General features: G+C 41.1%; 4 protein-coding genes, 2 long non-coding RNA genes and 1 other non-coding gene across 12 annotated transcripts; 2 read left to right on the top strand and 5 right to left on the bottom strand.

The window, feature by feature from the left end:
• Positions 1-19,514: 19,514 nt before the first annotated feature.
• Positions 19,515-22,293, top strand: LOC127772685 (bidirectional sugar transporter SWEET3a). Its single transcript, XM_052298639.1, has 6 exons — positions 19,515-19,991; positions 20,061-20,097; positions 20,191-20,413; positions 21,243-21,404; positions 21,706-21,825; positions 21,898-22,293. The coding sequence occupies exons 1-6, from the start codon at positions 19,955-19,957 to the stop codon at positions 22,057-22,059; spliced, it is 741 nt and encodes a 246-aa protein (XP_052154599.1). The 5' UTR covers positions 19,515-19,954; the 3' UTR covers positions 22,060-22,293.
• LOC127772686 (uncharacterized) lies at positions 22,276-25,646 on the bottom strand. 3 transcript variants are annotated; one of them, XR_008017450.1, is made up of 7 exons: positions 25,375-25,646; positions 25,136-25,197; positions 24,879-25,014; positions 24,707-24,797; positions 24,405-24,470; positions 23,570-24,320; positions 22,276-22,317 (listed from the first exon to the last, which is right to left on the bottom strand). XR_008017450.1 is itself a non-coding variant. In XM_052298640.1 (6 exons), exons 1-6 carry the CDS (start codon positions 25,527-25,529, stop codon positions 24,105-24,107), a joined length of 726 nt encoding a protein of 241 aa, XP_052154600.1. In that variant the 5' UTR covers positions 25,530-25,646; the 3' UTR covers positions 22,413-24,104. The 3 variants fall into 3 exon arrangements, 2 of the variants coding, with proteins under 2 accessions (XP_052154600.1, XP_052154601.1); XM_052298640.1 differs by lacking the exon at positions 22,276-22,317 and having other exon boundaries at positions 22,413-24,320; XM_052298641.1 differs by lacking the exon at positions 22,276-22,317 and having other exon boundaries at positions 22,413-24,320; positions 24,707-24,779; positions 25,375-25,641.
• An 11,150-nt stretch (positions 25,647-36,796) lies between these two features.
• Positions 36,797-39,981, bottom strand: LOC127773594 (uncharacterized). Of its 4 annotated transcripts, XR_008017596.1 has the most exons (6): positions 39,315-39,972; positions 39,123-39,210; positions 38,805-38,912; positions 38,103-38,692; positions 37,870-38,001; positions 36,797-37,096 (listed from the first exon to the last, which is right to left on the bottom strand). It is a non-coding gene; the product is annotated as an uncharacterized LOC127773594 (long non-coding RNA). The 4 variants fall into 4 exon arrangements; XR_008017595.1 differs by having other exon boundaries at positions 37,870-38,692; positions 39,315-39,981; XR_008017597.1 differs by lacking the exon at positions 38,103-38,692 and having other exon boundaries at positions 37,870-38,041.
• Positions 39,982-46,257: 6,276 nt separating this feature from the next.
• On the bottom strand, positions 46,258-46,396 carry LOC127775269 (small nucleolar RNA Z247). The gene has a single exon (XR_008017940.1). It is a non-coding gene; the product is annotated as a small nucleolar RNA Z247 (small nucleolar RNA).
• A 5,339-nt stretch (positions 46,397-51,735) lies between these two features.
• LOC127774520 (uncharacterized) lies at positions 51,736-52,720 on the top strand. The gene has a single exon (XM_052300780.1). The coding sequence runs from the start codon at positions 51,819-51,821 to the stop codon at positions 52,398-52,400; it is 582 nt and encodes a 193-aa protein (XP_052156740.1). The 5' UTR covers positions 51,736-51,818; the 3' UTR covers positions 52,401-52,720.
• A 962-nt stretch (positions 52,721-53,682) lies between these two features.
• On the bottom strand, positions 53,683-57,649 carry LOC127772569 (uncharacterized). The gene is made up of 3 exons (XR_008017431.1): positions 57,164-57,649; positions 56,782-56,978; positions 53,683-55,933 (listed from the first exon to the last, which is right to left on the bottom strand). It is a non-coding gene; the product is annotated as an uncharacterized LOC127772569 (long non-coding RNA).
• An 8,213-nt stretch (positions 57,650-65,862) lies between these two features.
• LOC127774967 (abscisic acid receptor PYL5) lies at positions 65,863-68,301 on the bottom strand. The gene is made up of 3 exons (XM_052301260.1): positions 67,932-68,301; positions 67,320-67,538; positions 65,863-66,577 (listed from the first exon to the last, which is right to left on the bottom strand). Exons 1-3 carry the CDS (start codon positions 68,124-68,126, stop codon positions 66,362-66,364), a joined length of 630 nt encoding a protein of 209 aa, XP_052157220.1. The 5' UTR covers positions 68,127-68,301; the 3' UTR covers positions 65,863-66,361.
• Positions 68,302-71,938: the final 3,637 nt, after the last annotated feature.

The following is a 71,938-nucleotide window of genomic DNA, read 5'->3' as shown; positions in this document are numbered from 1 at the left end:
TTGAGTGCTACTGCAATGACCTGCACATGTTTATACACTGGAGTCTTGCAATCTTGTCAGGCAAGTGTCTATAATAAAAGAAAGAAATTCATTAGCTACCAGAGCCTGCTTTGTGGATTGAAATTGGGTAGTGTGCAAGAAACCAAATCAGCCAGCGAATAAAAAGGATGGAGCCCGAAAGAAGCAGATGCATTGATATACCTATATCCTGACTGACCAGCAGTAAGTAAACATAAGAGGATAGAAAGATCTCCATTGTTGAATGGCAGCTATGAGCTGCAGACTGCAGTTGTTGGTGGAAGAGGAGAGAGCATCATTTGGATGGATAAGAGAATGAGGCCTTCTTTAGTTTGCGAACAAAAAGTTTTTGGCGTGTCACATCAGATATACAGACATACATTTGAAGTATTAAACATAGACTAATAATAAAACAAATTACATATTCCGTCTGTAAACTGCGAGATGAATTTATTAAGCCTAATTAATCCGTCATTAGTAAATGTTTATTGTAGCACCACATTATCAAATCATGGAGCAATTAGGCTTAAAAGATTCGTCTCGCAATTTACACGCAATCAGCGTGATTAGTTTTTTTTCTATATTTAATACTCCATGCATGTGTCCAAACATTTGATATGACGGGATAAAAAATTTTTGTGTGGAAACTAAATAAGGTCTGAGAAGGGTTGCAGGAAACACATCTCAGTTTCAGGTTAAAGAGGGGAGACGAGGAATCCGAGTCTTGGAATTCAGCCGGTCGTGAACTACTCGTGCATGACTCATGAGCTCGCGATGCACAGGCGCGACTTCGATGTGAACGGGAGAAAGGAATATGTTCATTTGGTACTTACACTGGTGGAGAAGTGCTTTTTAATCCCGGTTCGTAACCTCTTGTAGTTTTGGTTTTCCAACCAGGACTACAAATCCGGGACTAAAGATCGCTATCTTTAGTCCCGGTTCAAATAACCGGGACTAAAAATCGATCTTTAGTCCCGGTTGATGTTATTAACCGGGACTAAAGATGGGAGTAACACCAACCGGGACTAAAGATATTTTTTCTTTTTTTTTCTGTTTTTAATATTGAATATTGATTTCACATCATCCCCTCCCATATCCAAATCATCACATATCACAGAACATCTCCAAATCCTCAAATCCTCAAATAAATCATCTCCAAATACATCACAAACTCTTAAAAAAATTACATCACAGGGTTCTAAAAAATTCATCACAGATTCACATCTCACACAAAAATACATCACAGATTCACATCTAAAAAAAAGAAAAAAAAATCGGCCAGCAGCCACTGCCGCCTCCCCTCCTCCCCTCCACGCCACCGCGCGGCCCCCCGCGCCGCCGCGCAGGCCGCCTCCGCGCGGCCCCCGGCGCCGCCGCGCCGGCCGCCCGCCGCCGCCGCCGCGCCGGCTTCCTGCACGCTTCTTCACTGTGGGGTGAAGGAAAAAAGGAAGGAGAGGAGGGGAGTTAGAGATAAGGAAAGAGATAAGAAGTTAGAGAGGAAAAAAGAGATAGAGGGAGGAGTTTGTTATGTGGACAGGAAAAGAGGATCGGTACTATGGATTATATAGTGTGTTTTGATTTTTATTCCCGGTTAGTAACACCAACCGGGACTAAAAATAGGTTTTTAGTCCTGGTTGGTGTTACCAAGCGGGACTAAAGATGATTTTTAGTCCCGGTTGGTAACAACAACCGGGACTAAAGATCTTCCTCTTATTAACCGGGACTGGTTTTTAATGGAACTGGGACTATTATGGATTTGGGTCGACCGACCAAAGATTGTTTCTCTACCAGTGTTAACTTTAGACCGAATCCCATTTTCATCTTTAACCCAAAACCAGATATAACTGGTCACTATCAAAATCAATGTAAACGTGATTTCTCGGCGGTTTTAGCTAACGTGGTGCCTACTTGGTTGGTTTGACTAGGTCTTCGTGACACGTAGCATTGGTGTGGCGCTTACGTGGTAATTCGATCCTAGAAAAATAATAAAAACAGTGGACCCACATGTGAGCTGCACACAAAATAATAATAAATGTGGGGCCCACGTGGGCCCCAGATGTCATCCTCACTCATTCCTCCTCTCTCCCCTCTCCTTTCTTCCTCATCCTACCTGTCGCGTGCGCCGTGCGGGGATGTGTAGAGGCGGCCGACGTCCCACCTGCCGCCACATGCCATGAGGAGCAGAGGCTGCGGAGGGAGCTCGTCCCCGGTGAGGGTGCCGGTGATCTCCCATCCTCTTCTTCCTCCTCTCTCTCCCCATCTCCCCTCTCTTCATCTCTCTGCTCTCTCCTCTCTGTTCTCCTTGACAGAATAGTGTGGAACCATCATAGTTGAAGTAAATTATTTTTATAGGGAATTGAAAGTTTTGTCATGCCAACGGTTATATTAAAGAAATAGCAAATGTACTACTTGCAAAGATCTTTAAACATCAAAGTGATTGTATAGAATTTATAAATATTTTTGTTGGGTTTTTATTTTCGAGTCTTTTGGCAATGGGCCATGAATTTGTATATGACAATATTTCCAAATTTTACATGTGCTTATAATATTCTCTAGCGTATATATGTTGTGCAAATGTGCACTGCACATGCTCAGGAGGGTGAGCATAATATTGTTGTAGAATAATGTGCAAGCACGACGCCTCTTTCGCTTACACTTCCTGGTAGTGATGAGAGATTAGGCGGAGGTCTTGGCAGACGAAAACAATCCTAGCCCTGAGGTAGTAGGTGACATGGTGTGATTTATACTTATGATACAAATAATTTTTCCCGTAGCAACGCACGGGCATCTAACTAGTATATATTATCCCGATTAATGACATTCATCATACTTTATTAATGCAGTATAGTTGGAATACATGTATACATGATGAAAACCGGTAAACACGTGTGAGTATTTTTTTTTTGGGGGAATGCCATTCGGCGGTAAACACGTGTGAGTATATCGAAAGGACCACAACATTCATCTTCCATCAGATTAGTTTTTAAGAGACATTTTATTTTTTAATTACGATATCTTTAGTCACTACTATCTGCCTTCCAAACATTTTTATTTGCCAATACTGCCATATATAAAGTGAGTATGAGTACAACGAGCGGCACAAGCCAGGTCGGCTTTAGGTTGGAGTTTTGCTAGCTGATCCTAGAAAAAATGGAAAAACAAGCCTAAAAAGTAGATAAAAGATGGGAAACCTGAGAGCCAAAGAAAGAGAGCAGAGATACAAGGAAAAAAAAAATCAGCAATGGCCACATCCACATCAACTTGGATAAAACCGTAAGGTGCATGGCTGCGGGGTGATGGAGAAGAATAAGCTACTAGGCGATGAAGCCAAAGAAGAAGAAGAAACCAGTGGCAACAAATACATGAGGACAGAACAACGCAAAGAAGACAAAGATGAGAACGAAGTACAAAAGAGGCGGACCTGCTTGTGTTTTCTTTTTGTGCTTGCAGTGTTGTATTCCTCTAGGAGATCTTGTTGTGATCTTGAGCCAGATCAACAGCAATTTTTTCTCTGCAATAATAATACTTTGGGTTATCTAGCTTTGCTTGTAGTTAATCATGCATGCATGTTTAATTTCTCATGGTTAATTGTTCCATGGTTCAGATGGATTTATGGGCAATTCTTTGTATTAGCTGATCTGTGTGAGTGTTAGAGGGGATTACAAGGGAGATTATAATCCTGTTATATAAAAAAATTTGTATTTTGTGCGGTGTGCCAATATGCAGAATTAGTAATTACGAGGCACATGCAAGTGCTATTTTTGTTGGTTGCTAAAAGAATTTTGGATTGTATTTGTCTGGTCTTAGCAAGCCTATGCTTTAATAGTCTAATTTCGGACATGTAATTGACATTATTATTGTAAGAAATATTCTAATTTCAATAGTCTAATGGAGACAGGAATATAGAAGAATCTAGAAGGTTCCATATGGATTGGGAATTGGACAAGCCGATCATCATAGTCGCTCCATCATATATTGCCATGCATCAAGGATCAACAGAAGGGCAACTGTTTTGTTTGAAAGACTTACCTAGCATTCACAAAGATAGACACTTGCTTATGGTATTCACACAAGCACCCTAGAAGTGGAAGACACATTTTTTGTTTGGTGCTGAGCACCATTTTATTCTCTTCTATTCAACCTCAAGTATTATTTCAATGGTAGCAGCGAGAGGCACCATAATACCTGAAAATTTAGAGCTTACTATTGTTACTCAAGATGGGACAGCATTTGATCTACTGAATAACACATAACCAACTTTACAAAATCAGCTACTGATAGACAGTTTCATGGAGGTGCAACAAATTTCATCAAGTTCACTACACAATTTGGATATAATTGACTGCTCTCTTCTTAAAGTTTTTAGTGCTTGTTTGGAACACAGGATAGGAAAAATATAGTACAGGAAAATCGAGGGAATAGGAAAGAAATTCATGTCAAAAAAAGAAGGATTAAAACACATGAATATAGGACATGTTCGGTTGGTTGTATCGGCCTGACTTGCATCTTTGCATGCAACTGGCTACTTGTTTGGTTGCCTACACATGTCCAGGAGACAGTCCCAATAGATTCAAAACGCCCCGCAGCTAGACAGACCAGGAATGGCCGGATCGAGCTTCACTGCTCATCCTGGCCCGACGCGTGTAGTAGCACAGCCCGCCTTGCATCCGTGTGTCCATGAGTTTCACCACCGCGTACCAGGGGCTGACATTGGGTCACCGGTCACCACATTGTCCACCTAGTAATTTATCCCCCAAAATATAAAACTAGGGTTTGCTGGTTTTGCAATGAAGTCACCAACCAATTCCCTCCTGCCACCTTCGTTAGCTACGACGAGCTGGATTAGGGGCGAAGAGCTCCACTGCTGAAAATCTGGCGCCCAAGATCTCTAGTTCATCTAGATCATGGAGAAAGGAGGATGGCGAGAGGAAGGAGGGCTTGAGAGGATCATAGATCTGGAGGCTCAAGGGGCATTGCTGTCATTGTCGACATAACCTTGCCGTTAGTTTGCCATCATTGCCCTTCATCAGTTCCACGCTGTCGCCCTCCATCTGTTCTTCACGTCGTTGTCCCTGCTAGAGCCCTCCAACACCTCTAGCTACCCTCTCCAGTAGCAGGACAGCCGAATCAAGCAGGCACGAGCTCACGACCACCAGATCTGGCTGTCGTGATGGCGATGGCGGCGAGCGGTGGGCTAGAGCACAGCGGGAGGCAATGGTGGTGAACTCAACGAAGCCTCCTCTTTTTCCTTTTCTTTTTTAGTTGTCCTTTTCTCTCTTTTTTTTTTGTCACTAGTTTGATTGCTTCAAATATCTAGTAACCAAGAGGATTAGTACTATGTATGGAAGCTACAGTTTATGTTTTTGTATGATATATAGTGATTGAATTTGAAGAAGGTGATTTTAATATTTTCCAAAGTATTTTGGCCTATAAATGGTAGCAGTAACCTTATCATCCAACTAAATAGGTAACTGCACTCACACATTATGCATCGAACAAAATGAAATATGTTCTAAACCGTCTCTCTCACACAATCAACCAAACAAAATTTAATGCTAGCCAGGCTAAGCTCACGCAAACAACCAAACAGCTGGATGCGTATCCTCTAAGCCAGACTAGACTCAACCTAGGTGGAGGGATGGACAACGCTAGGAAAATGCAGGCAACACTATATAAGTGAGTACAAGCATAGTAATCGGAGTAAACTAGCTCGGCTTTGGGTTGGAATTGGTCACCGTGCCATTGCCATCTGCTTGTAGAAAAAAACAAAAACAAAGACTAAAAAGTATATTAGAATAAGTGAAATTTGAGAGACAAAGAAAAAAAAGGCAAAAAATTGTCCTTGCCACATCCATCACTACCCGGGAAAACCCTACGGTACGCTGTTGCTAGGTGATGGTGACAAAGAAGCTGAAGGTGCCGATGATGGCCGTGGTAGGAGCCTTCATGGTGCGTGAGCTCACTGCATCCAAGTGGCTTGACTTCCTTAGCTGGAACAACATATCATCGTCCAGTGGCGCCCACTCCACCATTTGCATGCTCTTAGGCTCCTACGTGGATGCCCCAACAGAGTTGGTCCCCTTCCCACCAAGTATCTCGGCAACGAGGAGCCGGAATATGACTAGTAGGAGGTGCTTAGTACTTGGTGAATGAAGAGGCTCTACTGCCTCATGTAGGAGATCTACCAGGTGATGAAAATGAAGAAGAGGAAGAAGTGAATGATAACAAAGACTGCAGTATTCTACACCTCTCTAAGCTATGCCCTTTCACTACAACATACATCTATTGCATATATGGCTACTAAGTTAGACATAGCATGTATCATGTAACACCATGACTAAGCATAGTGTCATCGGCAGCAACAAGTTCTGTTCCTCAGTCACACACATCATGTACCTAAAAACTTTGGAGCTTACTAGTGTTGCCCTAGACACAATAGTGCTTGATCTACTGAACAATGCATGCCTAGTCTTGCAAAATCTACTATTGATAGTCTGTTTGATGGATGTGGAAGAAATTTCATCATGCTCACTAGAAAATTTGGATATGATTGATCACATTCTTCTCAATGAAAACTTTGTAATTTTTTAGTGTTTTCCATGTAACCTTGTACATATTTTCTCTCTGATGAAATTACACTACTAAGGCAAAGCCCTGGTAGTTTTCCCAGTAAAAAAAAAAACAATTGAAGGGCAATTCTTTATTTGGAAACTCTTATCTAACATTCACGAAGATAGGCACTAACTTATGATAAGCGCACAAATAGTCAGGAAGTGGAAGGCGCATTTACTTTGTGCTGGACACTGCTTTGCTATCTAATTCATCTCAAGCACCACCCCAGTGGTAAACATAAGCAGCGACCTGTGAGAGTAGGATGATACATTTTGGTTACTTTCCTGGTTGACAAGGGATGAAGATATGTCACGCATTGTTGGGTGGTTGAATCCTGTGAATTGTGGTTTCCGAGTTAATCCAAAAATAAAACTAAATGTGGCAAATACACACAGTTGCTTACCATAAACACAAACACATGCTAGGTGGAACATATATATATATATATATATATATATATATATATATATATATATATATTGCAGTGCAGAGCATAATACTCTAGGTATTCTAAGTTTCTACTAGTGACCAAATAATGATATATACAAGGACACAAACATCTAACAACATAAGAGCATTCCCAATTATAGACACTGTTAAGAGTGTCTATACTTGGCACATAAAAAATGGATACTTTAAATAGAAACTAGTATATATTGCAATCCATTTTATCCAACTATGGATCCAACATTAAATATTCTCTCTTAATTTACATTCCCCTCTGCCCTCTATCTCTGTCTCTCTTTTGCAGCTTCTCCTTTCTTTGTTGGGCTTAACTTTTCCTCTCTACTTTCTCGATACGGATGGTATGTAAGCAGGGTTCAATCTATCGGGAAAGGGAAATTTTTCGGGGGTCAGCGAAATAATGAAATTTCAGAAATATTTCGGAAATTTCAAACAAAATTTCCAAACAAAATTTGAATTTGAACAACAAAAATTACTGAAATTTGACACATATCAGAATAAAAACATGCATTGAGTCCATCCAATCCAAAATTACAGAAATTTGGACAGGATCGGAGAATGAAACGCAAGGATTGTATCGTCGTGTCCTCTGCGGCTTGCGTGCCTTCTGTCGTCGTCGCGGCGGCGCCCGACAGCCGCGCCGCCGCCAGCCACTCCAACCAAACACAAGGATGCGAGGTCTGCAGCTTGTGTCGCCGTCGAGCCGAAGCCGCGGAGCCGTCGCTGGCACTCCAGCATGAGGATGCGAGGCCCACGCTGCCGTGTGGCTTGTGTTGTCGTCGTCACACCAGAGAGCCGCGGAGCCACCGCCGGCCACTCCAGCCACCCGTCTGCCTCTGGTTCGAGCAACCGCCGCTGGTGCTGCTCGCTTGTGCTGGAATGATGGGAGGAGCTGTTGGGGAAGGACGGCGGATAAAGGTGAGTGAGGAGGGGATCGGAAACTGGGGATTTTTACCAGAAAATTGGGGATTTTGACCATGAACAGTGTTTTGCCGAAATTTTTGACCGGAGCTCATTGTCTATCGGGACCCACCAATAGACCCGAAGTTTCGGAAATTTCCAAAATTTCGTTCCGGAATTTTCAACCCTGTATGTAAGTATGTGACAGATGTATGGAGGCCAACCAGCAATCATTAGGGAGGATAACACAGATATGTCAGCTACCATTGTCTGCAGTGTTGTATTCCTCTAGGAGATCATGTTGTGATCTTGAACCAGATCAACAGCAATATTTTCTTTGCAACAATAATACTTTGGGATATCTAGGTTTGCTTGTAGATAATCATGCATGCATGTTTAATTTCTGATGGTTAATTGTTTCATGGTTCTGATGGATTTATGGCTAAAATTCTCTACATTAGCTGATCTGTGTGAGTGTGAGAGGGGATTAGAAGGGAGATTATAGTCCCCATATATAAAATTTTGGATTTTGTGCAGTGTGCTGATATGCGGAATTAGTAATTATGAGGCACATGCGAGTGCTATTTTTGTTTGTTGCTGGAAGAATTTTGGATTGTATTTATCTGGTATGAGCAAGAACTATGCTTCAATAGTCTAATTTTGGGAATGCAATTGAGATCATTATGGTAAGAACTTCTTGTTGCGTTCAATAAAATGTAGATAGGAATATAGAGGACTCTAGAAGGTTCAAAATGGAATAGGGATTGGACAAACTGATCATCATAGTCGCTTGTGATATATTGTCATGTATCGAGGAACAAAAGATGCATGGGAAATTCTTTAATTTGAAAGACTTACCTAACATTTGCAAAGATAGACACATGCTTATGATATGCGCACAATCACCTGAGAAGTGGAAGACACATTTTTTGTTTCAACCTAAACTATTGTTAGTCTAGATGATGGTATTTGATCTATCGAATATCGCATGCCCAGCTTTGCAAAGTTTTCTACTGATATACTTTGTTTGATGGAGGTGCAAGAAATTTCACCAAGCTCGCTACATGATTTGGACATGATTGACCGCTCTCTTCTCAAGGACCTTTAGCATTTGTACTCCTAACTTGGTCTTGTTGCGGACCAAGGATCAATGAAAGGGCAATTCATTAATTTTGAAACTACTACCTAACATTCGCAAAGGTAGACACCTAGTGATGATAAACTCACGAACATGTGGGATGTGGAAGACACTTTGTTTTTCTTTTTGTGAGCACCATTTTGGTCCAAAATAGAGAAATAGGAGAAAAGGTATGATGGTAAAGAACCATAAGAGAAAGGAAAATTTACTTTAAATGCTTTACTTGGAGAAGCCCTATCTAATATAATGTTCCATATTTTCCTACAGAATGGCACCATCATTTTAACCTATATTTCAGGAAAAGTCATCTTTCTCCAAAATCACAGTAAAAATTATGATACGAGCAGCACATGATAGTAAACTGACCTTGTGCATGTATTTTTTTGCTGGTGATGCGGTGGTGGCCATAGCAGCAGTTCTCCTTGCAAGTTGCAGCTTGTGCTGGCAATGAGGTGCTGGGCAGCACGGTGCAGGCCCCTAGGCGGAGCAGGGGCCTCGAGCTGCGGCAGCATGGTGTAGGCCCCCACGTAGTCCGCTCTCCCTCCTCCCTAGCTTCCTCATTGTCACCGACCCACCACCCTCCCCTTTCCGTCTCGCCTACTCTCCCTCTTCTCGCCATTGCCGAGTCACCAGGCTCCCCTCCCTTTTCCGCCTATGGCCTCCTTCCTGTCGGCGATGGAAGAGGTGGCACAACATCTAGATCTAGTGGCCCTGCCGCCGATCTGATGACCCTAACCACAAGCACCGAGGTTGATGGAGTCATTAGGGATTGAGAGAGGGAGAGGAGTGGCAGATCTAGAGAGAGAGGGAGGGTGATGGTGGCGAATCTAAGAAGAGATAGAGAGAGAGAGAGAGAGAGAGGCGAAGGCGACATATCAGGGGAGAGGGAGAGGCAACGATAACTGATCTAGGGAGAAGGAGATGCAACAATAGGCTAATGAGAGGGCCAAAGACGGTGATGGGAAGGGGAGGTGCACGACAATGGTGGAAGGCTGACAGTGAAAGGGAGAAACATGCTAGAGGAAGAGCCTGAGGGATCAATACTTAATCACACATCCACACCGACTCGACAAATCCTTTTATCCACTCACAAATAAAACCGGCAGCAATATCACTGCTAGTTTTTATTACAAACTGGCAGTAATGCTATAAATAAAATTGATAAGTGAATGCCCTGCCGGCCATGGTGCAAGCTGTGTCCATTTCCACCAAGTATCTCCGTGATGAGGAGGTATAATATGATGAGCAGGAGGTGCTCGGGACTCAAGTGAAGGATGAGGTTCTACTACCTTATATCCATGATCTAGTCATTATTGCAGCAATATTTTTCTGCAATAATAATACTTCAAGATATCTAGCTTTGCTCGTATGCATGTTTAATTTTCGATTGTTAATTGTTTGATGGTTCTGATGGGTTTATGATTAATTCTCTATATCGGTTTATCTGTGTGAGTGTAAGAGGAGATCAGATGCGAGATTTCATCCCATATATAAAAATTAGTCTAGATCTAAATAGCTCCATGGATACATATGGCTAGCTAGCTAGCTTATGATTTTGTGCAGTGTGCCGATGTGCAGAATTAGTACTTACGAGGTACGTGCGACTGCTATTTTTGTTGGTTGATATAAGAAACTAGGATTGTATTTTTCTGATTTGGGCAAGAACTATGCTTCAGTAGTCTAATTTTGAGCATGTAACCAAGATCAAAAATTATTGTTGCCTTCAATAGAATGGAAACAGCATAATGGAAATTTCTAATGGAAATTTCTAGAAGGTTCCATATGGATCGGGGATTGGACAAGATGATCGTCATATTCTCTCCACTACATATTGTCATGCATCAAGGATCAATGGAAGGACAATTCTTCATTTTGAGACACTTACCTAACATTCGCAAAGATAGACACTTATGATAAGCACACAAGCACCCAAAAATGGAAGACACATTTTTTTGTTTGGTGTTGAGGACCATTTTGTTCTCTCCTATACAACCTCAACCATTGTCCCAATGGTAGACATAAGCAGCGAGGGCGTCATGATAAGCTTACAGTTACTACTCTAGATGTGATCGTATTTGATCTAACAAGCAAAGGATGCCACATTTTGCAAACTCTACTACTGGTAGACTTTTTGATGGAGGTGTAACAATTTTCATCAAGTTCACTACACAATTTGGATATGATTGAGCGCTCTCTTCTCAATGATCATAGCATATGTACTCCTAGTTTGGTTTTGTTGCGCATCAAGTATCAATGGAAGGCAATTCTTTAATTTTGAAACTCTTACGTAATATTCACAAACATAGGTTCTTACTTATGATATACACACAAACACCCGGGAAGTGGAAGACACTTATTTTTTGGTGCTGAGCACCATTATTTGGTCTCTCCTACTCAACCTCAATTATTGTCCAAATAGTAAATGTAAGAAGTGAGGGTGTCATGATACCTTCTAGCTACTTTCCCAGTTGGCAAGGGATGAAGATTTGTTAGGATTGCTGAGTGGTGCATCATGTGGATGAAGGTTCCTGAGTTAATCCCAAATTAAACGGTGCTAAAGATAAACAGTTGCTTACTATAAACACACAAGCACTTACCTAATACAAACACATGCCAGGTGGAACACACATTTATTTTTGTGATGCAGAGCATCATTTTGCAGTACCATACATGTACACTTTCAGATCAACATACGTACACAGTAGGATTACAGTTTGCAGTCCTACACACTTCCAAACATTCATACACAACAATTATCTAGAGCATAATACAGAGTGAAAAGTATCTGAATTTATGCCAATTATTGTGGAATTCCTAAGGTTTTGGACGGAATTGAAGTTGATATTCTCTCTAGTTCTTGAGGAGATGATGACAGATCGAGCTGCTAGATTAGACTGAATTGGAGAAGTCTTATGTGTTATACTATAATTTCCCCATTCTATATATATAGAGAGGTAATTACGCTATAACACCCAAATTCTATCTTAAACTTATTGTTTTCAACTTTTCATTTGAACATAAAATAGAAAATTAGGAGAAAGAGTATGATGGGGAAAGGAAAAATAGGAGAGAAAAGAAATGAGTGAAGCAAATATTACTATCCATTGTTCAGTTGTAGAAGCCCTATCTAACATAATGTTCCTTACATGCCTAGAGAATGACACCATCACTCTAGGCTATATTTTAGGTAAGATTTGGTCTTTCTCTGAAATCATGGCAAAAATTATTAAACGAGCCGCACATTATGGAAGAGCACACATGAAATAAAGACTGACCTTGTGCATGTATCTTGTTGGTGATTAGGTGGTGGTCCCAGCAGCACTACTCCTCGCAAACTACAGCTTGTGCTGGTGATGAGGTGCTCAGCGGCGTGGTCCAGGCTCCTAGGTGGTGTAGGGGCTTTGAACTGGCAATGAAGTGCTTGGCAACATGCTGTAGCGCCCCTGCGCCCCTCCTCCTCCGCTCAACCCCCCCCCCCCCAAAAAAAAAAAAAAAGCTTCCATTGTCGCCCACCACCCTCCCCCTTCCCTTCCTCCCCCCCTCACCTCACCATTGCCGAGTCACCACACTCCCCTCCTTCCTCCTACCATGACCACGTTACTGTTGTGATGGATGAGGTGGCACACGCAACATCTGGATCTGGTGGCGTTGCTCCAGATCTGATGACCCCCATATAGGATCTGATGGACCCTTTAACTGTAACTAGTTCCCCAATAGGGAAGGGGTGAAGATCTCTCGGGATGATGTCACCCGTGCTTTGCATGGTGGTTCCTGATTCAAGCTGATGATAAACTGGAGCTAACAAAGATACATACCAACTTGCACTATTTTGTTCCCTCCTTTTCAGCCTATCTTCATCTTTATAAAACTGAATATGCTACTGAAATAGGCATTCTAACTAACGAGGAATGACCAACTAATCCTATCTCAATACCTGCACACGCACACATCTAATTTACATAAGAGTATTTCATATACTACACTAATGACAGTGTCTATACTTGCCACATTAAATGGGTGCTCTAGATAGAAGCAAGTATTATTGTCATCTTTAATAACCAACATAGATATTTTCAATGGAAAATTATCCTTCATCAGGTCTGAAGAAACATCTTCAAGAACTCAACTTTTGGAAGTTGACTAACAGGATGAGCCACAACATCTTCCCAGTACACACCTGCAATTGTATCATCCTGATCAAATACAGAACAAATTGCTTTACCATGTCTACCACTGATGCCGTCACTTGGAAATCAGATTGGGTTGATATCACCCTAAGCCCATCTTACAGAATCTTTCCTCTGAGTAACCAATATGCCTTCAAATTTGCCCTCTGTCATACCCAAGCATTGCTTGAAAATCATCTATCTAAATAGCATACCAGCTCTTTGCATCACAGTGATTGAACTAATTGACCTTTTCATCTATATATGCCTTGCTGCTACCATAAGAAACAAAAGAACCACCATGGTATATCTCATCAGTGAATTTGCCATCAGTATGAGCTGCATTGCACGTTACGGCATCCTAATTAGCAATGTTGAACCCTAGATAATGAACTACATACTTAAATCGACAAATAACTCAACCAAACAGACCATATTGAAAGAATAAAAATTTCATCAACCAAATTTACCTACGTATGAATCTAACTACAATAGGCACAAGATACATGGAGATTTCAATGTCTCTTCCAAAGGCGGTTCCCCTTCAATCCAGAACAACGTCCTCCACATGACTACCATTGGGCGAAGGCCAAGCCAAAGAATCCACTCCCTTTCCATGAGCACGGAAACCCTATCTCATCAGTGATCACCTCCTTCACACTCTCCGACGGTCACCTCTACTAAGGCAAAGAAGACGAAGTGGTGGCAGAATCGCCGGTGAAAATAGGGAGAAATAGAGGGGACTAGAGAAAAAAAGGCAGGGCACAGGCAGCGCCACACATGTCGCAAGAGAGCGCGTTGGCTACCGGGCTTCGAGGCTTCATCGAGCCAGCAATCGATGGGCCACAGCATCGAGGACGTCGAAGCGACGGGTAGTATGCACAGAGTTGAGGGTGGCAGAGCTCAACATGGTTGGTGTGTGCAATCACACAAGGAAGAATTGAACACCATGCAATAGCCGATGGATGGGTCGACCTAGGAAATATGGGAATAGAATTAGAATTATACTAGGTGATTCCCCGTGTTTTGCTGCGGGAATTACTAACTAATATTTATTGTCTTTTTGTAATATTAGTTATTAACTACAAATAAAATTGGTTTATCCAACCATGTTTGGAGAGAAATAAATTTAGTACACTCAGTAAGAGATTGTAGATGAAATATTAGTTGGTCAAGATTTGCATTGCAGGAAGCGGGAGGTAGGAAAAATTGATAAAAAGTTTTTGTTTATTAGTATAAATCACAAAAGAAACTAAATTATATCCCGTACTTTGAAAATATATGGATAAATATATGTGAAGTATTAAAAAATAATTGATAGATATGTTTAAGGACTATAGAAATGATGAGAGGTATAGATATATTTGATGCTGATGGTCCTTTCATGTGATGGGCCGTATATTTTCAGGGCCCTATAGCTGCAAGTGAGATTTATCCCCCACCCCGGTCCTATGTGACGTCTGGGCCATGACTCGATGGCACCGTAGGGCAAGCTGGCCAGCATCAGGGTTTATCGGAGGCTGCAAGCTGGCGCGTGTGCGCCAGCAGCGAGTACTCCTTCCCTCATTTAGTCTTAACTAACTATATTAGTTAATATACTTAACACTAATAATAGTAATTAGGAAAGATTTTAAAGATTTTTTTTTAAAATTTTTTTACTAACAGATTGAAAATTTTTGAAGTTAGATTTGAAAACTTTCGATTTAAGTTTCAAATTTTAAAGTCAAAATTTAAAAACTTTCAACTCAGATTTGAAAACTTTTAACTTGAGATTTGAAAACTTTCAACTCAGATTCGAAAACTTTCAACTCGAGAATCGAGATTCGAAAACTTCAAGTCCAGATTTGAAAATTTTGAAAACTTTCAACTCGAGATTTGAAAACTTTCAACTCGAGATTCGAAAACTTCCAAATCAAGATTTGAAAATTTTGAAAGTTCAGATTTAAAAATTTTCAACTCAAAAATTAAAAACTTTCAAACTCAAAACATGCTAAAGATAAAAAGAAAAAAGAAAAAAGTGGAAAAAGAAAAGGAAAAAAAAAGTTAAAAAAAAGGAAAAAAAACCTAAGCGCTCCGCGCGCGCTGGCAACGCGTACGCGCTAATTAGCTTTCTCGCAGTTTATCAATGGTAGACGTAAAATCTAAAGATATCTCTTGTCTGCGGTTTTGATCTGGTATCGAGATTGTCAACCCTGCCTAGAGGTTTCCTACTTTCCTGGTCCATATGGGGAATTTGCCACCCAATACAATGTCTGTTCTTCGCCATGAATAAAAAGTTATCATTACATGTTAAAAAGTCCATTAAAAATACATAATACATAGTATATATACTTTTGTTTAATGACCGTACTAAACAAAATCTTCTATGGAACTTAACAGTTAACAATGATTATGGGGATCCGTACCCCTGCCAAGTGCCAACAGAAAGGAAAACATTGGGTATTCTCTTGCAAGCAGAAACTACGATCCCCATCCAACCTGTGTATGTGCAAGAAAGTACAACTTATGCAAATATCTGAGATATGTATACTTGTATACTTCAAAGATACTTGACAAAATGGTACATGCATGCATTCATGCATATCGTGTTCAACATATCTACTGATAATGTGGCGCTGAAAAAAAAACTATTACTGCGGGACTCGACAGTTTATTTGTTTATCTGATGAATGCACAAACTGAACTTATGGACAGACGGAAATAAACGAGTACTAGGTTTGAGCATTCAATTAATGGTCCAACAACAATATAGTTGCTTTATATTAAAAAAGAATTCCATATGACTATATAACCTTGGAAGAGGTTTCAAATATTTATGAAACTTATGCACATACGGACCATGTCACGTAGCTGTCCACTCAGCTATTTCATTCAAACAAATAGCATGCAACTATAACATCAGAAGAAGAAAGTCACTTATTTTCCTTCTCTGTTTTTTTTTTTTTTTTGCAAACATCGAGAGAAGAATATCACAACCGCAATATATACTAGGAAAAAGAAATATAATCTCAGAACTGTGAACAGAGTATTCGGGTTTGAAGAACCTCGGCAGCGACCCAAAATTCCAAAGCGTTATTGCAGAAATCACGTTACCTTAGTCCTTAGTACTTCAATCAATCAAATGTGGTCACAGCTGAAAACTCTGTGAGGTTTCTCAGCTGCAACCGCAAGCCTGAGACATCGACCTTCCCATTAATGGTGGTGATGTCCACCGCGACCTCCATCTTTCGCCGCCTCCGCCATCTCTCTGGTGGTCCGCTCTGGGTGGAGGCTCCAAATATCTCATTTTTGGTTTCTCTGCTGCTTCATTCTGTGCTAGATCAGTTTGTCCTGGAAATTTATAGATCACTGATGCTCTGTAAGATAATGTCATATTCCTCTTGATCACGGCTACCGTACAGAAGCAACAATTTCGATCACGGACAAAGCTTCCACGAACTGCAATGTAAATCAACTAACATAACAACAAAACTAAGTATATCTACTCCAGCACTAACCGGACTTAGTAATGAGCGAAAAATATAACTTTAACTTGAAACTTTGTATATTAATTAATGAATTCGGCCATCTCTTAACATTTGTTTTTAAAAGAAGGGTGAATCCTAAACGAGTAATCTATAAGGGCAGTCCTAGTGCTCCAGTGCTCTAGGTAGGATAGTTTCCATAGATTTAATTATGCTGCCACATAAGCTAAAAATTTGATGTGGCGCCTGAGCTAATGAGAGAGTAAAATATGACGACTCAAGAAAACTGCACAATGACATGCTAGTAGTTTTCTTGTCATGGCCTCCTATAGAAATGCGGTGACCCCTACACAAATGTTTGTTATATCTATTTTTATAGAAAAAAAACATGAAGAAACTATGTATTGGGGAGGTTAGGTTTAAATTAATATTTAATGTGCTCTCTCATCTAGACACTGCCTATGACACTACGCATTGAGATTGCTCATTGCTCTAATTCACTTCATAGTTTCCTTCGGTGGTTTCACATCATTAATTAGTTGATCATGGTGATCACCATCATATCATGGGACGACAATGTTCCATTGAGCCAGCCAACAAAAGGAATTTCTTTTTTAGATTAACGGACTCCCAGGCAGCCACGTGGATCCTTCACCAGGATCAGTTGTCTGTTGGCAAGTTATTCCCTAGAGTTGACCAGGTTTTTAACTTAACCAGTCATATGGTTTCCTAATGGTGTTGAAAGCAACACATTCAAGCAAGCATGGTAGATTGTCTCAAATATTTTACCAAAACTAGCGCCTCTAAAGCTAATCAGTCATGCTTGTATACAGTTAATCTAGCTTTCCACCAGACAACTAATGTAGTTTATGGAATGATGGGCTGTAAAACTAAAGATATGAGAGTGCTAAATAGTTTCAGCACGATTGGCGCCAGAAAGGCTGCACTAATGGAACACAAAAGGAGTGGTCATAATTCACAGCATTCTTAATTGTATAAAAAGGACACCAATAAGACAAAAAAGTTTCAGATCCTTATAAGTTGCAAAAGAGGGATTAAAAATTAAGATGGAACTTGCCTGTATCCCTTACTATATGTAGTGGTTGCCTGCAGATTGCCTCTCCTGCTTCAATGCATACTGTGGAAAGGTAAATAGCTTAGACATCCAAGTTTAACCGTAAGTTTATACTCAGTGGAAGTAATGATTGCAATATAAGTGCATCATAGGTGTTTAAACTTCCAAATACTACTTTCTTTTGCCATATCCGTAATTCAAATCTCTTGAAGTGCACATTGCATGGTATGACTCATATGCATGAAGTTGTAATAAGTCAAATAAATGCTGACCAAATAAATGATTAGGGTATGTTTGCACCAATGAACAAAAAAAAATAGCCAACAATATTTGATGGCAGACAAACTTTGTTAGTTGATTCTACAAGCTTTATTCTGTGGGTTGTCATGTTGTCTTTGCAGTTAATATCAACCAAAGGACTTATTCCCAAATTAACAGGAGAAACATGGCCACATTAACTTATTCCTCCACACAATATTGGAGCAAACGAGGCCATGTTCCATCTCAGGCAAAAGTTCTGGACAGGTGAATTCAGTAGCCCCACGCAGAATCAGACATCCCATCTATTTTGGTACCAGAACAAAAGAACCTGAGAGAGTTGGTCACCATGTGTTTGCTAAGAAATGCGCTGCCAGTAGATGACAAATAACTCACAGGATTGTGGTGAGGTCGAACTGAACAATTGGAGGGGGGGCAGCACTCAGATTGAAGGAGGGGACATGTACCTATAACAGAAAAGTTTGTTAATAGTGCTTTAGAAGATTCAGAAGAAAATTAGTAACGTCAACTCAATAGAACCAACTTAATTTAGAGAGAATAGAGCTAACTAGCCGCATCAGAATGACCACATGTTAAAAAATATATACATAGACTGCTTTTTCATCAGAAAAGTTCATATATGAGGTTACAATTGTAGCCATGACAGCATCAGATCTTCAAGGAAAAAAACAATTGTTCTTTACCAGATATGGATGAATCATAAAGAACCACAATTGCTACTTCAGTAAATGCACTGCACTCTAATTCTTCAAGAGTCAAAAACATTATGAAAAACTCAAAAGTTCATGGCTTCATGACCTGTAAAACTATTTACAGGTCTAAAAAGGGTTCATACTTGAATCTTTCATCTCTCTAATCATGAGCATCTTCTCAAAAGCTGGAAGCAAAACCTTAGTGAAGCTTACTCGTTTTAGTGATGTTCACTAATGTCACCAGAAAAAGACACGTTATTCTTGAAGAGTGGCAAGCAACAGCATCAGTTCTTTCATTGGAATAACAGAACTGTTCTATATGACGGAGTAATGGAGCATCATATTAATGGCTGCTTTTCAAAATTATGAGCTTAACTTACTGAAGGAAAAATGGATAAAAGAGCAAAGCAATTGATTGTTTTCATGTTTGCTTTTCATCGTGCATCAGAAGTGCCATCCAATACCAACGATTCTAAGCTAATATTTTTGCTAATGCTGTTCCGCAGGGTTCACTATATCGGTTTAGGGCTTTTGATCGGGGGTCTCCGAAATCCCGAAATTTCGGTCCGAAATTTCCGAAATTTTGAACAAAATTTAGTTGAATTTGAACAAATATTACCCAAATTCATGAAAAAGTTGAAAATTTTAAAAATTTCGGCCAAATTAATATCGTTTCGGAGGGGACCGAAATGACCGAAATTTCCAACCCTGCTGTTCCGTATCTTCGTAGTCAATTAAAATCTAGAAGTTGAGTACCATATTCACATCTAACTATGTTGCAATTACAATAGATACTGATTGGCTAGTTCGCTAGTTCCTACTCCAGTAACGGACCAGATTCAAAATTAACATGAAACTTATATTATTATCATAGGTACAAAGGTGCAATAAAATAGTTAGATGCTGGTAATAACATGAAAGAGAATACCAGCATTACTCCATGTTTGCAAAAAAACTGTGTTAAATCTCATAGCAACAAAAAAAAAAACAGATATTCTACCTTAGTGGTTTGAGCAATATCTCGACATTCCCACATTAAACAGCCATTGCACATTATAAATAGCCTGCCCATATTGTAAACAATGAACTATCCAAAAATCTAGTTCCAGGGGCAACAAAATAGCTTCATCAATCAGCACAAAAGAATGTTTCCTGATATACGTTTTATTGTGGGAATTATAGGTATTTGCACCCACAAGCTACTTCGATTAATTTCTTTATGTTCATAACACCATACTCTTTCTCCTGCAGGATCTGTAGCTTGCATGCTCCTCTACTCAGCACCAATGTACCCAACTACATGTCTATACATCATAAGCTATACTATGTTTGCGCAGTATATAATGCATTGCTTGACACTTGTTTTTACTATGTTTCCTAGATTGACATTTAAAAGAGTGATAAAGAAGGCCAGTGTAGAAGAATTCTCGTGCATACCATATATCTTAGCTTTGTTCAGCTGCCTCACATACAGTTGGTATGGTTTTCCTGTGGTGAGCTATGGGTGGGAGAACTTGACAGTCTGCAGCATCAGCTCACTTGGGGTGTTATTTGAAGGCACATTCATCAGCATATATGTATGGTTTGCTCCAAGAGGAAAAAAAGTAGGTCATTTCTGAAGAACTCTTCTATTGTTCCTTCAGCATTTCAATGATTTCCATGGGTAAACTAATTTACTTCTGTGTCTATCAAGTTTTTCAAGTTGTTTGCACTAATATTTTATATTAGGAATACAACAAAATACAGTAAGACGACAACAGCTGTATAATTATGACATATTCAGAAGAAAGTAGGAACGAATGCAAGCTTTTGCTTGGATAAAATAGTAAAAAAATCTATCCAAAATTTTGAACTCAAATGACCATGTTTCTATCTGTTTGTACTCCAAAAGCAGTACTATATTCAGCACAAAGTCAGTCATATAAGATTTTGTTCTTTTTAGCTCTAACATAACCATGTGCAAAGGCCTCTAGGGAACTTGTGCATGTGATGCAGTTTTGGTTCAAAGTTGTGAAATTAGAAAGTTCTAGATGTCATATAGTCATGACAACATGAATCAATTAATATTGATAAGAACCAGAGGCAAACTAAGTAAGATCCAAATCATAAGTACCTAGCCAGTAGTAAAATCTCTGATCTCACACCCCCAAAATTTTAGCACTATACCAAAATAGAACACTAAAAATATGATGTCCATCGGTGCTTCTTGTTCTCTTGAAAGAAAGGATATTATGTCTGATTCTTCTCAAACACACGTAAGACAGAACAAACACTCACATTTCCGGTTCAGAAGAAACAAGAAATGATTTTATTTCATAGTTGTGCCTAAGTGGTTATAAAAGTTTAATGTTACATGGCATGTTACTAGAGAGATTTTACAGGATGTGAATTTTTTGATTGATTATGTTAACACTGACTGATAATCTCTTGCAGAAGCAAGTCATGCTGATGGCATCTCTGATTCTAGCAGTCTTTTGCATGACTGTGTTTTTCTCAAGCTTTTCAATACACAACCATCATATACGTAAGGTATTTGTTGGTAGTGTTGGTCTAGTGTCTTCCATATCAATGTACGGCTCTCCGCTGGTAGCTATGGTGAGTATTGTTACTTATATTGACTGAGGAATTATGAAATTCAGATAAAAGAATATCAGCCTGCAAGATAAAACCTTGCAACATTGATCTCATACTGAACTTCAATAAAAAAGAAAAATGCTAAAAAGTAACATGTGCTTCAAGATATAATGATGATTCAATGAAATGCTATTCACATCAGAAAGTATAATAGAGGAACAAAGCATTCAATTAGATATGGTAGAGAAACAAAACAAGACAACTTCTACACATATTTTATTTTGAATGGTTAAAAATATAATATGTACTTCCATAATTGCAGAAACAAGTTATCAGGACAAAGAGTGTTGAGTTCATGCCTTTCTATCTGTCATTGTTTACCCTCTTCACAAGTTTAACCTGGATGGCATATGGAGTCATAGGAACGGATCCTTTTATCGCGGTAAGGACATAATCAATTTTAGCCACAATAAACTTCTATATATCAAACTGACATGCTTTTTTTCTTGTGAAGACCCCAAACTGCATCGGCAGCATAATGGGTATACTTCAGTTGGTTGTATACTGCATTTACAGCAAATGCAAGGAAGCACCTAAGGTGCTTCACGATATTGAACAAGCAAATGTAGTGAAAATTCCAACAAGTCATGTGGACACAAAAGGGCATAACCCTTAATCTGAAAATTGAACTATATTATCTGTTTTGTTTGCAAGAAATGTCTGTTGTACCCATAAATGCTACACAAGGACGATATGCTTCACATTATGTGAAAGTTTCCATGCATTAGAGATTTTTAAGATTCTATATTTCTATGGCTTGCCATTGAGTAAGCCCTCTTCTATGATATGACTAGCAAAAGTTTTATGACTTACCAAAGCTTGGTTACATAGAATATATTGTCTCTGATCATTCATGCATCTGTCTTGTTTCTCCCTATATAAAAAAAAGCTTATTATTTGAAAGGTTCTACGGAGGTTATGATATATCATTGTACCACCACTCGAATGCATGTGCAGGCATGCAGCCCACATGTCCATAAATTGGAACTTCATGAAAACTGAAGCTATAGCACACCATATTCACCAGGTGAATTTACGATTTGTTTAATATATTCACCTAGAAGAGTTGGAGTTGTTTAACATCAGTAAATTGGCAAGTTTTCTTGTCTATCATTCAAAAGGTTCATCATATTACAACAAACATTAATAAAATAGATGGCTTCAAAACCAGACCATTCACAAATTAAGTGATCATTACCACCTGACATATGAAATTTAGTAGAATGTGAAAAATAAAGAGTGGGTTTACTGCGCTCATAGTTTCATATCATGATCATTCCTACTTCTTAAGTTGGGGTTAAAATCTCAATTTATAAAAATATAATTCTTGATGCATGCTATTACAAGCCTACATTTATTAGGATGTTATTTCCAGTTGCCCATCTCACTGAGGGCCACAGCTCCTGGTCAATTCTAAAGAAAACAAAACACAAGGTCCATATACTGGAAGAAACACCCTAGACCTCAGCAAGAAAACAACTCCTCAAGCAAAATGAAAACAAACACAGTAACGAAGTTCAAAGGTACATCATGCAATTCAAATATATAAATAAAATTAAGGAAATATAGCCCTTTATTCAACTCATCCAATGTTGAGCATCTCTATCTCGGAATAAGAGTCTACCTCCCATGCTACCAAACATGATTTACCATAGACACAAGGATTGCATCAAAGCATATAAGGATTTAAAATGATTTATCGTCAACATTGGGCGCAGTGGCGGAGCTTGAAGAGAAATTTTGAGGGGGATAATGTTCAAACTATTTTCAGCGTAGGGACCATTCTACAGTTACTTTCTGCTACCTGTCACAAAGTAAAGGGACTTAATTGTAGTAGTTAAATCAGGGGAGGGCTATAGCCTAGATAAGCCTCTAAGAAGCTCCACCCATGATTGGGTGTCTACTAAGCAAAACCATGGAGATGGAACCAGGATGAAACAAAGACGACAGCATGAATGTAACTCCAGAATTATTCTAAGAAGTTTTATGGATGTAACACCAGGACAGATTTATCAATTCTTTTGTCATTGAACATTGTACAGAATATTACATTCATAATAGCTTACATGCATGATGAAACAAAACTTCCAAAAAAATATATATGTAGGAACGCAAGGTAAACTTACATGCATGATTGCCAACTTCTGTACATAAATTCAGCACCATGAATGGATGTCAAAAGATCTTCATGGATTTGGATTGGTGTAAGTTATCTAAAAAATAGATTGATGTTAAACAACAGAAATCTTGTACAAAGTACTTCATATTGCTCTGATGATAGCAAAGAGAAATCCCTTGATAATTACAAACTTCACTGTGTTTACAGTTATGTTTATACCTACAATTAAATCGTGATACCCACAGACAAATTCATGACTCGCAGATAAGCAGTATTGCCCAACTATGTAAAGTAGTCAGGATAATGATTTCAACCATGGCATACCTTGACAAGAAAACAAATAGATGTTGGATGCGGATGCGCAAATCAAAACTAGCATCCTGGCAAAATAGCTTTCTTTCACACCTAAATGATACCAAGTGCATGAACATATTAATTCTTGCCATCTTAGCAAAATAGCTTTCTATTACATCTAAGTGATACCAAAAGGCATGAACATACTAATTCTTGCAACACCCTAAATAGTACATAAACAGCTAAGTTCAGGTTCCCGCTATGGAGTTCTGCACAAATTTTGCAATAGCTTTAACAGCTTCCATTTCTGCAGCTTGTTGATTCACTCCAGTAGACTCTTGATACTTTTTGCCGATTTTAAAGGAGTGGTCACCACCATCAATAACATGCAGTTCATTCTTGCAGTTCATCTTCTTGCGAGTGGCCTCAAGCTTATCCAAAGGGCATAACCCATCTTTATTGCCCTGTGAACAAAAATGCATTGCATACCAAGCTTAAAAAATATTGAATATTATTTTTCATTTCAAAGTGTGTTCAGAAAGAAATACCTGCACAAACATTGTTGGAATCTTCAGATTCAGTAGTGTCTCATCCCTCACTGCCCCGTTCACTCCCTAAGAGGAAGAAAGCAAGGATGCAAAACAAAACATCCCTAAGTAGAGCCATAACAGAGAGTGAAAATAACCAAGTGGAGCATGTTTTAAAATCACAGCAACCCTTTTCCTGAAAAACTGGTTCAGGTCCTACAAATTATTATATAATGGAAACCGAAGGCTAAATCATTTTTTGATGTGGGTTACATCCTCATACATTGTAGCAATCATATTACCCCACACAACACAGAGGATACCTTTAACGGATAACCCAAGCATATGACAGCAGAAACGATAATATCATCTGAATCAGCCACCATACAGCTGACCCTGAAAAATGTATGAGGACTACAATCTTGAGACAGATGTCAAAAACACAAACAAGTCTGAAATAAAGTAATAAACGAGATTAAAGCTCCCACATATCACCTTGAACCCATAGACTTCCCCATCAGAACAAGTGGGTGCCCTGGATGCTTCGCTACAGCGTCCTTCACCACACCAAGGTGATGATCAACAAGCTTCTCCGCCTTCGGCGGAGCCCTGCGCTTCCCACCTGACATATCTGCAGTCAACAAATTGTTGCTCTACCATGAAATTCTCCCCCCAACAGATTTTCATCAACGAGTTTAGCGAACAGTGAGGGGTCAACAAATCAGCACTTAGAGCTCATCAGACAAACTCACATGGGTAATCAAAGGTGACAACTTCGATAGCATCGAGCGCATCCTTCACCATATCCTTCCAACTAACAGAGATGAGAAATCACTCCCTCAATTTCGCACATCATCACGCACATACCAAAAAAAAAAAAAGACGCTACCTCTACCAACAAAATAGTCGCCACAATTCCGATTATCCATACGCGCACACGCAAAGGGGGGAGAGAAGACAGGACAGAGAGATAAAGAGAGTGAGAGCTCACTGGACCATCCAGTCGGATGAAGAGGGGGCGCCGGCGCCGTGGGCGAAAACAACCACCGGCTGCAAATGCGAAGGCGCCGTCCGCAGGGGAGGAGGCGGCGGCGGCGGCGTCGAGCTCTCGTCCGCCGGACGGGCACGGCGGCGCTTCGGGGCCATGGAGATGGAGATGGTGAGAGAGGCGGAAACCTAGCTGGGTTTAGGAGGGGGGATTGGGAGGGAGTGAAGCGGCGGGCGCTACAGGGCGGGAAACTCCTCGGCTTTCCCGCGGGCGTCTCTCCTGAGTCCTGACCAGGGTTCGACTTACCGGCCGCCGTGGTTACCAGGCTTACCGCGGGATACGGTTATATAAATACCGCGGTAACCTCCTTAAATTCAAATAAATTTAAAAAATAATTTGAATTTTTAATAAATTTTGCACGGTTTATCACGGTTACCGCGGTTACCGCGCGGTAACCATGTTTACCACCGGGGCGCGGTAACCCTGACCCCAGCGGTTTGGGAAACCCTGGTCCTGACTGAGTGACGGGTTCAACTCATACGTGTAGTGTAGGTGTTACTAGGGAGGAATGTTCCCAGCCTTGTGATCATGGATGGACGCATCGGATCTTGTTTAATATGAGAACTACCTAGAAATGCAATCTTTGTATACTGAGTATACCAGTTGTTTTTTCGAAACATGGCAGAGACACACAAACACACATCACTACCCGCAACATCATACTCGCACTCCCATTAACACATGCTCTAATAAAAAAATCAGCAGCACATTCCTAAACTTTAGATGGCCTTATGGCCCGTGGCCTAGCCCATGGCACGCCGCTTTGGTACGGCCTAGGCATAGCACGGCTTGAATGGTGTCAGGCCCGTGTTGGCCCGACCCGATAGTTGGGTCATGTTTGGGCCGCCGCCTTGGCACGGCACAACATGAAGTTCAGGAAGGCAAATAGTCTTATTTTCAACCATATACTATAAAATGGGTGGGCCACCAACTAAAAATATCCTGTGAATATTTATATTTTTGGTTTAGAATACATAAATACTATCTACCCTATAGTTCAATAAATGGTTTTACTCATCACTCATCACTCATTCTTTCATTTGTCACTCAACGGTCCAGATTATCTCATCTCAATCTAACGTCTCCCACGTACCCATCGCCTTCCCTCACCCAGCAGCGCCCCCGAATCACGCGCACTTTCCTTCCTATTCCGATCGCGAAATTCCTCCGCTCCCCTCCCCCGGCACCGCATCACGGGCCATCGCTCCCCCACCTCTCGCTCCACCGCGCCTCCAACCCACGCCCCGCCCCCTCCACCTCTCGCTCCTCACGCCGCCTCCATCACTCTCCAAACCCTCACGCCGCCAGTCCGCCGTCGCGCGCCACTCCGCCGCTCGTCGCCCTTCTCGCCGGTTTCACCGCCTCCGATCTGATTCTTTGAAACTCCATTGGCTCCTCGGCTTGCTTTCTTACAGGCATCAAGTCAGGTAAGCAACTAAGCATGAATTTTCTCCAAACACATATCTCAGCAGAATTGCTCCTTATCATATGATACTACTCCATAATAACAACGAAATATTTAGGCTATGAAACTAGCGAAAACAAAATTGTCAGGGTGGATAGATAATCTTGGTCAGCCTTTTATTGTAACTGAACCTCATTGTGTCTTTTTATACGCAAATGTATATGCAGGCATATATCATGATCCTTCCTATTCTTTCGTGATGATTTGTTTTTTTAAAAAAAAAATCTTAAGGTTCATGATTGGGTAGGGTTAGCCCCTTTTAGTTCAACAAGTTCAGATTCTCAGCAACGGCACAGTGTTTTTAGGAACAAACTCCCAAATCTAGCACAATATGATGTTTTCAAACAGCAGGAAACCAGTAAGTGCAGAAAAAGTATATGCATCTCTGGACGAAACGGACACTACGATGGTTTTAAACATATACCATGTGATGTTGCAAACCACTGAAATCCCAGACTGACCTTGAACACTCAAGAATGACATCACCACCTCTTCCTCCATTACCACCTGCATATTTCACATAAGGAGGATCTGTTCTGGCTCCATTGTTTAAGAATCATGAAAAAGAAAATCCTGACTGACTGCCGAATTGGACCAAATAGCATGAATTAAAGCCATGACAACATCCCTCTAAATCAGGTAACTATTCTCTCCCTAATCACTTTCCTACAAAATACTTTACACCTCATAGATCGATACTGTTTATTTCAATCTGTCATGATGTATGCCTGCACTTATCTCCACTCACCCTACTTTATATGGCGCCAAGCTTTTTCATGTTCCCAGGAGTTTGTATGGCACCAAACTGTTCACCTGAGCAAATGGTCCAATAATGAATATATGATATGATTTTTTTGCTTTGTCATGGTACGTTGCTAACCTTCTGGTGCAGTTTTCTCATTAAGATATTTTGTGCAGTGAAGAAATGCATGTTTGTGTTGTAAGATGCTTTTAAATTTATTTTACAAATGGAATGTATGAACTATGAACACGTCAATAATAGTGTACTGTTAAGTATTGATTATATTTTTTATTTTAAAAGTTCAGCGTGTTAAATGAGGTTTCAAAGATGCTATGAAATTTATTGTGTTATATGAAATATGTTGCCGCAACAATCCTAAGATATCAATATGCGTGTCATCTAGGTGCACTTGGCTGATGAGCTGTTGGAGTTGTCCATATCCTCCAGGAAAATGTGTTGATGGGTTATGCAGGGTCTGGTACATTTAGACATGCAGAAGTTCTGATAGTAAATGTATGGAGAGATTTAAGATTGATCAGATGTATTTGTATGCAAATTGTGGATAAAGAATTGTCAGATATTCCCTATTGGAGAAGAAATGAGACAGTTCAGGTTATAATGTTATAATATCGGTGCATATACCTTTTGTGCAAACATTCAAATAATTTACCGTTTGTGCATATGCATAAGATGCAATTAATTAGTCCATCTAAATTTACTACTCCCTTATACAAAAATTAAAAGTTATATGATTTTTGAATTATTTTGTATTGGTGGCGTGCGTTTGACCATAATTTTATATTTTTCAACAAGTTCATAAAATACTATAAATTTGAGAATATGGAATTATTGTTTTAAGGCTAAATATGTGTTGATCCTTTAGCATTCGCATAAGAACATATACTTATATCTTTGCTTGGATATTTGTATTTTTAGACATATATTTTGATTTGTATTATAAAAACAGCCGTAGTATTAGCACGAGCATATTACTAGTTTGGAATTAGTTTGATTTCTTAGATATATATGAGATGGAGTAAAAATTAACTAAGCGACAATAATCGGTAGCTTTTGTGATAACTTAGATAAATGAAAACTTGCAAAAAAATCTAAGCTCAAAATAACATCTCAAAAGAGACTTGGCTTTGACGCATAATGGGCCAACAAGTAAAAACATATTAATGTGCTAGAATGCAGAATGTTTTATTCGGTCAATTATGTAAATGTTTCACATGCCGTACTATTAATTAGCAAGTCTTCCATATAATTAACATTTCTTGGAGAAGGCAACAGCCAACTCTTCGGGAAAATAAACGTGCTGGTTGGCGTGCTCTCTGTATGGCTTCTATAATTGCTAAGGGTAATTAATGCTAATATTTTGCTAGACTTTATAGGAATTAGCTCAATTTTTCATTGAATTCCTGTGAAGATTGTGCACTTTTAAGATATTCACAATGGAAGCACATATATTTCACGATTCACGATAATCTTATTGTACCCATGGTAGATTTTGTATGTCAGCTCTCTACCTCTTCTATTTAAGTCCTCTTATTTTATTAATTAATATTCCTCGGTTTTTTACCTTACGAACCATAGATAAGAAAATTAATTACATAGGCACCTATGAGCCCATTTCACGATATAATTTACTCCCTCCATCTCTAAATAACCACTCATTTTAGTTTAAAATTTGTCCCAAATTAACTACTCACTTTGACCCAAAATATAATAACTTCTAGCCTCTAGAATTTATCCCAAAATATAACAGTTTCTACACCAACATTCTCTTTTCAACCAATCACAACCCTCCACCATTCAAATTTTCCACCTACCTCCACTTTTTATCCAATCACAACCCTTCCCTATTTAATTCTACATATTTTTTTAATAACAGTGTCGAACTCTAAAAATGCTTATATTCTCGAAAGGATGGAATTACTCTTAGGATGTATTTGAGTGAAGAGAAGAATGATAAGATACGTAAAATGAGATAAGTTATTAGCATATGATTAATAAGTACTAATTATTTTAAACCTGAAAAGTAGATTAATATGTTTTCAAGATATTTTTTCTATAAAATTTCTTTTAGAGTAAATTTTATTTTGGATCATCTTTATTGCTTATGTTTCGCTTTTGATCACCTTTTAACCAATGTTTTATTTTAGACCGGGTAATCTTGCCTGTGTTACTCTCTTCTCATGCATATGAATGACCTCGAGTACTCCTGTTCTTATTCGTCAATAATCTCCCTTAGTTGTATGTAGACCATTTATATGATATATGACAATTTAGATGTAGATGGATAAAACAACTGACGGTGTTACAAAATGCTACTCCGGTATAAAGGTAAAATAACCCGATCAAAAGTGTAAAAAAAATAGTTAAAGGGAGATGCAAAGCGAAACAACGCCGATAAAAAGTGGCCCAAAGTGATTCACTCTTCTTTTCATTTAAAAAAAACACACGGTTTATCATTTTGCTTATCGTATGAACCATACATAAGAAAATTAATTATATAGACACCATGTGGGCCCACTTTGCATTCTACAGCCCCATCGTTTTGCTTATTCGTTGAATAAACGAAATGGCATATTTGCAAATGAAAAGTGATATGCAAATAAAACTTTCATATACGTGTTCTTACCGATCTAAAATAAACTTCGATGAAAAACCATCAAAATTAGCTTTAAATTTAAGGTTAAAAATTCAAATTTTGGCTGATAATCATAAGCATAACAAAAAGATGAGGTCGCTAATTTACTCCATCTGTTCCAAAAAAAAAAAAAGTTGATATTTTGGGTTTAAAATTTATCCCAAAATCACCACCACTTAGGCTGCTTTCGTTACCTCCCTTTCCCAACCTCCCTTCCTCGTTTTCCGCGCGCACGCTTTTCAATCTGCTAAACGGTGCGTTTTTTGCAAAAAAAAATTCTATACGAAAGTTGCTTAAAAAGTTATATTAATCCATTTTTTAAAAAAATTTAGCAAATACTTAATTAATTATGCAATAATAGGAGCTTCGTTTTGCGTGCCGCCCAACCCCTCCTCCCAAACACAGACTTAGGCTGAGTTAGTTTCCAAGTTTTCCCTACTCACCTCTGTCTTTTTTCGTGTGTACGCTTGTCAAACTGCTAAATGATATATTATTTGCAAAAAATTTCTATATGAAAGTTGCTTTTAAAAAGTCATATTAATCATTTTTTAAAAAAATGCATTAATACTTAATTAATCATGTGCTAATGAGTTACTCTGTTTTGGGTGAGCGAGGAATTAGGCAGAACACGGCCTTAGAGTGTGTTCGAGTAAATGAGAAAAAAAGTCATTACCATATGATTAATGAGTATTAACTATTTTAAACCTGAAAAATAAATTAATATGATTTTTAAGTAAAAAATATATAGATTTTTCTTTTGAAAAAACACGTCATTTATCAATTCGGGTAACATGCATGCAGAAAACAAGATTTATTTTCACTTTCTCACACCGTCGAACACAAATTAAGGTCCTTATTGGTTGTCAATATTCTCTAATAAGTAAAAAAAACTTATTTAGAAATAAAAATTAATCTATAGCTAAAACATTTATATATACGTATTGCTAGCGACTTAAAATTCAATACTGAAATAGAAATTACATTAAAAATATTTTTAAAATCAACTTTAAAATTCAGTTTGAAAATTTAAATTTTAGTTTTAACTTATTAGGGCAACTGATAGGATTCTAAGGCCCTGTTTAGTTCCCAAAAACTTTTCACAAAAATATCCCATCGAATCTTTAGACATATGTATGGAGCACTAAATATAGATAAGAGTAAATTGCACCCACGGTACAACAACTTGGCAGGTGAGTGCGATATAGTGCAAGAACTTGAGAATTGAGCGTCCGAGTGCAACAACTTGACAAGTAGGTGCGTTCTAGTACAATAACTTGACAATTTGTATTTTTTGCGCATCAACTTGGCTAGGCATATGCTAGGTGAGTTTTTTTTCCCGATGTCAATAATGCCATTACATAGCAATCCTACGGATATTACCTTAGATATTAAATTTAATCTTTAATAATTATATTGCACATACAATTTACATCCAATTACCTTAAGATTTTTTTCGTTTTCTTTACCTTCTCAAATATCAACCGAAATAATAATTTTTACATCCAGTTTAATTGACTTCAAGTTATTAATTATTATAATAAAAATATAAATATGATTATACAAAACCACACTAGTATATTGTCAAAATAATTACTTAAATTGAATCTATATAGAAAATGCTCCAAATAATTAAGTTGTGGCATAACTTCTTAGTTTATTGTATCAAAATCGTACCTACCTTTCAAGTTGTTACATTTATACGATCACTTATAAATTTCTTATACTAAACTGCACATATTTGCCAAGTTGTTGCACTAGAACGCTCATTTCTCAAGTTCTTGCACTAAATTGCACCCACCTGCCAAGTTGATGCACCGTGGGTACAATTACTCTATATATAAAAAGAAAAATTAATTGCACAGTTTGCATGTAAATCGCAAGACGAATCTTTTGAGTCTAATTAGTCCATGATTAGCCATAAAAGTGCTACAGTAATCCACATGTGCTAATGATGGCTTAATTAGGCTCAAAAGATTTGTCTCGTGGTTTCCAGACAAATTATGAAATTAGTTTTTTCCTTCGTGTCCAAAAACCCTTCCAACATCCGGTTAAATGTCCGATATAACATAAAAAAATTATTTCACCAACTAAACAGATCCTAAGTCACATAGGGGGCATTTGATACGTATTTTTTTTGTTTAGGTAGTACTCTACTAGTATTTCTCTATGTTTTAGTGCAGCCTTACAGCGAACAGTTAGAAATAATAATAAAAAAAGAACAAAAAAGCAGACGAGAATAGTAGTAGTACTACTAGCGCGTAGGAAAGGAAAGTGCAGCTTTCCCGCGAGCCCATGACCACTCGTTTCCCAGTTCCCACTTCCACGCGAGCGCGGAGAGCAGTGTGAGCAGTGCGCAGCGAAGATGGCTATAGAGTAGAGACCGCGACCATTTAGGAGCGCGTGCGCGGCGGACACAGGGGCCGGTGGGAGCGACCTCCGGCGGCGCAGGATGGAGGCGAGGATGGCATCGAGGGCAAGGCCCAAATCCCACCGACGAGCAAACCCCCGCTGCTCGACTGCTCCATCCGTCGCTCAGCCTCAACATCCAGATCGTCGAGCTCAGTTTTCTCTCTCCCCCGTCCCTCTCTCTCGCCTCACCTTAGCAGCGCATATCTAATCGGAGCAGGCCGCATAGATGCAGGCGCCAGCGGCGTGGATCGAGGCAGGGCGGCCGCACGGTGAGTACGAGGTTTTTTGTTGCGATTTTTTTCTCCAATAATCCGGACTCTTCCAGATAAGGTCACACGTTTTGTAAAAAACCCCTCTTGAAAATTGCAATTTACATTTAGATCCGCCAGATGATTTTTGACCGTCGATGTACCATCTAACGGCTGTGGGAGGGGTGCGAAACGTGGCGCATTCTTCAGCCGAGAATGCCGATGGAGCTCAACACGCGATGCCACGTGGCCCAATGGGATGCTTGGGATCGGACCCTAAAATCGGTTTATAAGATATGGCACGGCCCCAAAAAGAGTAAGGAAAAATAGACTTATTGCAGCCATGTATAAGACACGGCCCAAAGAGGAGGGACACAAAATAGACTTATTGTTATCCCACCCAAAGAGGAGGGAGGTGAAATAGACTTATCTCAAAGAAGCACAAGCTGCCGACCTGCCGTGCCTTCGGGCCGGCCCGGCACAACCCGACTTGGGCGGCAAGGGGGCCGCCTGCAAATTTTCGCCACCCTCGGTGGCCAGCTGTAAAGCGAGGGCCAACGACCATCTGCCACGTCGGATAAATCGTCCTCTGGACTCCCAGAGGGCAATAGGGACTAGATTTGTAAATTTTTCAAATAGAAAATTATTTTTGTAAATATTTTAATAGATATGAAAAAGTCCAAATACCCCCCCTAAACTTTAGATAGAAGTCCGTCTAGAACCCTGAACTTTAAAACCGGACATCCAACCCCCTAAACATTACAAAACCGTTCAAATTACCCCCTACGGTGGTTTTGGATGGTGTTTTTGCATATTTTAAAAGTTTAAATGAACAGCTTTAAATAACTAATATAACATATTTGCATATCATCAGTTGTAAGTCATTAATTTATACTTATACAGGGATATTGTTGACGGGGGATACCCGTAGACTGGATATAGATGATATTGGTGTCCATTGATACGAGGATCCACGTAATACGACATCAAGCAAACAGAATACAAGGATTATACTGGTTCAGGCACCTTGGAAGGTAATAGCCCTAATCCAGTTGGTATGGGATGATGGAAACCACAGATTACAAAGGGAATAACAGAACTCGATGATACCGACGAGAGTGTAGTTGAGTTGATTCAACTAGATCTCCCGGCGACTTGGCTCCTGCGCGCTCCGGCTCCGTAGGCTGTGAGGTGTATATGTTGGCAGCAATATTCGATGCCTTAGGTCCTGTCCAGGGGGTCCCTTATATACCGCGGGTCAGTTGATCTCCAAGTAGGACTCGAAGATATCGAACCCCTCACGATATGGTAAAGACCCAGTCTCGTCCGAGTAGGACTCCTCCCATCCGTATATTTTGTTTCTATCACGTGATAGATTTCCTCATCGTATATGGAAACTATCCGTATACGCGCGGGTATGCCATATCGGTACCCACCGTACAACCAAGGATAGAGAGTATACCTTATCCATAACCCTGACATATATCATACTATTATTATGTTGGTACTTGTTTGTAAGTGAGAGCTAACAACTGGTAAAAGAAAGATTTAAGTGAAGATTTTAATACATATGTCCAATGTGTATGTTACGTGATCAAACTCATCAAATTTATATACAAATTAGATAAAAACCACTGTACAAAACCACCTTAGGGGGTAATACGTACGGTTTTACAAAGTTTAGGGAGTTGGGTGTCCGGTTTTAAAATTCAGGGTGCTAGACAGATTTATATCTAAAGTTTAGAGGGTATTTAGACTTTTTCCTAATAAATAAAAATAAAAAATTCTACGAAATACGAATCAGCAGCAAGCGGCAACGGTGAAAACAAATCGTAAGTACTAGCCCAGCATGGGAATGGCCCTTCCAACATTTCATCTTCCTAGGCTCTAGGGTCTGTTAATTATTTACTCCGTTTCAGATAAAATAGGATTGTCCATATTCATATACTTCCTCCGTTTCCGTTTCATAATGTAAGTTGTTCTAACATTTTCTACATTTATATTTATATCAATGAATTTAGATAGATATATATGTCTATATTCATTAACATCAATATGAATATGAGAAATACTAGAATGACTTACATTGTGAAACGGAGGAAGTATGTGTTAATGAATCTAGACATATATGTGTCTAGATTTATTAACATCTATATAAATTTGGACAATACTAAAATGTTTTACAACCTAAAACGGAAGCAGTGGTTGCTAATTAAGTATACACAATTAGTACTAAGTGTAGATTTTGGGGTCCTAATTTTTGGGGGCCCTGAGCATGTGCACATGTTGCACCGGCCTATGCATGGGTCTGTATAGTACAGTAGTAGATCTCGGGAACTTTTTAAGTATTTTTGACAAACGAAATATGTGGAATCTAATTTAGTGCGTTCATATGAAATCTTCTAGTCATTACGAACTGAAAAAAAAAAGTTAAAAATGTGAGTGAAAGTAAGCAGGCAAGTTCTAAACAACAGTGGTCAAAACATAGGCCTACTAATGGGCTTGGATGTCTGGCCCAGGATGTTGGGCCCAGCCAGCCCAAGTATGCAAAATATGACTAGTTCACTTTAGATCAGATTCAGGCCATGATAGTCATATGTATACTTTCTATACAGTTGGTATCCACTGACTTCTAAAACTCAACATGTAACAACATGTAAGTATACCACATCATTACCCACTAGCAATTATTATCTAGAGTATTTCAGATCTCATGAAAACATGACATATCATATCATTTGTAATTTTATTGTATTTTTAGAACTCAGCATGCAAGCAATATCAATTCACTATCTTCACATCATTTTCACATTATTTAAACATATATGGATGAATGTATAACATACATTCATCCATATATCCCATAGCAAAACGCGGGGTATCAAGTAGTTTTCTTATTAGAACAAGTTTAATAGTATAGCCAACTATTGGCTTCAAATCATCTATAGTCAATTTAATAGCCAATTTATATAATAGTTACCTATAAATATGTACTACATAATTAATGTCTAGTCTCACTTGTCATACACACATGTATCTTGAAGTCTGTGCTACAGTTGGCTACAAATCTATAGCCCGCTGCTCTTATCTCTCATCTTTTCTCCTTAAAATATATTTATAGCTGGCTTATAGTCTACTATTGTACCTGCTCCCATTGATTGAAGTCCACACAACTACTTTTTTATTACTTGATAAATCCACACACACATCATACTCCATAAATGCAAGTACACTCCCTTTAACATATTTCGGAGGAGGCATGCATCGTTGTATCCATAAATCTCACTTAATTTACAATGCAAGTGTATCGGCGTGCAAAATTTGTAGGCACCATAGTTTTAAGTTTTGATGGGTAAATTCATGCATACACAACTCCCTCACAACACCCTCTAGTACTTCCCCTACATGTTCTGTATTTTGGTGTGTAGTGTTCTTCTCCTACGGCCTATTGGTGCTTTGGTGCTGGAAATGGTGATGCCTAGCAGGAAATCTGGACAATTTGTTTAACTAGTCAGCACCCCACGCGTTGTGCCGGGGAAAAAGGAGATCTAAATTTAATTCACATCCAAGTATTTCAAATTGGCATATGGTAAGGTCTATTTGAATTATGTAAATTGAGAAAGAAAAACGGACACCAAATATTAAGCATGGCACATGAAAATTCGTAGGCAACAGTAATGTTTCATGAAACCGGAAGGTACACCAGTTCTTCAATTCTACACTTATGCAACATTCTAACTAATGTTTCTCAAATGCTATACCACAAAGAAAGATTGAAGCAAGAGTAGGTCCACCTACTTAAACCATAGCCCATATATATAGCTGCATACGTGCGATTGAGTTTGAAATAATGAAACTACAACTGTTTTTCCTTCTATTACTGTCAGGTCGGCAAGTACCACAAAAGGGAAATAACATGGCTAATGAAAAGTAGTGTTTTCTGAAAAGGATAATTTCCAATGGAATCTGTACAAATATTATTATGCAAAGGATTGTTTTCTGGAAGTAAAGAAACCGGTCAGGACACATGTAAATAGATGCATCAAGACACGATACGTCTTAGAAAGGTTTGTCTATTAGCTCTTGAATAAAAAGTGAAGAATGTGTTTGATAGAAATGATTTTGCAGGCGGATTGTTCTTCATGTACCTGTGGAAAACAGAACTGGTTAGACATGTCAAAAATGCCACAAAAATTAGCTTACAACAGAACATGGGAACAACCATTTTTTTTATGGACACTGGCATTTGACCATTACAATTTGTGGAGCAAATCAACACATGAAAAATCTCTATGATCAAATAAATTCATATGAAATATACATGAAACCAAGAATGCAGGTTGTAAGGTGAACAAATGCACATGTGCCCAAGAATACAGTATAACACTGCCACAAAATTTTTCCTTATATCAGAAAGCCTAAAGGTACACTGCAACAGTAAAGAGAGAATAACTCTAGGCATTATGTTGATACACATTCGGGTCCAGCTGAATCATCTAGGCAAATAAAAAGAATACACAGCTCATTGTTATCAGTTGTAAAATCTAGGCCTAACTTTTATATAAGCAAAAGCAAAAAAAGAAAATTAAAGGCAAGTAAAATCGATGGATAGTTTTAATTACTCGAGGCCACAACCAAGTTCACTGAGCTAACCAACAACAAATACTTGTAGATACTATGTATGTACATACATATGTTATCATATATAGGACATGAGCGTCCAGCCAATTTAGCTTCTAGATATTTCAAAGAGTTCTCTTTTTTTATACGATATTTCAAAGAGTTCTAGACAGCTGATGCTGAACCATGATTAGGGTCATGCATCTTGCTTGTAAGATTATTGCAACGAAAATGAAAGCTTCTGAATAATTCCGAAATCTGCAAGTACTTAACGAAATGATATAATAACAAAGCTGTGTACCTTTGTTTGGTTTTAGTATAATTGGCGGGGTTGTTCACAGAGTCAGTGGACAAAAAAAATATATAGCAGAACACAGCTGCTTATCCAAATGAGATTTTGATGACTGGAAAATAGCTTCTGAGCAATACAATGCTGCAGCGCAAAAGAACAGACCACTCTTCAATAAATTTACCTTGTAAACAATGAATGCAAATCATGGATTGTAGAGTAAAGGATGGTGAAAAAAGGCATACCAAACCAAGCATTGTCATGGGTCGAAGCAAATGTTAGATGTGATAGGAGGGATTAATTTTTTTCAGCAGAGAATAACCAAGCTGGAGATGGCTGCATATCCAGCAGCATGCCATTGGAGGAGCGCAGATGGCTGGACAGCCACACACCTAAATCAAGCTTAGACCTAATCCATGACGGAGATGATGGGGGAGATCACAGAGTAGAACCATATCTAGAGACATTGGTTAGTGGAGCTGACTCTGTCATGCACATTGGCCATCACACTTGCTCTATTCCATACCCAAACCCTAACCGCAGATCGCAACCCTAACCACAGTGGCAACTCATATTGTGTATGTTTTACAATTAATCTATACAGATTGGCCATTAGCAAAAACAAATAGAAATTAAGGTTTACTGTTCCATGACCCGGAACTGACGATTTTATAGCCAATCCTGGAGATATGAGAGTTCAGTATTTTCGCAAACTTGCCATTAATTAGCATCAATCTATTTTATAGCCACCAATAATAAAAGGAAAATAGATCCACGGTTTAACCTTGATGAAGAGCATGCCATATACAGTAATGAAGAGCATGCATATCCCACACTATTACAAATAACAACATGTAATTTGAACAGAATGAAATAGTCTGTAATTTCCTAAAGCATGCTAAGTAATATAGCATCAGCATATAACAGCATGAGAAAGTTGAAATTACCGGACTAGTGGTCATAGAAGCATCAGTGAAAGTGGCATCACATATTCATTTATGTTAGCTAAGGTCCAATGTTTGCCTCATATTGTGGTATCTGCCATGTGCCCATGCCTGAAAACGAAAATGGATGAATGTAGTCAGTGAGATGCTGCTAAATACAAATATTGCCTCATGCAAAAAAATATATGCTATAGTTTAACCGAATACTAATTTATATGATAAAAAATAGAGTAGGGAAGGTCATTTATCAAAACAACTAAATAATGATCATGCATAGGAATATAACGACTAAACAACAAATAAGACATCCCAAGGAACTACCCAAAAAACTGAAATAATATCAGGCAATAACAGTTAACAGGTAGAGAAACCCTGAAGAGCAATTGCCAACCAGCTGGAAGCCTTGAACCTGAAATATGAAGGGCATAGGAATTAGCAAACGAAGCCACTCAAAGAAGCAAGAACACTATTAGAAACCTATAAAGGTGAAGAAGATGTAACAATGTAAAATACCTTTCATGGCTTTGATAATAATAACTGCATGCAGCACCCACCAAAAGTATGGTCCAACATTGTTAATATTATGATAGGATACTCTGCATTCAGATCAATTGGAGAACACATCTCAATAACATATGGATTTAGAATATAATAAATTAACATGTCAATATAAATAATTTTGATGTTGAACTCATAGAGTATCCTATAAGAAACTTTGATGTTGAACTCATAGAGTATCCTATGAATATAAATAGGTTGCTTCCCTATTTTTAGCTGCATAAGCAACTGATAGAGAGGATTTTGACATTAAACTCATAAATCCTTCCCTAAGAAATGTGCCATCACTTGCCATATAATTTTGCTTGTCTGATGCACCCTGCATACATTCTATGATCATATATAGACATAAAAGGCTAATGAATTACCTTCAGTCACTTACTCATTGTACTTTGAGATACAGGCCGATCAATGCAACAAACATTTGCTCAATCAAGTTAATTAACATGTAAAGCAAGGCAGAATGGGTATGTATATCCAAGTGGTGTATATGTATTTGCAGGAAAAGGTAGTAACGTACATATGTGATCCTTTCGTTTGTGCTTCCAAGAATCAGTGAATGTGGGCGACGAAGCGGCGCAAGGGAGAGATGTGGAAGAATCAGTGAATCGATGTTACCGATCGATGGGACCTCTACTGCACTGTAGAGGGGGCGCGGGCTGGCTGTCGTCGAGCCGTTCCTGCAGTCGAGCCGCCGCCGCCGCCTTCGAGCTGCTGCTCCCGCAGTCGAGCCGCTGCCGCAGCCTTCGATCTCCTGCTGCCGCCTTCAAGCCGCCACCGCCGCCACCGCCTCCCAAGGCCAGATCCGGCGACCTTAAGGCCGGATCTGGCGAGGAGGGGCACGGAGCGGCCGTCGTCAAGCCGCCGCCGGTGCCGTCGAGCTGCAGATGGGGAGGGAGAGCGGCGGAGCTGGGGAGGAACAGAGCGGTGAAGGCGGAGCTTCGGGAGCCGGCAGCCAGCGAGGGGGGGGCAGCGCGGAGGAAGGCCCGCCACGCATTGTCGTCGCCGCCCTCCACTCGGGCCTCCGCGGCGCCCAGCGCCGTCGCCTCCGTTTGACCCACCTCTGGCGCCGCCGCCGTTTGGGCTGCCTCGTCACCCGGCGTCGTCGCCTCCGCTCAAACCGCCTTCGGCGCCACTGTCGCTCGAGCCGGGCGGCCCCCACCGTTTGCACCACCCCGTCGGCCGACGCTGTCGCCTCCGCTGGACCTGCCTCTAGCGCCGCCGCCTCCGCGGCGGCGCAAAATAGTCCTGACCCCCTCCGGATTAGTTCGCTCCAACAGCCGTGCCTCGGTGAGTTCGCCGTCCGGCCATCATCCCCTCAGTTGGCGACGGCTCCGTGGAGCAACCGAAGAGGAGCAGCGGCTGCACAAAAGGGGATCGGGAGAGGGCAAAGGAAGGAGGAGTCCATGGAGAAGAAACCACACGGCAGGGCAGAACTGGTAGAGGGAGATAGAGGGACTGGATCCTGTCACGTGGCAGATCGGACGGACTAAGAAACCTGCATTTGCTGTTGATTGAACAGTAGTACAGTAAAACAGAAAAAGGGCAAATGTTGTAGGGAAAAACATTAGGTTTTACTTCCTCCGTTTCACAATGTAAGTCATTCTAGCATTTCCCACGTATATATGTCTAGATTCATTAACACCAATATAAATGTGAAAAATGCTAGAATGACTTACATTATGAAATGGAGGGAATATATGATTAGTTAATTGAGTTATAGTTTTGGTTGAGCTAGAAGTAAAAAACGGAACAAAAGTTTTCCAATACAATATCCTCCATTTCAATTTGCAGAGGATATATGGCTGTGAGCCCCTGACTCGTTTTCTTCGGACACCTAAAATCCGAAAGCTGACATTTTTTTTCGGTTGTCTTCATTTGCTATGCTACACATCAAGCTTGAATACAGTGATCCTTGTTTTTGTTGCTGTACAGAGCACAGTTAACATCACAAGATGCCTACGTTCCAATCATCCAATGTCACACAGCAGCGCATATCAGGCCAAAAGAAAAAAAGAATCGCTAAAATACAAGAGCTGGTAGCTGTTGTGGTAGAAGTAGAAGTGTATAACTCTATCAAACACAGTAAAAGAGTAGAACTTCAGTGTTGAATATGCTAGGTTATTATATAGGCCTCATGACATGTACACTGACAATTAATAGTTGTCCATAGAACTGTCAACTAGATCAATATGCCAATATGAACGAGAGAGGAGAGAAAAGATGAGGCGAGAGAAACATCAATGTTAAGTTCAACAACGATTGTTAGCATAGGATAAAAGAGAAAATTGCTACTCTCTCCGTTTCATATTATAAGACTTTCTAGCATTGCCATATTCATATAGATATCATTAACATATATATGAATGTGGGCAATGCTAGAAAGTCTTATAATATGAAATGGATGAAGTATTATATAAGGCTAAGAAAACGAATGAAGGGTATGTAGTAGCGAATTTCTCTAGATGACGTGTACTGCTAAAGGCTGCAGAAAGGAAGGAATGATAAACAAAATATTTTGTGGATTAAAGGTTAGATCATTAATTTATTAATTTTCCTTGAATACACAGTAAAAATGGGCATCATTTCATTAAAGACGGTAAAAGTCCAAATGAAAAAAAAATGAAAATAAAAAACATACCAAAACAAACAAGAGATACAAGAGATAGGGCGACCAACAAGCCCAGTGACTAAGGGCCTGTTTAGTTGGTGCCCTAGAAGCTGTGCCTGAGAAATTTAGGTGCCTGAGAAACATCGGAGAAGTGCATGTGCTTTGCCTGGTCAGGCAACCTGAGATTTTGCTTGTTTGGTTTGGCACACTTGCCTAAGAGAAAGAAAAAGTGATTGGGCTTAGATTATTTATGTTAATTATGTGTTCATGGGAAGAAACAAAAATCGACCAAACTCTATGCGCATCTTAGCTCTGAGAAATTAATAGCATACACACAAAGAAGTGAAAAAGAAATAGGATGCTAAGAAAGAGATCCCCAATGTGAGTTGAAGCGATACCCTTCCTCCATGTTCGCATACGTGTTAATATAGGCCAGGAATCACCCCTGGCGTGGTGTTTACAAGTGAGAGAATCACGCATTATCTCAAGATAATAGCGCGTGTAGTTACAACAAGAACAGAAACAGAAAAACTATCTTATCTATATCTTCTATCCTTATCTATCTATCTCAACAGAAGACTTAACAGAAACCACATTATCTAACACTCCCCCTCAATCTCAAGTTTCCCAAATTGAGATTGTTACAAAACAACTGTAGTTGCCGAACAGGAAGAGGCTTAGTGAAACCATCTTCCACTTGATCCTTTGACGACACAAACCGAATCTCCAGTTGCTTCTGTGCTACTTGCTCTTGAACAAAATGATAATCCACTTCTATATGCTTTGTTCTAGCATAAAACACAGGGTTAACAGACAAATAGGTTGCGCCAATATTGTCACACCATAATTGAGATGATCTAGGATGTGGAATTCCAAGTTCTTCCAACAACTTGCGCACCCACATTATTTCAGCTATTGCATTTGCCAAAGCCTTATATTCCGCCTCAGTACTAGATCTAGACACTGTAGCCTGCTTTCTAGCACTCCATGACACAAGATTAGTACCTAGAAACACAGCAAAGCCTCCAGTAGATCTTCTGTCATCTAGACACCCAGCCCAATCAGCATCAGAGAAAGCACTTACAATGCTAGAGGAAGACCTGTCAATCCTAAGTCCAAGTCCTAATGTTCCTTGAACATACCTTAGTATTCTCTTCACTGCAGCCCAGTGTATATCAGTGGGATTCTGAAGAAACTGATAGACTTTGTTAACAGAGAAAGATATATCCGGTCTTGTGAGAGTTAAATACTGTAAAGCACCAACAATACTACGATATTGTGTTGCATCATGTACTCCTAAGGTCACACCTTCACTTGCTAACAGTTTTTCAGCTATGGACATAGGAGTACTTACAAGTTTGCAATTCCTCATACCAACTCTCTTAAGGATATCACCAGCATACCTTTCCTGACTCAACAACAGACCACCTCCTAGTTTCTTAACTTCAATTCCAAGAAAATAGTGTAGATCACCAAGATCTTTGAGAGCAAACTCTTTTTCAAGACCTTTTAACAATGTTGTGACTGCTGAGGTGCTAGAGCTTGCAACAATAATGTCATCAACATACACAAGTAAGAATATTGTGACTCCTTTCTTACTAAAGAAGAAAAGAGAGGTATCTGCCTTGGAAGGTGTAAAACCAAGTTCTTGCAATTTCTTACTTAAGCGAGAGTACCAAGCTCTTGGAGCCTGTTTGAGACCATATAAAGCTTTGTCTGACTTACAGAGATGATGTGGTAGTCCTGCCTCTTCATACCCTGGTGGCTGTCTCATATACACATCTTCTTCAAGATAGCCATATAGAAAAGCATTCTGAACATCAAGTTGGCGAAGACTCCATCCCTATGACACAGCTAGAGACAAAACAAGTCTAATAGTTGTAGCCTTTACTACAGGACTAAAGGTATCCTCATAGTTAATTCCATATCGCTGTTTAAACCCTTTTGCTACTAGCCTAGCCTTATATCTGTCTATAGTTCCATCTGCTTTCCTCTTAATTTTATACACCCACTTACAATCTATAATATTTGTCCCTCTTTTAGGTGGAACTAGATGCCAAGTCTTATTATTTACAAGTGCCTCATACTCTTTATCCATTGCCAACTTCCAATTTTTATTACGTAGTGCATCTTGCAAACTATCTGGTTCCCTAGTATCTGTCAGACATGCATACCTTATAGTCCCATCGGCGTATTTCTTCGGCTTGCGGATCCCGTGTCTTGATCTTGTGACTGGACTAGGAGCAGGAGCTTGCGTTGTGGAGCTGATTTCCTCGTTGCTCGGCGTAGATGATCCGGACTGGTGTGCAGAGGAATCTTGTGCATGCACGGGACTGTGCACAGCAGGCTGCACGATGGGCGACGCACCCACTGAGCCTGTGTCTTGCTCGTCTTCGGACTCAGCACCACCTGACGACGCCTGCATGCTTGCGTTGGGATCAGCACCGGTGTGGTGTCCGCCGGAACCTTGCATGGAGCCGTGGTCGTCCGATTGCACGAAAACATGATCATCTGCCGCCGTTCCTGCATCATTTTCATCGCTGTTTTCTCCGTTGTTCTCAGTATTTTGTCCTGCAGCATGCTCAGTATCCTGATTAGTGTGATTAGTGTGGTTAGGATCATCAATCATAGGTTGATCATGTACTATATTGCCCCCTGGATCAAGCAATGATGATGGTGGAAGCAAATGTGGTGGCAGCAAGAGAACTTCTGAACGGAGACAGGCGCCCGCATTGGAGTGGAGTTTAGCAAAGGAAAAAGATGACTCATCAAACACAACATCCCTTGAGATATAAACTCGCCCGGCAGATATGTCTAGGCATTTAAAACCTTTGTGGAGAGTACTATAGCCTAGGAAGACACACTGTTGGGAGCAGAAAGCTAGCTTGCGAGCATTGTAAGGCCGGAGGTTAGGCCAGCAGGCGCAGCCAAAAGTACGAAGAAGAGAGTAATCCGGAGGGAGATTGAACAAACGATCGAGAGGAGTTTCGAAATTGATTACTTTTGACGGGGTTCTATTAATGAGATAAACAGCAGTGGTGAAAGCTTCATCCCAAAACTTGAGAGGCATGGATGCATGGGCTAGCAGGGAAAGGCCAACTTCAACAATATGGCGGTGTTTGCACTCGGCAGAACCGTTTTGTTGATGCGCATAGGGGCAGGAGACATGGTGCTCAATGCCAATGCGCTAGAAGAAGGTATTTAAGTGCTGGTATTCCCCTCCCCAATCGGTTTGCATGGCCTTAATTTTCCTGTTGAGGAGGCGTTCAACAAGGTTCTGGAAATCGCGAAATCGCTCAAAAACTTCAGATTTGTGCTTGAGTAAGTAAATCCATGTAAACTTACTAAAGTCATCGAGGAAGCTAACATAATAAACTTTATTGCCAACTGAACTTGGTGCAGGGCCCCATACATCGGAAAAAATAAGTTGCAAAGGTTCGGAGGACACACTAAAAGACTTGGGATAGGGTAATTGATGACTCTTGCCTCTCTGGCAAGCATCACACACAGACTCCTGACTAGAATCCCTAGTTACAGGTAGATTATTCTTGCTAATGACTCGATCAACAATAGGAAGAGATGGATGCCCTAAACGACTATGCCACCGGGACAACGATGGTTTGACAACACCATAGGCCTGCTTATGTGATGCGCTGGACAGCTTGTCAGTTGGCAGAGGGTAGAGGCCGCACTCACACTTGCCTCGAAGAAGCGGCGTCCTCATGACCTGATCCTTAACCAAGAAGAAATATGGGTGAAGCTCTATGAAAGCTCTATTATCTCTAGTAAAGCAATGAGCGGATATGAGACTTTTATATGCACTTGGCACATGAAGGATATTTTTGAGAAATAGGTCACGTTTTGGGGTGCGAATAGTAGAATGACCAACATAATTGATGTCCATACCTGTTCCACTAGCCGTGTGGACTTGCTCATTGCTAGTGTACTTGTCCTTCACCGCCAGCTTTTCCATCTCGCCGGTGATGTGGTCGGTGGCGCTGCTGTCGACGTACCAGTTGGTGTCAACGCTGTAGGAGCTTGATGCAGCAACGTTGGCGTTCTTCTCTTCTCCAGTGAAGGAGTGATCGAAGCATTTCCAGCACTTGATGATGGTGTGGCCGATCTTGCCACACAGCTGGCATGTCGGCCTTGGCTTGCCGTCGCCGCGTCCACGTCCAAAGCCACCACATCCAGGGTTTCCGCCTTGACCCCGGCCACCGCCGCGCCCTCCTCGCGACATAGAATTGGCCAAGGCAGATGAAGAGCCTTGAAGAAGTTCCAGCCGACTTTCAAAGCCAACTAGCAGTGCATAGGCCTCGCTCATGGTGATGGAGTCGGCTCGCCCAGCGATGGAAGACACCACCGAGTTGTAGTCGAAGTCGAGGCCAGCGAAGATGTAAGACACAAGCTCCTCATCATCAAGAGGCTTCCCTGCAGAGGACATGTCATCTGCTAACGATTTCATCTTACCAACATATTCCGCAATAGTGCGTGTTCCCTTCTTGGTGGACGAGAGCGCCATTCGGATGTTGATGATCCTAGCGCGGGACTGCGACGCAAAGAGGTTTTCAATTGCCTCCCACACCTCCGTCGCCTTTGTGAAGGTAGCAACTTGAGTCAGCACCTCACGGGACAGAGACGATAGCAAGTAGCTCAGAACTTGCTGCTCCTGAGCCCTCCACACCGGGAGAGCAGGATTTGCCACCTTCTAGGAAGCCCTCCATCATCCTTGGTGATGGTGATGGTTGCATCTGGCAATTTCGTGCTCCCATCTAGGAAGCCTGCCATCTGCGCGCCGCGCAAAGCCGCAAGGATCTGCGCCTTCCAGAGAACAAAATTGCTCTTCGTGAGTTTCTCAGAAACAGCCTGTCCATTAAGGACAGACGCAGCGGTGGAAGAGGATGATGCCATCTAATCTAAAGATTGGTGGAGGAAGGATTCGGGTGGAGGGAGAAGGCTCTGATACCATGTGAGTTGAAGTGATACCCTTCCTCCAGGTTCACGTACGTGTTAATATAGGCGCAGGAATCACCCCTGGCGTGGTGTTTACAAGTGAGAGAATCACGCATTATCTCAAGATAATAGCGTGTGTAGTTACAACAAGAACAGAAACAGAAAAACTATCTTATCTATATCTTCTATCCTTATCTATCTATCTCAACAGAAGACTTAACATAAACCACATTATCTAACACCCAAATCCAATTACCGGCAAATTAAACTTTCAATTCCCAGTCGCATGCAAATCAAATCAATTAACGAAACAAATGGAGGCAGCCATCTTGGTAAGACGGTAGATCCAGCTAGATAGATGACAGGGGCTGCTTCATGCGAGAAGGTGAGAGATCGCACTATACCGCACGCCAGCTTCCGTTGGACCTGGCGATGGCTCCGCACGACGGGCGACGGCCGGAGGCGGGGGCTTCGCGCGACGGCGGCCGGCGGCAGGGGCTTTGCGCGACGGCGGCCAGGACAGGGGCTTCCCGCAACGGCGGCTGACGGCGGGGGCTTCGCGCGACTGCGGCTGGCGGCGGGGGGCTTTGCGCGACGGCGGCCAGGACAGGAGCTTCTCGCGATGGCGGCCGACGGCGGGGGCTTCGCGTGACGGTGGCCAGGAGAGGGGCTTCCCGCGATAGCGGCCGATGGCAACGATACCGATGGCGGTGGCTTTGGCTTCGTGCATCGCTAGCTGAGCATGGGACTTCGCAAGAGATTAGGCTAGTAATCCTCGAGTGATGCTACGCCTCGAGCTCAGGCGACCAAAATGGGTCGCCTGACTCAGGCTAAAGACATGCCAGGTTTCATCAGGCCAGGCGAGTGGAAAAGGGGCTGAGGGTGGCAACCAAACAGAAGGTAAAATAACTCAGGCTTGTCTCAGGTCAAGCAAGTTTTCCTCAGGGTAGCAACCAAACAGGCCCTAACTCCAGAAGCTGTGTTTAGCCCATGCAAACAGCACACTGCACACCACAAGGCATCATCTCTAACTGCCCTTAAAACTTGATTTATATCAGGGACAAAAAAAATGAAAAGGATGTCGCGTTGTAGTTACTACTAAAAAAACAATTTTCCTGGACAAGGAGCTCCCATTTTCGCACACGGACCGTTTTTGCGTGCATACGCAAAAATCAGCCTCCTATTTTCACGTGCGGACCCTTAAGAGGCCCGCATGCAAAAATCGATTTTCGCGTGAGGCCCGCCTACAAGTGGTGGCCTCGAGCGACGATGACGACAAAGAGGCGGCCGGGAGTGGTGCCGCCGGCCCCGCGCGCACACCGGCCAGATCCGCATCGCCCCGACCGATGACAACTGGGAGGCAATGTTGGCCGGGAGCGGCGCTGCCGGCCCTGCGCGCAAGCGTGCTGGCCGGATCCACGCCGCCCCTACCGATGACGACGAGAAGGCAACGGCGGCTGGGAGCAGAGCGGCTGGCTCCGCACGCACGCGTGCCGGCCGGATCCGCGCCGCCGCCGCTGGATTCTAGGGTTTCCTTTTTTGAATTTTTATTTTTTTTCTAGAATTTTATTTTTCCGTGTGGGCGACATAACATGACCGCATGCGAAAATCCGATTATCCCGTGCGGTCCACTTAACCCAACCGTACGGGAATATGGATTTTTTCGTGCGGTTGGACCGTCCACACGTGAAAATATTTATTTTCGTAGACACCTGGGTGCAGACAGGCAAGACCTCCGCACAGAAAAACCCTTTTTGACTGAATGGAAAAATCGATTTCGTAGTGGTGAGTGCTTCCAATGCTCCTAGTCCTAGGCAACTAGGATGACCAAAGAATTAGCCTTTCTTAGTTCTCACAGTTGCCAGGGGATAATCTTTAGATGGCGTGTATTGCTTAAGAGCCAATACCAGACTCAACTACTGTACTTTTGCTAAGAAAATCTCCACTCTTTATAATTTAAGCTAGCCAACAGTTTAATATTAGTAGTTATTCTAGAAAATGCATGGTCCTTGTCTCAAATGTGCAAAGTATAACTTGGTTCTTGGTTTAGTCATAATTACCTTCATAAATCACAAGTGTCATCAGCCGTTACTGTTTACCGTCCGACAATGGTAACACAGCTTGATACCTCTGCTCTGTTCTCAGAGCCATTCAAAGTACATTTATGTAGTGCCTGCTATATATAATCTCCATCTCAAATATTCCCTCCTTTTTTAGTTTTCACGTTGGTTAGCTCAAATTGAACTAACCAACATAAAAAATTTGGAAACGGAGGTAGTACATCAGATGGGTACCCCCCTCTGCTCCCAGAATCATGCCAAATGCAATCACAAATGTCCAGTATCTGTTAACGATGAAATTTGGTAAATCATGCATCGGATTTGGAGTTAAGGCCGAAGCGGATTTGGGAGGAAATCGATAACGGAAACAGGGTATGAATCGGCTTCGGAACCGCATCGGCTACAGTGTGCATCGGCAGTTACCGAATCGGACAAGGCAAGCCGATGTAGCTAATTCCGGCAAGATGATATTGGAATCATTGTCGGATTGAGTTGACGTGCTTCATGATGATTGCCACGTAAGGATCGAGTCCGAAGAAGGCAGTTGTATCTATTAATTAGGAATAGTTTGTTAGTTTCCTTTTATCTTTAGGAAAGTGTGTTTAGTATCCTATAAGGACTTTATCTTTTCCTTTTATCTTTAGGAAGGTTTCTTTCTTTGTCCGACAAGGACTTGTATCAACCCATGGGTATAAATATGTACACCTGGGGTCTATGTAATCTATCTCCACGATCAATACAATTCGGCGCATCGCCACCCTTTTTATTTCTACTTTTGTTTTTACGTTCCGGCGGAACTTGGCACCCGACGCGGGGCTGCATCGTCTTCGATCTCCGGCGAAGGGATAAGTCCAATGTTCCGCCGGCCCAGGCAATTGTATCATTTACATCGGCATGTTCAAGGCTGCATCAGTACATTCGACCTCTTGGATTGATCTGGTTTGGATGATATACTTGCCTACCTATTTATCATATGTCTCTGTTAATCTAGTCTTAGCATATCAATTTAGCTCTATCGGCTGCTTCTCGTTTTAGGGTTTCTGCCGGTATCGGCTAAATCGCGTTACTAGATTAGATTAGCTTAGACATCTACCATCCTGAAAACTCAGTCAACGACTTGATTGTCTAGATATTATGTTTCTTTTCATACTTAGTGCTGCATCAGTTAAGTTTGATCTACTAAGTCGTGCTTAGAACCATAATCTCTAGCCTGCTTCTTGATTGCCAATAAGGGTTTCATCGGGGTTTCAGCCGGTGAGTTATCTGGACATTGCATCGGCTCAGAAGGATTGCATATACATATAAGTTGGATTTAGCCGATGACAACAAAGGCTTCAGTGTTTAATCTAATCTTGTGGATTTCATGACATCAGACCTCCAACCGATGTGTGCTTTGACCTTCGAATCGATGCTTATTTATCATATCATTATTTGCCGATTGGTTTATACTGGATTATATTGTTATTTTATTACATCGTCGTCAGCCGATTGACTTTATATCATTATCTACATTGGACATATAGCCGATTGCTTAAACCCTATCGCTATCGGCTGGTATCGGCATCGGCTATTATCGGCATCGGCTGGAACTACTCCATCGGCTTGTCAGCCGATCGGCTGTTTTGATCTACTATTTGCATATCTTGTTAGTTGCAGGATCAAACTGACTGGTACGCTCGAATCTCGTCAATATTTGGACCTGCACAGGAGCTAAGCAGATCTCCCAGGACGGTGTGTTCGATTTTTTTCGTCAACAGTATCACACAGTTATTAGCAACTTGTTGATTGATCTTTGTTGTTAGTCCTGAACAATCACCGAAACAACATCTCGTGATGAACAGCATAAACAATTTCAGAATCCAGTAATGCATGCATTTAGGTTGACAAAAGTTTACTTGCCGCGCTAGTACAAAATGGAGGCATATGCCACACACTTTGCAACAACGTTTGTTGCAGTTCATTGGCTCAGCGCACTGAGGCACTACCTAAGCAAAAAAAATAAGCACGAGATAATATATGTACCGGCAGATCGACTCAGCTTCCATTAGAGAAAGTCACACACCTCGAATTAAGATAATTTTTGAAATAGCACGCCTGGGAGAAGAAGGTAAATAATAATAATAATATGCTACAATGATATTAGATCACTGATGAAGATGGCAGCATACACGTCTTGGACATGGAGAGGCTCGATTAAATTACATTGCATTATGGGGAAGCACCGGTGGAGTGGTGATGGAGTCGTGAGTACATGATTAATTTCAGAGTTCAAATCCCGGTGCCTACGAATATTATGTACACGTAAATGAACTGTCAATCGAAATTTAGCGAGATTATGGATGTACCGTTGGTTTCCGTCTTTTTAAACATGTGAGAGGGGATGCATTCGCAAGCTGTATAAGTGTGGTGTTGCCTGTGTAATATTCCCTCCATTTCAAAATGTTTGAAACCGTTGACTTTTTAGTCGTGTTTGACCATTCGTATTATTCAAAAATTTAAGTAATTATTTATTCTTTTCATCTCATTTGATTTATTGTTAAATATACTTTCATGTACACATATAGTTTTACATATTTTACAATTTTTTTTAATAAGACGAATGGTCAAATATGTGCTAAAAGTCAACGGCGTCAAATATTTTGAAACGGAGGGAGTATTGATCAATGTGTGTGCGTCCCCCTTCTAATAAAGAAATATATTGCATTATGTAAACAGATATAGGCCAGGCCACCCACTATAAATACCTTTCTCTCCCAACATTGTTCTCACAGCTCATTACACATAGCCCGCTCGGTCATCGGAGCGAGCAAGCTCGCCGGCGACCTCACCGTGCACATGGCGCGGGCCGCCATTTGCCTAGCCGTCTTCTTCCTCCTCGCCGTCATTTCATCCGCTGCCTCAGATGACCCGTTGACAACCGTGCAGCAGCCAATTAGCCAGGTAAGCCATGGCGCCACCATGGAGGAAAAGAGAAGTTCGCCGGTGAAGCAAGACGAAGGCGAGGAGAAGGCAGCCAGCAAGGCCGTCCAAGCCGGTGATCGGCGAGACGGCGAGCTTGACGTCGGTAGAGGATCAGGCCAAGATGCTGAGCATCACCGAGGTATGGAGATCAAGAAATTAGATAATGATGACGATGATGGCAGTGATTGGGACTCTGTTGATGACTCCGATTCGGACCACGATTCAGACTCTGATCATGATCATGACTCGGACTCAGATCATGATTCGGACTTTGATCGCGGCTCAGATTCGGATCATGATTCTGACTCTAACCATGACATCGATGGTGATGACAACGACGACGATGACGACGATAATAATGACGACGAACACAAAACAAACAAGACAATGAGTAAGAAGAATAAGCGCTCAGCTTCTGGTGGGAGAAGGGTAGGTCCAGGTGGTAACAAGAACTAATTAAGAAAGAAAGGAAATGCTATGGGGGTGTTTGGGAGAGAGGGGCTACATAGGGACTTATATTTTTGTGAGAGGGACTAAAGTTTAGCCCCACTTTAGTCCCTCCAACCAAACACCACCTATATATTGCAATAATGGTGTGTAAAGCCTGTGAGCTTGGTGCAACGTGCTTCCTCCACAAATCGATGGATGGCGCGTTCTTATCTTTATTTAACTTGTATAATTATGAGTGTGCTTAGGGCACCCGCAATGGTTATCTATATGCTCTCTACAAGAGATCCATGTCAGCATATCTTTCTACTTGGAAGATATTAAATGAAGAGAGAGAGCAAAACTATCTACTAACTTAGAGATAGTCTATCGAGAAAAACGAGGCAATAGATCAGAGAGCTATAGATACCCATGTAGACATACTATTAAGGAGGTTTACTATTAATATAGTCTATTGCTGAGATGTACATATGTTATAGAGAGCAACTTAATTTACCATTGCGGGTGCTCTTAGTGCTTACTGATCGATACATCTCCTCTAAAAAAACTAAGCACGAACAATGTAAGCCCGTGTGCATTTGTTTGTCTATCATACAAGCTGGAAGATTTAAATATTTCTTACTAATATACTAGGCAGAAGCGAATGGTACTCGGTTTGAAATCTCAAATTTAGTATTCCCATGATTTGATAATTTCGTACGAAATCTAGAGTCTCAACAATACTTATGTTATGATCTAATAATTCTGAAATTTGGAGCTAATAAATTCCAGATTGTCAACTATAACTTTTATTATTATTACTAGTTATCGTGCACGTACAATGCACGTAAAAATCAATATGAATTAAATCGGGCAAATTGCTTAAATTAAACTTGACAAACTGCAAAGGAGAACATCTATACTTTTATATAGTTGGTACCCACTAACAATTATTAGAAGCTAAAACTCAACATGCAAGTATGTCACATCATCACCCACTAGCAATTACTATTTTAGATCATTTAAAATTCCATGCAAGCATGCCACATCTTCACTCACTAGCAATTACTATTCTAGCCTATTAAAATCTCATACTTATATTATAGAGATCATCTATAATATTATAGATGACACATCATCTATATTATAGATGACACATCATCTATAATATTATATTATAGAGATCAACAAGTATAACAAGTATATGTCAAATCATCTTTCTCATATTATTTTCTTAACATTTCAATGTTCATCATTTTGACAATATTTAACATATACTCATCCATAAATCCCGCAGCAAAGTGCGGAGTATCACCTAGATTTTATTATTTTAAAAACCATAATGATGGTAGTAATAAGATTGTCTAGAGCTACGGAATAATTTTGAAAATTGAATTTCATGTAGTTTGCATAGTACATTACTGTTGGCTAGTACAATTAGATTTTATACGTAGATCAAATTTAAATTCTTGGATTCATTATGGCACACAATTTTGTTCTTCTTAGTACAATTCTGATGTACATCAAATGCTCAATATTTTTGTTTGAGAGTACTACAATTGAATACACATGCACCGCTACATGCTTCGATCAGGAACACGCACAATAGAGATTACTTGACAATTTCCCGTAAATAAGAACTTCGCTGGTCAGAAACCGATTGAAAGAAGAAGAATAAACATAACATAGTATAATTAATAAATAACATAGTATAATTAAATTGAAGTAAAATTTTGTCTTATGTTTTCTGAATTACCTATTCTCGATGTGGATACCCAATCTACCACGGGAGCACATGGAGAAACAGGCAATTGTGCCGGTAAATGTTGGCATAGATAAACAAAAAATCATGAGGCAATAAAAAAAATCCCATATGCTGTATTTGGTGGTTCCTTTGCAAGAGGTGTAAATAATTGATCTACACAAATAATTGATCTAGAAAAGAATAATTGTTATAAATACATATAAACAAAAACTAAGAACATAAAAACTGCTCCACCTTCTGTAGCAAAAAAAAAAAGTGATACATATATTCTGTACCACGATATCCTAAAGGAAGGTGCTCAATTTAGCTTGTGAGCCTCATCTTTATTGCAGGCACCATCTCCACACAAAAAGTTTGCACCAATCAGTTGGCATCTCCCTAATGCTCATAATCAATGTTTTATTTAAGAGAAATTTCATCTTAGTTTTTTTTATCAATATATATGGAGAACTTGGTATTGAAGTATACCGAAGTGAGATTAATACTATTTTTTAAGATGATGGTGCTTGATAGCGATAGCCGTGCTCATCTACGATGTTCAAGGCCACCGACAAATCAAGATTTAAGAAGACCATAATATTCTGAATCTTAACAAGTTAATGGCAGAATAAGAGAGCAAAATTTCCAAGGAGATAAAGATATTTCACATCCAAATAGAATCTGTATTAACAAATAATGCACATCTCATATTCCTTCTTGCATTGCCATGAAAAAAGAGCAAATAAAAACTGATTTTTGCACTCAAGTAAGATAGGGAAAAAAATGGCAATTGGTAGTTAATACCTGATCATTCTTTTGTGAAACTATTTTAAATTAGAAGCTCTTTATGCATGGAGCAAATCAGCAATCAAACATTGCACTATACCCATCACAAAAAAAAATGATCATACATGGCAACTTCATAAAAAAATATAGATTTCAGTAAAAAAAAAACATGACTCAAATTTGGCACTAAAATATTTATTATTTGAGGATCTAGAAAAGGAGGACATCACCTTAACCTACAGTCTGTTCAGGTGCTCGTTGATCAGATAAGTGGCTATGGCTCACTCCTCACACCACTGCATAGTACCCTAGGCCACCAGATGCTTAGTCTGTGAGTGCTACGCAGCAGCAAGCAAACAATACCACAGTCTGCTCATCAGCTTGCCCATTCGCCCATATTCATTGTTGCTTTGTGTTTCCCACTACTTGTACAGCTAAAAAAGGTGTCACAATCAGGCAGAAGCTATAAAGGGAGGTCAAATTGAGACAACCTGCATACATAAAGCCAACATACTTACATTTTTTCAGACAACCTGCTTTTATAAATGACCAATATTTGATGTAAATTTAACATAACACTTGGTTTCAAAATACAAGCTATCAAGAATCAGGTTAATCATATCATACTGAAGCATGCAAAATCATAACTAAATCTAGCCTTTTCCTCAAACTTCCCTCCGGCCCTCAAATGAAAGGTGTCTGATCATTGGCTGACTACTTTAAGGCTTCAAAACAAACCAGAATGTAAAAGCATCCCTCCTTCCATGCTTCATCTGTATATTCTTAGCTTGAAAAAAAATATGCTTAGTGAGTTCACAAAAGGGACACCACTATACTCAAGCAATAATTTTAGGAGAACATATTGAGATGACATATTCGGCAGGTGAAATTTTGATACTAAATAAGCACAAGTTCCAGGCGACCTCTTACATTTTGAGCTCACAGCATGCGGCAAAAACTGAGCCAGCTGTACTTCTTTGAATGTTCCGAAAAATAACTCCATATTTGAAATGTTGTGAATCTATTGAACGAACTGCAAACAAACTCCATAAATGGCACTTCTCAGTGAAGACAAGTGTTTGTGATAAACATAAATGGTACTTTGTGTTGCCATTGAAAAATATGTAAAACTGCTGGTTATGCATTCAGTCTTCTTGATATTACCAGTCCATACCAGCATAAAAACACTGATAGAGAAGGTTAAAGTCCTAGTAATCTGTTGTTGTAGAAATTGACTGCTTCAACTACAAAAATATATTCTCTTCATTTTTTTTAAAAAAAGCTATACAGTATAGAATGAACACCCAATCACCCATCAGTTATCAGTTCTTAATTAGTAACTGACCACAAATTCTTTTCACTGACAAGAAACTTATTAGAAAAAATAATTCAAGTTCCAATAGAGAGTAATACTATTTTTTTCTTCTTCAAGCCCTACACCAATTCAAATTTGTTGACCTACTTGACCTTAGTATAATCCACTGCTTGCTGAGCTATGCGCGTCTTTAAATCCTGGATTCAAGTAATTGATGGAAATTCAACCCTGTAGTTATGGAAATTAACAGAAATTTGCAGTTGGAAATTTTCAAGCAGCAATCCAATTCAAGTCTTGTTCAGAAATCTGAAGCATAAATGCTAGCAATCTTTTTGCTGGTAGATAGGAGCTTGAGGAAAAGATTGCCCTCTAGCAAGCTAGCTACAAGATGGAAATTCCCTGGTGTAGAGTAGTTTTGAGATTGCCTATGGTTGGCGTGCTAAATGCCAGTACAAGTGCAAAAATCATCTTGCCTGAGATATGTACAGGCGTACAGCCATGTAGCAGACCACAACACACCGACCTTTCAAAATGGAACATGGGTACTGAAGATTGACAAAACACACCTCAGACAGAAGTGAATTCATAGTATGTGTTCCATCGCCCACCTAGCTCTTGTGTTGCCCCTAAGCAGACTGTTGAGATCACGTAGATAGAAAATATCCAAACTGAATTCCAGTAAGCCGTATAACCGTAGCATCTTCAGTATCTCAGAATATATCAACGAAAGCATTATATCTGATCCCAACCGGCATATCAAAACCTGACCACCATACAAATCAATACAAATTTAGACGAACCATATGCAAGCAAGTATGCAACATGGACAAGATTGAGTAAAGCTACTGAGTGAAGATGTATGGCTCTTCCAGCTGACAATCCTCATGAATCGAAAGTCCTAAAGTATTACATCATCACCGTACAGAGAATAAGTGATTGTGGATGTACCTTGTGGATGAGAATCAAGGAAGACCTCAGGATGGCGGGCAGAAGGTAGGCGTCGGCGAGGAAGCCGGTGAAGAAGTCGTGGAATGAAAGCACGGAAAGGCATTCCACTTCCACCTCGGCGCTGTGGGGGGCAGTCCCGGACGGGTGCGGTGGAAGGGGAACCACCTCGGCGCCGGTGATTCCAGACTGCGGTGGAGTGCGGCGGCGGCAGGAAAGGATCTCGCCATCGGGGGCAGTCGCGGCAGTCCGGTGGACGGGGGAACCACAACCTCGCCGTCGGGGACAGGCTGCGGTCGGTGGAGTGCGGCGGCGGCGAGGAAGGACCTCGCCGTCGGGGGCGGCTGGGGACGACCTCGGCTCCGGTGCGGCAGCAGTTGAGTGAGGCGGCGGCAACAGTACACGCGAGGAAGAGGAGCGAGGAGAGCGTAATCTTCGCCCGGTGGACAGGGTGAAATTGCGCGGAGGCGTGGTCTTCGCGCGGTGGAGAGGGTGAAATCGCGGTGGACGGTAGGATTAGCGATCAAGGTGATGTGGATGTAGATGGACGATGGTGATTATACCAGATTGATTTGGGTAGTAAGATTGTAGGGGGCAACTTCTCCTTTTCCTTTTTATATTAGTATAGATATAGATATAGATTATGTAGTATAATTTAAATTTAAAATTGATATAGACCAAATTGTAGTCAGTTTGGAGTATAAGTATACTATTAACTTGGTTTAATAAATCTGATATTTCAAATTAATAAATTTTAAAAATATTATGTTGTACTTCATCCGGACCCTCAATTAGGTTTTTTATTCTAAAATTAATAAATGCCGTGTTATGCTTATGTTTGGGATCTCAATTATAGTATTTTTATGACATAATAAATGTAAAATAGCCCAAGAAGTCCAAATTAAGTAGAGTTGGTAGTTGACGAGATAAAGTTTTGGAAAAAGTACGAATTACCCCCCCAAACTATCGAGGTCGACCGAATTACACCCCTGAACTCGAAAACCAGACATTCTGCACCCTCAACTATTGAAACCGGACAAATAACACCCCCGACTCAATCCGGAGTGGTTTTGGGTCCACGTGGCAGTCTAGTAAACATTTTTTTAAAAAAAAATAATCAGTGGGCCCCACCTGTCAGTTCCTACCGCTCTCTATCCCAATCTCTCCCTCTCCCTCTCTCTTCTCACCAGCACGGCTGCGGCTGCGCGAGGGCGGGAGCAGGCGGCGCCACCCACGACGCTGCGCGCTCAACTACACATCCACCATGATCGCCGCCGTGGCGAGGAGCAAGAGCTACGGCTGCTCGGAGAGCAAGGCCTAGTCCATGTACAACCTCAACTACCCGTCCTTCGCCGTGGCTGCGGGTGGAGGCGTTGGTGGCGCTGCTGGCGTTCAAGATGGCGGTGACCGATGACCCGTCGGGGGGAAGCTGTCATCGTGGTCGGACGCCGACGCCGACCCGTGTCGGTGGGCTGGCGTGACGTGCGTCAACACGTCGTTGTCGAGGCGGCTGGCGGGCGGTGGGTGGGGACAGAGGCCGAGGCTGGCTGCGGGTGGCGGACGGCGGATCAGCAAATAGCAACAAATATCAGGGCAGGTCGCAGTTGCATTCGCGCGGTCGCGCCGCGGCGACCGACGGAAAGGCGTGCGGCGCGGATGTGGCAGCAGACCACCAGCAGTTGGAATGGAGCGGCTGGAGCGCTGGTGGTGAACGGCCAGACGGGATGACCTGTGGGCGGTGCTAAGCGTGGAGACGTCATGATGCGAGGAGCCGAGGTCCTCGCCGCCCGCCACGGCCCGTCCTCGCGCCGCCGCCCGTCGTCAGGCCACGCGTCGTCGGCGTCGCCATTGCCGGAAGAACCTGTCCGGGTACGTGCGCCGATCGTGCTCGGCTTGCTCGCGCTCGTCCGCCACCTCAACCTGCACAGCAACCTGCGCGGGCGAGCTCTGCCTCCCGCTGCCGGCCGCCCGCTTCGCCTCCGTCTCAGCTGCCCACCGCCCTTCGCTGCCGGCAACGCCGCCTGCTTCTGGCTCTCACCAGCACGGTGGGGTGAGAAGAGAGAGAGAGAGGGAGAGATTGGGATAGAGTAGAGAGACAGAGAGTGGTGCAGAACTGAGAGGTGGGGCCCACTGATTATTTTTTAAAAAAATACTGACTAGACTACCACGTGGACCCAAAACCACTCCGGTTTCAATAGTTGAGGGTGTAGCATGTCTGGTTTTCAAGTTCGGGGGTGTAATTCGATCGACCTCCATAGTTTGGGGGGGGAGTAATTCGTACTTTTTTACTAAAGTTTTACATGTCGTTTAACTTAAATCATATCTTAAAAGTGAGATATTTATGATCGGAGTTAATCCACTCTTGCTTGTAGTAGGAAACTCAACAGAGTACATAAAATAGTCCCAAGAAATGCTTCGTGTTGGTAACTTGTATACAATGTCAAATAAAAGTTGACATATTGTTTCAAAGAAAAAATAAAGTTGACCTGTTGGGGCACATGCAGCACCTGCAAGGCTCGACCTTTCAATACACGTGCTCAGAGAGACCAATACCAGGATCAAAATCTTTTGACCTTATTCATTTTTTTATCAAAAACTGCTCACTTATGGCCGAAAGTTTACCCTACACAACTATTATGGTTATCTTAAAATACAACCAAATTCTTAAAACTGTTCATTCTATCGTCGACCGTTCATTTATTTCCTCTTCCAAACCAAACTAATGAGGAAAATATTACAACTATTATGGTAATCTTAAAATACACCCAAATTCTTAAAACAATTCATTCTATCCTCGACCGTTCATTTATTTCCTCTTCCAAACCAAACTAATGAGGAAAATATTTTTTATAAAAAAATTTGTTGGCTCAACATGTCATCCACTCATCCTCTTTCCTTCTCTCTCCCTATCCCTCTCTTATATCTTCTTGTGCATCTTGTAAGTTAGAGCGCAAGTTCCTACGTCGACCGGAGCTCTTATCCAGTCTTCTGCCGGCGTCGCTTAGTCCATATTTGCTAGTGTTTATACGTAGCTTGAATCTCCTCATACTACCGTTGTTGCTCAGAGCGCTTGTCCATCCATGCCGCTCCTTGCCTCCCATATTCACAGCCATCCAAGCCCACCTATACGCCATCCAAAGCTCTTTTCCCCTGCATGTGACACTTAGAGGCGATTGGCTAGAGCTTTCTCTACTCAGATGCTGGCTAAGCTGGTAGGTCCACTGAGAACATGGCATGTCCTAAAGTCTGGATCTAGTTGGCTACAAGCCTACAAAGGCTTGTCTCCACCTCCGCTTTCATCAAGCACCACAACAATCCTTGGTGGGCTCGGAACTACCCCCGATTTTGGCCCAAGATACCCCACCCTCCAAAAAAAAAGCCCATAAACCTTGGTTCTCATTCAAGCAAAAAAAACAAGCCCACAAAGAGAGAAGGGAAAAAGCGCTAGGTCTGATCTCTTGGGAGTCGAGACATCTGACACACCACGACGCCATCTCGACTCCTTTGGTCCTCGCCGCCTTTGCTACGCGTTTGCGTCGTCGCTTCCTCGCCGCGCCGCCGTCGAGCCGCCGCCACCACTTCCCTAACTCGATCTACAGAGGCCGAATGGCAGAGTGCTAGAGGCACCGCTCCCCACGCCACGCTGCCCAGGTGTGGGCTACCTGCGCTGGGGCTCCTCACATGGCGCCGCCACCGGCCGCCAGCGTCGGGAGCCGGGAGCCCAGGACCCCTGGCGGCCTGGCCCTAGTTGATCCCCTGCCTCAATGCTTTCCTTCTGTCTACCCCTTAGAGTCCCGTGCTTAGGTGAGTAAATCAGTGTACTCTGATTTGTGAATCAGTGAATCTGTGAATGTTATTTTTATGAGTAAATTTTATAAAACTATATGTTTTGTGGTTCAAGTTGCAGAAAACCACACATACTTTGACACTTAGCGCTTAAGTACATATATTTTAGTAGTGTAGTTTAAGAAAATCACACTATCAATGAATTAATTCACCCATGATATGGCGTGGCTGTTCCACTTATGACGAGGACGTGGCATCTTATTACCAGCCATCGCACGAAATTAATAGGATGCCATATTCTCATCCTAGGTGTAACAACTACGTCATCTCACATGTGAATCCATTTATTGATACTGTGGTTTTGTGAAACTACACTACCAAAATATATATACTTAAGTGCTAAATGTTAAAATGTAGGTGGTTTTCTGTAACTTGAACCATAAAACATGTAGTTTCGTGAAATTTATTCTATTTTTATTGGTGAATCAGTGAATGTGAATGTGTTGCTATTTGGTACTATTGTAGTTGTAGGATTTGTAAACATGAGGTTGATATGGAATTGCTCGTTTGTATGTTAGCCTTAATCTAGTGATGACCACGCAGAGAAACAATATACTCCTATGATTTATTGAATCATTGATTCGTCACATGTATCAAGTGAGATATCTTTTCCGAAGTTAGTGAAGAAGACATGAGAATAAAAACTTTTATAGCTAAGATAGTGGCACTGTGATTTTCTATATGTGCCCAATATCTTTTATATTTGAACGTGCGAACTTGCTTGTTAAGTTAGTCAAATATTGACTATATTAGACAATATTGTTACATTCCTATCACTTTTTCATTAAATTTGTACTCGTATATGGGATTTAGGACTTCATTAAATTTGTACTCGTATATGAGATTTACGACATTTGAAAATTTAGCTATATGTGATGTGTATTTGTGAGTAGGACTACCCAATGAAAAATTCCTGGCCACGCCACTGCTTGGATGTCGGCTTAATGGTGGTGAAAAGTTCAGAGAGAGCCACTGTAACGCTTAGGGCTGGAATTGTATTGGGCCTAATTTATTTAGTTATCACCTAGGGTTCAAAAAAAATATTGTTTTTAGGTTCAACTTATTTACTTATCACAGCTACATATGCTTTTAACTCTCTTGTGTTTTCATCATCATTTTACATAAAAAGTTTAATGGAGTTAATAATAGTAACTAGGTAGGCCACCTTATAAACTAGTGCTGCTCTAGTTGGCTGCCGGCTGAGAGAGGTGGGACTAAGAGCATCTCCAACATCGTCTCCAAGTTAAATTTTAGCAAAAAAAATCTCACTCCAACAATCTCTCTACTTGAATGGCTAAGCTAAATGGATGGCCAAACTTCACCTCCCACTAGCCAAACTTGGCCAGCCAAACTGACTAGCCAATTGTGGGCCCCACGCCTTTCCCTAATGTTGATTTCCGCCACCACGACCTCCCGCGCCGATTTCCGTCGCCACGAGATCCGCTTGCGGCCGTGCTGAGGGAAAAACCAGGGAAGAGGATACGGTGGCATGGCGGCACGACGGCGAGCGTCGCCGCAGCCTCCCACTTGTCGCCGCCGGCATCCAGCGCTGATTTCTGTCGCCTTGCCGTCGTGCCCTCTTGAGCGCCGAAGAGAGAGAAGAAGGGATGAGGGGCAGCGGCGTGAAGGGAGCGGCGGCGCCAGTAAGATGGGAGACGAGGTGGTAGAGGGGCCAGCGAGGGAGGGCTTCGTCGTGGCCTCCCGCTCGCAGCCTGGTATCGTGCACCGAGAGAGAAAGAACATACGGGTAACTCGGAGGAGGTGTTGTCGTCCGTTGCCGTCGTCTGCCGTCGTCTGTCGCCGAGACCGCCGCCTCGTTGTTGTTCGCCGTCGCTCGCTCGCTCCCACCGGCCTCCACCGCCCGCACCGCTCCCACCGGCGCCGCCTCCATCCCGCGCCGAAATGTAGAGAAGAGGGAAGAATAGGAGACTGATGTATGGGACCCACTATTAAATTGGAGAAGTGTAATGGAGATGCTGTCGGAGTGAAACGTAGATTTGGTTCTCTAAATTTTTGGCAAGTAGCCCAATAGGATATTTGGAGAGTCAAAAATAGCCACTCTGTTAGAGATGCTCTAAACCATCTTGCCGCTGCCCATCTTGCCGCTGCTGCTGCTTCTCCGTAGCTAGCTTAGCTTTGGCCCAACTGCTATTGCTCGCTGCAAGGATGCAAGGCCCATGGTCTGCTAGCTGCACTAGCACTACTGCTTGCTTGCAAGGCCCAACTCCTTTCTTTTCTAGTAGTATTTTTTTTCCTCTAATTATTATTGGGCGTTACAACTTACAAGTACAGTCCACATACCGCCTCTGCTTTCAAGGAGTGCCTCCCACATCCACCGAGCATGGTCAACTCCTTGAGTTCCTCTCTTCCCTGAATCCTGAGTGTCATATTCTCTTTGGGCTCTTTCTCACCATGAGCTCGGTCGCCAACTTATCCATACACTGCGTCTGCCGAGATCCGCCTTTGCTGCCATCGCTGCTTCCACGGCTTGCTTCATCAATAGAGGCAAAAAGAAGATGCATAGTTGGCTCGACAGTAGGCGATTACAACCCGTCGATAAATTCTTCTTTACTTTTTTGCTGACTGGATGTTGAAAGTCAAGGTGACTTTTGCAAGGAAGTAGAATGAACAATTTTAAAAGTTGAGAAGGGTAAAATGGACTTATCCTTAATTTAAACCATGTTGAGCGGTGTCAATGAAGTCATACTCCTTTGGTTCCACCATGGTGCTTTTGGTTTTCCTGTGAATACCATGATTATATATGCAGCTATTATATTACATATATCACGTATTTTCGTAGTATAATCTAATTCCTCCGTTTTAATATCTTATTTGGTGAAAGATATATCCAAATTTGATTTTATCCTCAACAAACTTTTACACGCAACAGAAAAAAAAAACACTTTGTGATGAGACAGGTCCAAAGATTCCATGTCCCATTTTCAACCCACCATCCATACCTCCCTTGACACATGCCATATCAGGAAGGACCCTCCGCCGGCGCCGGCCAATGGCGGCCTCCCACCTCGCTCCCGTGCGATGGCGCCCCACCGATCCAAAGATCCAACAAAATGGCCACCGGATAAGCTCGCGACACCGCCGCGGCCAATGGCGCCACGGCACACGTACGCACGTCCGACCGATGCGAATGTTGCGACGACGACGACGGCGATGACAATCCCCTCTCCGAGATGGTCGCGTAACATCGATCGATCTCCTCTTCTCTTTTGCAAAAAAGGTGAGGAAGACTGTACGTGCGGATGGTTGATGCAGACCGGTCCATATGCATGTTCTGTGTAGTATTGTAGTGCAGGGTTTTGTTTGGCCAAAGAGTATGCAGAGATGGAGTATTCTCGTAACACGATAATAGCTATAGCTGCGTGCGAGGTCGATGCATATTGGTCTGCTACTTGTCTTCTGCGATGGATATGGAGCGAGGAGTTTAGTGGGGTTTGTTCAGTTTGTAGCTAAAATTATTGTTTTTCTTTACATGTTTTAGTGTTCATAAAATTTGGTTGAGTTAGATGTGTTTAGTTCGATGTCTTCTTCTTAAATTTTAGTAGTGTTTTTATGAGAGAACTTTTAGAACTCCCAAAATTTGGATTTCCACAAATCAATTTGTACACCTTACTAAACTTTTATGGGCATTTTGGATTGGTACCAACTACCAAGTCGTGCTCTACAAATTAATTTGTTAGTAGCTTCAATTCTACTCTTGAGGGGTTTTGATCGAAGCCAAATCCTTGCGATATTTCTTGCCATCAGTTCGAGCCTTTCTGGCTTTGGTATGGATGAGTTATCCTCTGATATACTTCACTACTCTCTAAAATAGGTCAATGACATGTGGACCCATGTCTCAAACACAAGCTAAGACTGCACTACATTAGTTTCCCATGGGTACCACGGCCATGGAATTATCCACGCACATGTTTGCTCCTTTCGATAAGTAGTGTGTGTACAGGAAAGTAGGAGTACTCGCTAAAATACTTGCACGCGGTGGGTGTCTTGTAATCGGAAAATATCCTGATGTCCATAATTATCTTGCACACACAGACAGACAACCTCTTCAGTCAAACACTCAAACATGTGCGAGGACGGCGTACTCCCCGCAGCGCACTAACGTAGTCTCAAGATGACTCTCACAAGTGATGCCACTCATTCTGTCCACCAGCATAAACGGCAAAACAAGCGATATCATCCTTACCATCTTAGGGAACAAAAACGACCAATCGTTAGTTAGTCATCGCTGCAGTGAACAAACAGATAAAGAGGGGAAAAAAAAAGATGCAAACTTGTATAAACCAAAACACATTTTTCTCTGAAAACCGCCATACTTTGGTGGTAGGAGCAAGTCACCGTCAGAGTCTCCCTCTCAGCCAAACAAAGCTACAAACAAGAACAGACGCGAGCAAAGCTTGTGCATTGTTCGGTCCAGCATCGACTTTTCTCGAGAAGCCATCTCAGGAGCTTCTGGCCCTGAAAGTGACCGCCTTTGCTTTGTCTCAAACAATGCTTGGAAAGCTACTTGTAACGAGAGGATTAGAATGGGGGTAGACTTGGATTAATGATAATAATAAGTGACCTGAAAACTGACAGCACCCAAAAAGGGCATGGATTGCAAAAGCATGCGAGGATGGACTTGCCTCCTTCAGCCTTGATGATTTTTGGTTGTCATTCAAAGGGTTGGCAACCTAACTTCACACAGGAAAACCTCGATATTTTCTCAACGATTCTGTTCTCTGTTGCAACATGAGAATTCAGAAACTCCTTTTAAGGCTGACTTTAATCTTGGTCTCCTAGGTATCTTGTTTGTCTTTGAACTCATGGTCATGTGCAGGAATATTATACTGGTTCAATAAGCATATTCTTTGACTATGAAAGGATTTCATAGTGCAAAGGAGAACTCCTTTCATATGTATATATTACAGCACAATCCAAGATCCACCCAAATCAAAAGGCCCCCAACCAAGCCCAAGTGTTAGCGGAATGTCATCCAAGAACACAACAATACTATACTACAATGGGAAGCCAGCTCAAATGCAGGAAAAAGAACTCTAGAGGTTGTTTCACATGTGCACCAAAGAGGCAAAAACCACTCCATGCTTCCCTATTTATACACATACTACTAGCAGTATGCATACATAACCACAAGGTAGCTAGGTGCAGTCCCTAAAAAGACCTAAGCCCATCACTAGCCAGCAACTAAAGATAATTAACCCTACATACTAATCCTTACAAGAGGCATATATATCGAAGACAATGGAGGAACTACCATCTCAAAAAGATTTAAATCTCTAGCAACCATTTGAAGCTTCTTATTCATGCCAATTCGCATGTCCCGTGCCGGTGATGACCCTACTGTTCAAGTGGCGAGGTGGGTGACTGAACTGCTAGCCGCTCTGATACCTCGGCGAGAGATGTTAAGTTGCACTTGATCACGGCCTCGACAAAGTAGCATGTCTCGTCCTTTGTATTTCCATCGGGCACGTCCACCACAAATGATTCAATCACAAGCGTCCCTGGTCTTCCATCGATGCTCTCCGGATGGACAGTTATGATGGATGAGTAGTTCTGAAGGAGTGGGGAGACAGAAATCAGTACAAATCAAAATAAAGCTTTGACAAGTCGTAAAGATCATGAGTGCCTAGCTGTCCATAAACAAGAACCTAAAATCATTATTCTTCAATTAAGGCAACATGGTCAACTTATTTTTCAAGTAAGGTTCAAGAAACAGCAAGGCCACATGCAGACCACACTAGTAGGTCATTGCCTTTCAAGAAAGCAGACGACGTATTGGAATTCACATCGCAAATCATTAAACTGAAGCCCAAATGAAGAACAGGGAAAACAGGGTTGAGTTTCCCAGTGTCCATTTTTTCATTCTATCCCTAGTGGAAGTCAAAACTACTCATGATTATATTACTTCCTAGAAATTAGTAGGTCAAATAATGAAGCACAAGGTTATCTATCATCTGATCCAATCAAAACGATGGATGAACCAATGTGACTTCCAGAACCCATATCCATTCTAAATCTAGATAGGCATGCCATATGCAGAGGTTATAATGCCAAACATTTGCTACCAAGATAAAACAGAAAACAAGATTTCTAAAAATACTGGATTGCAGTGAGTTTATCATACTGTGGATTAGTAATTAAGAAGGCATAAATGATATACTTGCAGTGAGCCAATCATACTGGATTAGTAATTAAGAAGGCAGAAATAAGCAGAGCACATTATCTAATCTAAAAAGGGATAAAAAAAAAGCAGCGCAGTAGACAGAAATGGGTATCAGTATCGAGTGGCACGAACCCTGAGGCGGTGGTCGCCGCCGACGAACTTGACGCTGAGGATGTGCTCGTCGTCGTCGAGCAGCTCGAGCCTCTCCGTGCTGGTGGTCGCCGGGAGGCCGGTCTTGACGTTGACCTCGCGCACGCTGCCGATCTCGAGGTCGCCGCCGCGCACGACGCAGCGGCTGACGAACGGCTTGTACCTCTGCGGCTGGTCGAAGCTCCGCACCAGCGACCACACCTGCAGCAGCAGCAGCGATCGATCAATCGATCAAACAATCAAATACTCCCATCACCAACAATACAATCAACCAAGCAGATGCCGCGAAGAAACAAGTCAAAACATCCCATACAATTTTGGGATCTCGAGCGGCCAAAAACACGGCGAAATTCGCACATTCAATTCGAGCTAGTACCAATCAACCGAACAAATATCTCAGGCAACAGCTACGCATCAAACCGAGCCGCACGAGCACCAAACCCAGCGCCAAAACAAAGTATAAAAAAAATTCAGATCCAAGGAGCAACCACCGAGCCAAGTAGCCAAACCAAACGCAACCAATCGAACAAACACCAAACGAAGAACAGAAAAAAAAAAAAGAGGATGGAAGGCGTCGTGAGTCGTGGAACTCACGAGGTGAACAGGAGCCTTGATGTGCTTGACGAGCGCGGAGCTGCACTGGTGCTCGCCGGGGGCGTGGCTGTGGAGCCTCCGCATGTGCTCCGCCTCCGCCGCCGCCGCAGCCCCCGCCGCCACCGCTCCTCCCCCACCCCCACCCGCCGCATCATCCCCGACCCTCCAACCTCCTCCTCCCACAAGCCCCACCATCCCTCCTCCGATCACCCGCCGCCGCCGCCGCCGCCGCGACTAGTGGCTGCGCTTCCTCCTCCTCGTCGTCGTCGTCGGCCTCGCGTTTGCTTGGCTCGCCTCGCTTGCGGCGAGAAGAGGGTAGCGGTGGGTTGGGTTTGCTTACACACGCACACACACACGGGCGGGTACAAAAATCTGCGGGAGGGGAGGAGGGGGTGGTGGGGCCCACCCACGAGTTATCCATGCGCGGACCCCGAGGGGGCGGGAGGGGTGGGGAGGGTGCGTGCGTGAGCCCGGTGCATGGACCGGAGGGGTCGTTTTTAAAGGGTTTGCTTAGCCGCGAGGGCACCCATGATATTTCTGTTAAAGAAAAATAATAGGGGGTTTGAGTTGTTTGTTTTGGTTTTGTTTTTCGTAGTAGGTTAGTCGGTGGGTAACTTGGAAAATATCTTTGGCACCATGAGGGGGAGCACTAATGTTCAAGGTAGTGGTGTTTTTATTTGCATATAGTATTAGGGTGTCAACTTGGATGGGTGTATATCCTAGTGGCATAAGTTGGATTCAGAATGTGCCACCTTTCTAAAAAGATCCTTTTGTAGCTTCATTTAGAAAAAGATAGATTAGTACTATCATATTTATTGGGTGTGATTAATTTGGAATTTTTTGGAATGGTAAATATTGAAATTATCATTTTACAAGGCATATGCTAATTTTAAAATGTCAAATGGAGTAATTATGACTTAGTGATTTGTCAAATTATAAGTATATTTAGTATAAAAGTATATACTAATATATTCATATTTCAAAGTGTTCTTTATATCATATTCTAGGTGATATACAGACTTATATTAGAATTTTATTGATCATATTAACTTTTTCCTATTTTGTAACAAATCTAAGCTACAATGGACCATATAAAAAAGTATAGAGTAAATTTTGTTACAATGATTAAACTATCACAAAACTATAGATTTAAGACTGTATATCGCAAAATTATATATTTAGCAATAAAATTATCACGGAACTACATATTCAAGATAGAGTTTCATAAAACTATAAATTAAGTAGTGACTTGAGTAAAAAAACTTAAGTTTTAGTATCAATTTAATCACAAAACTACAACTTTATAGCTCCAACATGACGGTAATGCTAGGGATTAAAACTCTACAACTTATAGTTTTGTGATAACTTCAATATTAAAATTTGTAGTTTTCGATACTTAACCTTAAACCTACAGTTTCATGATAAAATTATCGCTAAATTTATAGTTTTGTAATATAACATCTTAAATCTACTTTCCCCATCCTATAGTAAGTTCATTGTTGCCTTTTTTTCTTTTTCCGTTTGTCAGTTTGTGAAAGTAGAAGATAAATTTATTTATAGTAGATAAAGTAGGGAATAATTAGATTGAAATTTAATAAAGTGGGAGTAATCTAGTCTTTTTTTTATTGGTATGTCTGAGATAGGTGAAAAATGAGGTTGTTTTGGGACGGAGGAAGCATAGTTTTAGATAGTTTGATTAAAATACCTATAATTTGCAAAATTAACTCAAAAAGTATAATTGCTTAATAGGAACATAATTCTGATTATAAAAGAAATGTACTATGTAAGGAAAAATCAATAGAATTCCCGAGGGTTTCTCAAGAGATGTTAAAGGGCCTAGTTGTCAGGCCGACAGCTACTTCCTCCGTTTCACAATGTAAGACTTTCTAGCATTATTCACATTCATTTAGATGCTAATGAATCTAGATATATGTATGTGTTTAGATTCATTAACATCTATATATATATATATGTGCAATGCTAGAAAGTCTTACATTGTGAAATGGAGGGAGTATTATTATGCTACCGTTGCATTTGGATACTATTGGCGCCGGCCGTGGTGTAGCCGCAAAACCAATGATTGAACATGTCTAATGCAAACATAAAATTGACTATGTAATCATTAATACTCCCTCCGTTTTATATTATAAGACTTTTTAGCATTGTCCATATTTATATAGATGTTAATGAATCTAAACACAAATATATGTCTAGATTCATTAACATGTATATGAATATGGACAATGCTAGAAAGTCTTATAATATAAAATGGAGGAAGTAAGTTATTATGCTAGGCGTGATATTCTCTAATAAGTCATTATGTACTAGCGCACGTGATATTCCTAAATATGAGCACATATATGCATAGTACGCGAAAATTTATTTTATTGGTTTAGCGGCGTATAACTTCAACTTAAAAATTGTGACAAACACAGACCCTTGTTTGTAAAGCGGAACCACACGAAGCTTCAGAAGCAGGAAACCACATGAGTACATGACCGAGTCCATGGACCTTGTTCACACAACTCGTGGGACCCTTCGCAAGTTTTTTTACAATATCTAGATAACCTGCCAAAGCCGGTCGCAGCGCCGACTTGCCTATTGTGCCGGCGGTTGCATTCAATGCGCCGGACAATGACATGTGGGACCCACGCAGCTCTACCCCACCCTGTCAGTGACGTGAGCGCGCTGTTCTTTTTTCCCCGCCTTCGCCGTGCCAATAATCGGAGGGAGGGCTCTGCCCTTTTTCTAAAGCTGGTCACCGTCAGGGCAGAAAGAGGCATGCCGTCGAGGAAGAGCGATGGGCCGCTGCCATGTGGGCCCCACGCGCAAGTGGTGTGTGGGCGCGAGACGACGCGATAGGGGGGGTGGGCATGGACCGGGCCTGATGAGGGTGTGTGCGTGTGTGGGTGGTGTGGCTCGTCGTGGTCGCGGTCGGTGCTTCACCTCGACACGGCAAAAAATGGTGACGCGCGATGACGTCATGCAAAAGGACAAAATGGTTTTTAATACGGGGTTACTGCCACCAGCGTGTTTCGGCTGCAAATACGGACAGGCAAAATGAATGTGATTTATACTGATTTATAAACATATAGTACTCCCTTTTGTTATATCAAAATTTTAATTTCTAAGTTTGAAACTAGCTATGTCATATGTCATGTGTCTAAATTTATAGTTAAAAATCATTTTTTTCTAAATGGAGTAATAGTAGATAGCCTACAGGACTGCAAAGAAGATTGTTACTCCTTTTTTTTTTATCTTTTACACAGTTGGCTTTTTAATCTACGATTTGATCATTTATCTTATTTAAAATTTATGTAATTTAAGCCTTACTTAATTTCTTTTCATATTTGTAAGAAATCTCTATCTCTACTATTATAAAAATTGAAGATGTTTTTGCTGGTATTTTGGTTCCGTGTATGAGTGGTTTTTAAGTTCGTTCACTTTTGAAAATACAAATTCGTATCTGAGTCGTGTTTTAAGTTTGTTCGTTTTTAGAAACACAGAAGGAGTCGTATAAGAAATCCCTTTAAGAAAACTCGCATGCTAACTTGAGATGATCGGACTCCTAACCGTAGCTCATAATTTTCTAGAAAAATATATATCCAAGCTAATTCTTACAGTGAATTTCACCTTAACCGTATAACAATAATAAGATTAAAACAACTTTCACCCATTGCAACGCACGAGCATTCTTTTTCCTAGTTAATAGATAAAAATGAAGGATATATTTAAAAGTTAACTATGTTAAAACATAAAAGTATAGGTGGAGTATCTCAATAATTCTAGGAGTATTAATTGAGACATGGTATTTGTGTAATAATTTTTAATAGCGCCATCTCAGGCCATCCCCAACCCTACATGTCATCTAGTGTTCATAGCATTAAATATATTGACACATAAGCAAAATTTTGATGTGCCAAGAAAATTAATGAGGAGAGAGGTAAAAAGATGAAGAAATTATTTCTCATGCAAGGAACCACCTCTTCACAAGTACTAGGAATAAA

The sequence above is a fragment of the Oryza glaberrima genome, chromosome 5 (assembly GCF_000147395.1).
Source record: "Oryza glaberrima chromosome 5, OglaRS2, whole genome shotgun sequence".
Lineage (NCBI taxonomy): Eukaryota > Viridiplantae > Streptophyta > Magnoliopsida > Poales > Poaceae > Oryza > Oryza glaberrima.
The sequence above is the reverse complement of the archived record's forward strand: the minus strand, read 5'-3'. Positions and strand labels throughout refer to the sequence as shown.

Coding starts and splice junctions, on each gene's coding strand:
- LOC127772686 (XM_052298640.1), bottom strand. CDS start 25,529: ATGGCCCCGAAGCGCCGCCGTGCCCGTCCGGCGGACGAGAGCTCGACG. Junction 25,015..25,135: donor TGTCACCTTTGATTACCCAT/GTGAGTTTGTCT, acceptor TGTTGACTGCAG/ATATGTCAGGTGGGAAGCGC. Junction 24,321..24,404: donor TTCCAACAATGTTTGTGCAG/GTATTTCTTTCT, acceptor TTTTGTTCACAG/GGCAATAAAGATGGGTTATG.
- LOC127772685 (XM_052298639.1), top strand. CDS start 19,955: ATGTTTCCTGATATACGTTTTATTGTGGGAATTATAG. Junction 20,098..20,190: donor CTCCTCTACTCAGCACCAAT/GTACCCAACTAC, acceptor TATGTTTCCTAG/ATTGACATTTAAAAGAGTGA. Junction 20,414..21,242: donor TTGCTCCAAGAGGAAAAAAA/GTAGGTCATTTC, acceptor AATCTCTTGCAG/AAGCAAGTCATGCTGATGGC.
- LOC127774967 (XM_052301260.1), bottom strand. CDS start 68,126: ATGGTGGGGCTTGTGGGAGGAGGAGGTTGGAGGGTCGGGGATGATGCG. Junction 67,539..67,931: donor TCAAGGCTCCTGTTCACCTC/GTGAGTTCCACG, acceptor CTGCTGCTGCAG/GTGTGGTCGCTGGTGCGGAG. Junction 66,578..67,319: donor GCGGCGACCACCGCCTCAGG/GTTCGTGCCACT, acceptor CCACTCCTTCAG/AACTACTCATCCATCATAAC.
- LOC127774520 (XM_052300780.1), top strand. CDS start 51,819: ATGGCGCGGGCCGCCATTTGCCTAGCCGTCTTCTTCCTCCTCGCCGTC.